Here is a 71508-nt window from a genome sequence, read left to right as displayed (position 1 = left end):
TGTATCGTATTAAGTATCTAAGTATGTATGTAAACGGTGCTTGTTGTTCAAACATTAATGTGTTAATGTGTTCGATTTTTAACAAAATACATTCTAAGTGTAAGGTTGTATCCCAATAAAGTGTTGTTTTTTGATGAATATGTTCTTTAAAATAAAACACTGTTTTAATATCGCTTACACACTACATAATATTTCTAGGCCATTTTTTTACTTACTCACCTACTTTAACTACAAATGGCCATTTAAATGTACTTTCACCGAATATGAGCCTTTATTGAGTGAAACAGAATTGATTTTGTAATTAAGCCCATATCATTATTTCCTCATATATTATGAAGGCGTGTGCACTTGATCATTTTCCATTGATTTCAGATTTGCCCAGTGGGACGTTCCCTTTAATATTCATCAAGGAAGTGGTAAAAAAAAAAGTGTAGAACGAAGCAGTTGGCAAACGGAGTGCGAGCCATTGACCTGGATGTCTCCACGTGTCGGATTCTCGGCCAGCATGTCCCAAGCACTTGGCCGTGCAAACTAATGGTAAAAGGAGACAGCACCTGCCGTCAGCGAGAGGGAGGGGGGGAGACGGCCAGGGGGCCTCCACGTGGAATTTCAGTTATTGTCCGGCAAACTATTTAAATCAAAATAATTTTAAAAGATAATAATTCCAATTTGCTGCTTTTATTACATTCTGGCTATCCCTGAAACGTACCCTTATACAAAAAGCAATAATGTAAAAAACAAATGTAACTCTTTATATATTTTATTGATTCTGTTATCAATTTGTTAATAAAGTATGACTTGTATTAAATGACAGAAGATATAGCATTGTGGCAAATCATGTCAACTTCAGCGAAAAGTTTTTTTTTTTCCAGCGTCCAAAAATATATCCGCATTATTATATTAGCAGCATGTAGAACAACTTAATGAAATGTCTCTAGGGGGAAGGTATAGAAAGGCTGAAGCTTAGTGTACAAGCTATGTGCCATGTGCTCCCCTTCCCCCCATCACATCATTAACTTTGGCACCATGGGAATGTGCAGTATTTTTCCTGTTGAATTCACAACATCATACGTCACATATAACTGTTTGTGTGGCGTGCACCTCACATGCCGACCAGTCTAGCCGGATAAAATAAGATCTTTATCAATCCCAAATTACATTACATTACACTTAACAGACGCTTTAATCCAAAGCGACTTACAATTGTTCAAACACCGACGGACGCAGCCATCAGGAGCAATTAGGGGTTAAGTGTCTTGCTCAAGGACACTACAGCATGCTAGCAGGAGGAGCCTGGGATCGAACCAGCAACCTTTAGATTACTAGACCACCAGCTCTACCGCCTGAAGTCGTTTACTCATTCACTCATTCATTTTTTTATATGCAATGCCCGATTTAGCTTGATCATGATTTCATGCAAATCAAATAATAAACAAACGATATTGTGTTCTTTTTACAAAAGAGGGTAGTTGTGCTTGACCAACAACTGTTTTTTTACAGAATATATTTTCATCCTCTTCGGGTTTTGATCACATAGTTAGCAACATAGCAACGATGTCTTTGAAGCAGTGTCGATCCAGCGATACCTTGAGGCCAGGCAGCCCTGGGGAGTCCTCTGCACACAGAACGCTTTGCTGTTGCCAGCGACTATTGACCAGGCCAAAGTCCTTAAGACATAATCGACGAATGGGGTCGGTTCAGACGTCTGATTGTCAACCGCTTCCTGCATCAACAATGCCATCGCTTTCTTTGGAAATACTTCCCAGTGTTATAGTTCCTCCCGAAAAGTCACGACATTGCCCTCAGAAGTGTTTTACCCCTGTCAGTGCAGTGTATTTCTGTACATCATACTGCATGGTAAGCAAGAACATGGGGGGGTGGGGGGCGAGGGGGTTGTGGTGTAAAAGGGCATCCAAAAAAAGAAATGTAGAGGGTGGCCCGGGGCAATGGGAAACTTGGGTTTGCGTGTGTGTGGGTTTCCTCCAACTCGGGTCAAGCATTTAAATAGTAGGTTTGTAGTTATGTCCAGTTTTAAAAAAGTGCATGGACAGCCACATTAGGAACCCCTGGGGACGTAAAAGAAATCAACAAATTACTACTGTCCGCATTTTTCAAAAATCCTTTATTTGCTGCAGCGTATGTTTGGTATGATGAGACGCAGTTTTACCTGCGACGTGTTCGCAGAAGTGTTTAAATGGTGTCTACCCTCTAGCTGTCGCCCTATGTACAAGATATGAATATATTTCGATAGAATTTTGACACCCGTCTACTTAGACGTAGCCACGTCATTGGTGGCCCAAACCAGTGTAATATACTACGTTATAAATTATTAATTACAACCGACGTACTAACCTATATTTTGTAGTTCTTCGTCTTGCTGCTGCTGGAAATGACTAAAGTTAAATACAACGCTAATGTCAGAGACCCATATGCTTATGATATAACAGGTCAAGACACATCAGTAAATAGTTGCTGAGCAAATGTCTGAATGTCAGGGACATAAGGACACGGAGCGGTCACAGACCCCATTAAAAAAACAGTAACGCCGCCACTACAACGCTGCAACAGTTATTAACTGGAGCATTCTGACTTTTGGGCCTTCCCTCAGGAGGGCCACCACTGTTTTAGACCAAACAGCATTGTTGACGAGTAAGGATTGAACTCACCGGCTTTCCCCCGAAAAGGGGTTGACCCCAGCAGCCGAGCACTAGGGTCCCAGCGGATGAGGATTGGGTTCCGCAGCGAGAGGAGGAGCTGAACAGAGTCTGGAAGTTGGTGACGGCCTCTTCATGAGAAAAGAAAAAACAATCATGCCTCGAGACGAAAAAAAAAGATTAAAAGTCACAGTTCATTGACGGTGCTCTTACTGTTTGGGCTGGGATGTTGGGCTCCGAATTCTCTTTTTGGTCATTTTTAGTCTTTGATTTGAACCAGCCACTGAACCAGCCTGCTTTAGTACTCTGGACAAACCAGAAATAAATTGATGTATTTAAATGGACATGGCAAGGATGCAGTTTGGGATGTGGTGTAAAAGGTGTAGGTGCGACAAAGGCTCCAGTCACCTGTGTTTGTTCAGTGCCGGCAGCTTCTGGGGCCTTCTCTGTTGCTGTCATGCCATGTGGGATGGTTTGGCTCCTTCGGTACACATCAACATTGGCCACAGCATTGACCTGCGCGCCCATCTCAAATGGTACACACACCCATACAGTGGATGGGTATCAGTTCAATTGCACTTAAAAAAACATGTAGCTTTTGTAAAATGGAATAGCAATGCCATCGCCATCATAAAAATGTAATTACAAACATCTCTCACCATGCCTTGTCCGGAGGACGGCGCGGCCCCTGTTGGAACAAGCACAGACACAGTATCATGCCTGACTCATACTAACCACATACTTATAAATAAACAAAACAATTAATAGTTTAACCATTTGTGCTTCGATGTGTCACTTACCGGCTGTTGCCGATGGGAGACCTCTTAATGGAGAATGTTGGGAAGCAGTTTGGATTTCGCCACTATCTGTGTTATGATAACTGGAGTCTTGGTTGCCAGCTACTTGGTGGACTGGAAAAGCATATGCCGCCATCGGTGGTGGGAGAGGATTGGCCTGTTGCCTGGAGGGAGCAGAGAAGCAGAGGGTAGTTCCATGACAGCTTGCCAAGGTGGTGCTCTGAGACGTACCCATCGACTCGGTCACTTTTCAGAGAGAGTCGATGGACGAGGTGCGCTGCTGCACGGGGGTTTCGTACCGCCACTCCTCGGTGGCCCTCAGGTGGTCCTGTGAGTGTACAGACGTTCCTTCCGTTTGTCCTGTGGCTCGCCATGCTGCAATTTCCTCCGCTTCTGTACCTCTGTGATAAGTGAGTTCAGCCTCCGCACACAGGACATCGCTGCTCAAATCCTCCAAGTCTGATTCTACTCAAAAATCAAAGACGAATAGAAACACCTCATTAGTCCAGCACAATAACAAGAGCAAATGTAAGAGGTTCAAGACAGTGCAATAATAACTTAGGACTCTATGTTACCTGAAAAGTCTTGGCTCTGACCGGCCAAAGAACCTCCATCGACGGGTGGCTGGTATATTTCACTATAATCATAATTTCCAGTCTGTGCAAAATCACATGTAAAAAGAATCATAATTAAACACTCCAAGACCTATGGGTTCACTACCTTTGATCTGAGTTTGCTTAAGCTTTTTAATATCAAGTTGCTTTGGCTGACATCGCATCGGAGCCGAACAGAAGCATGGTGGAAAATCAAAAGGCATTGTGACAAGGCCTTGGAGTTGTCACCTGGAAGCTACGGTGCCTGGAGCGCAGCTGCTGCAGCCAGTCCGGGTCCCGCACCGGTGCATGAGATGGTGCGTCACTGAGCGGGTTCTCTGAGAGTTTCAGCCTGTCTGCCAACTGGTGGTGGTGGGGGGGGGGCATAGATACATTCATGCATCTACAACATACGTAATTACACACAAAACAACGCAGGTGGATATTTTCATGTATACAAAGGCTGGATAAAATATGGGAAACAACACATGACTCTGATGGTGAGTTATATTAGGCAGATTGCCAATTAGCAGTATAATATGTCAGCTCTAAAAGAGGTTTGATAATGACCACATTGAGTGTGTGTGAGTGTGTGCGTATTGAAAGCGACACGAGCCTCATTACCCCTTGAGTGAAACCATTGGGCGGTTTCATGAAAACTCAAATGGGTTTCCCCAGCCACCGCATCTGAACACCGTTGAACCTTTATAAGAAGTTTTGGAGCCAATAGTGAAACAATAGATTTCCACCTCCATCACCCCTCAAAGAACTGGAGGATTTTCTTCCTGATGAAACGGTGCAACATCCCACTACCACTACTGAGGGCAAAGGGGTGTCCTTACTAGTTATTAGGTCTGTGATATTAATATATTGCTGGATGTTTCTACTCCCGGTGCACAGTGTGTTGAGTACCTTGATGACCTCTCCTGTTAGCACCAGGAAGGGCTCCTTCAGTCTTAGCAGGGCCTGTCCGACCACCTCACAGTAATGAAACGCCTGAGACGCAAGCCCGCAGTCCAGCAGACGACAGGCATAGAGGAACTTGAACACCTGACCACCACACATACGTTTCCAATGTCATTTGTCCAGTGTCCTCATGCATTGCCTTCACTGAGACAAACAAAGTCTCCACTACATTGATTTCATGAAATCCAACTGAGATGCTTCAGAAAAACACGTGAAGCTTCAATGCACACCATTATAGAGGCTTTAATAGACTTAAAGAGGGATGTAAAGGACAATGGAAGTTCTAACTCAACATAACATGTAAACAACATGTATAAACTACCTGGAAATACGGAAGACAATGATATTTTCCTCCAAGCGTCTGGCAGTACTCAAACAACTCAGTGCCCTGGATGGCGGTATTCCGGGCAAATTCTAAAAAGGGGAGCCTAGACGGGGGGAAAAACATACACGTTTTAGCATTCCTGGTTCCTCTGTGCCGTGGACAGTTTTCAGCATGGATCATTAGAACAAGAACGAGAGAGAAGGAGACAGAGGCTACAAGTTCATGCTCACCTGTGGCTGCTACCAAGAAGCACAAGCCTCTCTGCTTTTTTGGTGAAAACCCCAAAGGTAACGGATGCTGTGAGGTAGCACAGATGGGCCGCGTGGATAAGGCCCCTAGAGGCTGGAACAGAACAACCAATACAATTTAATTCCAGCGGCAGTCCATCGATCAATGTCAGAAGAATATATCTCCGGTGGTGGGCAGTCTGGCCTCACCCAGCGTGTCTCCCATGGTAACAATAGCTTTCTGCCGCATGCTGGGATCCCCCGTCTCGTTGGACAGCATCACGGCCAGATGAGGCTTCCAGTCCCCCCATTTATCACTTCCGCAACCCTGGGGGTACACCGTCACATTTAAAACACTCAGGGGTGAATTCACAAAGAAATGGAATTGAGTTCCACTTACAGCACCATGAATTGCGCATCAATTTGCGTCCGCTATCTGTGCCGTTTTAGCATCTGATTCACAAAAGACACTGCGGTAATATCTATCTATCTATCTATCTATCTATCTATCTATCTATCTATCTATCTATCTATCTATCTATCTATCTATCTATCTATCTATCTATCTATCTATCTATCTATCTATCTATCTATCTATCTATCTATTTATTTCTGAATTATACTTTATTAAACCATCTGGGGAAAATTTGGTGTCCTCTGCATTTGACCCATCCTACACACCCCAGGAGCAGTGGGCAGCCACAGCACAGCGCCTGGGGACCAACTCCTGCTCTTTCTGCTAATGATTTGGTCAGGGGCAACGACAGGAGTATTAACCCCTAACATACATGTCTTTTGTTGGGAAAAGGAGTAAAATAAACGCATCTGAAATTATAAAAAGAGACCCGTTATGCACTGCCCCCCGGGAAGATCCCAACAGGTTCCTTTACGAGCGTAACAGGTGTGTGCCTGTTATGTCTCTGTGTGGGTCTGTGTGTGTGTGTGTGAAATTCCACTCGAACTATATTGGGTCTATTGGTGCCGGTGTTTGTGAATTGGACGTTTTTTGCCATGAGGCTCATTTGCATAGGAAGGGGCCAACTTTGCACTTAATGTATGCATAATACCTCATTTCAGTACCCGCAAATAGGACCGACTCACTGAGATGCAATTTGCGTGGCAGCGCAGTCAGGGGTGCATTTCACTGCTGGCGTGTGCTTTGTGAATCAGACGCTTTCTTTTTCTGTTACTTGCGCCGGTTTAGCGGCCGCAAAAGCCGCGCTATCCTTTTGTGAATTCATGCCTCGGATGTAAAAGCAATCTTCTTTGATGGCTTTTCTCAATAAACTCTTTGAGACAAGCATTGTCGTGAAATGGCATTTTAAGGACTGCCGTTACCGTGGATACAGTGGGCGTCTTTCCAGAAAGCAGCTGAAACAGAGTCTGGAGGGGGTCACTGGCTGTTATCTGACCTGTAAACCTAAGAAACACCTGCATGTCATGGGACCTCTCACAGAACTGAGTGATTAAGGACTTAAAAAATCATACATTTCCAAATCACACATTTCCTTTTTTGCCGGTTAAAATCTGGTCTACCCTCCGATTGATCCGAGCCCGCCCCCGGTTATTCCTGTATCCAGTGCCCCCGCCCTCCCCCCGTCATGTGGGCCTAACATGTGTCGCGGCACATATAGCCGAGGATGCCGAAACGTGCTATGAATGGATGAGGTTACTTGTTTAATAGCTCAGAGAATTTGTGGTTTCTCTGTAGTGACGACAGAGGCTTTTACCCAGCGAAGGTTACCTTTACAAGGTGGACACGTGTCGGCCACTTGACTACACGGGGAAGGATGATTTACACTCTCCAAAGTGTGAATGGTGGATCTCATGTAAGGGCTTTAAATTGTCCACTTAAAATGACTAATCGTCCAGCGTGCAGAAGAAACACTCGTAACATTATGTAAAATGGCAGAGAACACGATCACTACGGCACACGGCTGCAGCGGGCCACTGGATGTTTTACAAGGGGCGGAGGTACTCGTCACATGGGAGACACTCACAGTTGGTAAAAACGACAACAACTGTTCTGTACGTCTCCTCCGTGTTTGACTTTTATTGCAGCGGTTCTAGTATTTCTACTTTGCATCCGTTTTATTTGATCACCTAGAATAAACGATTTGTGTCTAAATTTTCAGCATGCAAATTCAAAAATGTAATGTTAGAAAGGTATGGTTAAGTCCTATTTCAGATTAATTAAAATAATTTGCACTAGTAAGTAAGTTGACTTAGAGGCAGGATTTCTTCACAAAATATCTGTAGGAAGTTATGGAATAACAACGGGTGAACATCTACTTCACTCACCTGTTCAGCACAGTGGTATAGGACCTGTTGTCCATCTTACTGGCCAGAAACAGTGCATGCCCCCAGAGGCCACTGGCCATGGCTGAGTCCAATGCTTCCTTTGACACATTTGGGATGAGAATTGGTGGAGAGAAAACAAAAACACTATCTTAATTGACAGCTGTTTTATAAATTTGAGGGACTTCTAATCACAGGAGATATAAAAAAAACGTTACGTTCTGGTGTTTGAACAAAAAGACTGAATAGTGAGGTGAAAACCTTTTTTCTTCCCGCCAGGAGCAGCTTTGTATATTTGCGCAGATCCTGCACTGAGGTGTCAGCAACGGAGCTGGTCGGATGGCCTGTGAGCAGGTCCTCTCCCGTGCACGGCTCCGCCTCAGGTGCTGGACCCTCACTGAAGTCGATGAGTGTGGGGGCACTGCGCACCCAGCGTCTGTCTGAATGTGAGTCCTGGACCAGCAACTCGGCGATATCAGATCCCACTATTCGCTGTCGCCACAGAAATAAGGTGGTATTACTTGAGAACCATGTGTGGTGAATTCACCGCGAGCCACAAATGTAGGATTTCTGGGTGCTCGTCGTCCCACATAGCCCTGCACATAACTTACCCCGTTCTGTCTGCATAGCAACACCAGCAGCTTCCACAAAAGGGCAGCAGAGCTCCGGTCCTGCAGTGCCTCGTCTCTCAGGCAGGCATCTGCCCTCTGGTGGGCAAACTCGATGGCGTCTACTTTGTGCAGGTCTTCCCTTCAAAAAAAGGAAGTGATCAAAACACGACTAATGCCATTGGACAAGCAAGCAAATCAGGGCCAACGTGATGAAATAAAAGAAAACGGTTATCTTGATTTTCAAGTTTGCAAAGCTCTGCATGTACATCCAAAAGAAAGTAGCAAAGGAAGATCAAGGCATATTATTAAAAATAGAAATACATTAGATGCTCCAAAAATTTTGAAAAAAAGATAAAGGTAAGATGGAATAACATAATTATGAGATAGAATTTAAAAAATCCATAAAATAATCATTAAATATTTCAGGTGTTACCAAAATGCTACATATTAATGCAATGTGATTATTTTTTGTGGTGAATCCTTAACTTTGAATTGCCATTGATATTGCCGATTACAAAATCCAAATGAATCAACACAACATGAACACTTCTGTGTCGGTTGAGTGGATCATACGCTGGTGGAAAATAATGCTAATGCACAGGAAGTGATGCAGTTTACGTACTAATGTCAGAAAGAGCAGACGCGGTCTACAGACTACAGACGCGGTCATTGTGAGTTTGGCTGCTGGAGCTACTTCATAAAACAATCCAAGACCTGGCAGCCAGAAGGGAACATAAGAACCTTTCAAAAATAGTTATTGGCACTTTGACCAATGGAATGAGTTGGAAGACTATTTAAGACTCGAACATGTGCTGATGTCTTCTAACCAACTCGTCTAGGAACTGTAGTTCATCAGAAAAGAAAGCGGTTGCGTCTTTCAACTTGGGGGAATGTGAACAGAATAACGTTGAGTGTTTAAAGATGGTGGTGTTCACGGCCATTAATAGTAATATAGCACTTATCAGTGAAAGCATAAGAAAAATAATAATATTAATACAAGAGCTGTGGGGTCTAACAAAAAGAGAAAATGACAAAGCAGTACTTAGTTAAAGGCCCTGGGAACTTTCTCATCTCCAGTTGTTCTGGTGTCTCACCCAGAATCACCTGCAAAGAATGAAGTCATGACATCATCAGTTTGCTTTCCCAAGAAAACAGGAAAGTAATGGTCTCAACACCACAACGACACCTCCTCATGAAACGTACCTCCAGACTGTGGATCTCCAGCCGGGCGGGGTTCTCCTGCGCAGAAAGGCCCGGACTGACCCGGATCAGCCGGCCTGCCGGCCCAAAACTGACGACGGCATGAGGGATGGTGTATTTCAGAGGAGCTGTCGCCTGAGGCCTAGGTACGGGCTCTAAAAGGAATAACAAACCGACTCTGTCCGGCGGTGAACACGCGAGCAATGGAGTGCGGCTTTTAAGACGCTCTGCTGCGCACTCACCTGCATCGAATGAAGGAAGAGCAGATTGTGACACAAGGTCACCGGTCTCGGCTCCGTTGATGTACTGGCTCAGCTCACAGCTGCTGGAGGACAACCCTGAGTTTTTGGAACTGGCCAAGTTCCCGGGGAAATAGGAGGAATCCTCCCCGTTCTCCCCGGTGGGGGGGACATAGGCGCAGGCGTTCTGGGAGCCGTCTGATGGCCGGCGGTCGTACCTGACGATTACAACTGGAACGTGAGAGACGCGCAGACTAGAGTCATAACCTCAGGTGGCGCGTCGGGGTCGGCTTCCTGTGCACTTCTAACAACTGACCTCACGTATTCCACGTAGGAATTCCCAGAATGCTCCTGCTCGTACGTTCGCTCGCGGTGTGGCCTCCGCGGGTCTTCGTGAAGCCATTGGTCAGCGCCTTTGTTGTCGATAAAAAACAGTGCAAGTGAAATGAAATCGATATAATGATGTATACTTATATGGTGAGAATGAAACTTTTTTGGGGCCGTCCCAGTACCCAAGTGTGTACGCTGTCCTCTGTAGAAGTCATGGTCGTAGTAGTTGAAGTTATCACTGTATTCCCACGATCTGTTGGGCGGATAGCCCCAAGTGTGCCTGCAAACAACAGCTTATACAGGTAAACAATTTACACCTACAATTCTGTTAAGTTTTTTCTTTGTTATAACACGATTTTCATGTGCGGTGTTATTTACCAAAAACAATGTATCATGTTTGTTTGTATAGTATGAAGGCAGGTACACTCACTAATGACAGGTTAGGGAACTTACAGGTTGACTTTTAGATATCAAATTAATCATTAACATTGACACAACTTTTTTTGCCCCTTTTTTTTTGGAGAGGGCACAACACTGTACACACCTTGACTGCTCCGGTAGATCGTAACCATAATACCCATACTGGGAGATGTCGTAAGGACTGGGAATGTACTCTGGTCTGGGGGGAGGAGGACTGGTGAAATAGTCTCCGTGGTATGGGTCTGGATGAGCCCAGCGCCGGTCCCTCTCTCTAGGGTCAGGTGGTGGCGGTGGGTACTTTGGGTCCCTCTCCCTGGGGTCAGGTGGTGGCAGTGGGTACTTTGGGTCCCGTCCTTGGTGGGTGGGTTTGGGGAAGTTGTGTCTGTCCTGCCGGCCATGGGACTGCTGGCCAGTCTCTGACCAGTATTGACCTCTGGGATCCATGATGGTTAAACTATCTCCATCTGCCTCAAGCCTGTGACGAAGATACAGAAATGTATTTTGCTGTTGTATTTTTTCTTAGAACATGATCCTAATGGTTGTTAAGCTCAAGCAGCTCACCATCAATGTCACTCTTCTTTGCAGAAATAGCTTATTATATGGTTGAGTGGCCAAATATTGGAAAATGTTAGATGTTTAACATTTAGAACAGTCCATGCATTACTGTCTTGGTACTATACAGTACCAAGACATTACGGTTATAATCCCAGACGATATCTAGTGTCTCACATCACGATATCGATATCATGACGATATATCGCCCGGCCAATTTTCACATTATAATGACAGAAAATTAATACAAGTATTAGTATTTCGTCACGGAATCATACTCACAGCTTGGCCTTCAGTATATACGGTTCCAAAAGTAGTCAAAGTACAACCGCGACTGCCACATCATTCCCAACGCAAAGGCAACGTGAGGCAAGCGGCGCTGAGCGATAAGAAGGGGGTGAAGTTCAGGGAGGAGCGCGCGCGCTGCAGATTGGAGGATTCATTACGAAAACATACATTCAAATGTGACTTGTCAATGGAAACACGATTCGACGACACGGTGTTGCCTATTTATATAACTTCCGACTGATTTGCGTGTATCAAGTTTGCATTTCAGAACTTTTCCACAACTTCGTCCGCCCGGCAGAACAGAGGAACACGCCCTGGGAGGTTGGACAGCTGCACGATCCAAACAAATGAAATACTTTAATACACTTTCCAAAGTGTGGCGATTTTCCGCCCGAGCCGTCTCGACCTGACTCGTCTTTTTAAATGAAAACAAACAGGGCAGCGGAAAACAAAACCTTGCTCGAGCTGTGCCACGTTGTCTGGAGGGATGCAGGCGCCAAGGAGGAGAGTGACGTCACTGTCTTAGAGTTCAGCTTCTGGTTCGTAAAACCGATCCGGGTTCAGTTTGAAAAGCCTGCCGGCGACTTTCGTTTTCAGGCACTGTACTTTTTTTTATGCAATTCTCTATATTATTTTTATTTATTGATTGTCTATTATTTATATATTCGATTTTATTATTTTCGCGAAAAAATCCAAGGTGTGCAGCCCAGCGAGAATCATAACCTGACAGATATTTAACGTTTTATATACGTTTTATACATTTACACAACACAGCATCATTTATTATAGTGATTTATTGGCACTAATATAAGAGAATTGAATAATATAAAATATTAACAATATAAATTATATACAAATAAAAAAGAATATAGAGTACATGTATAAAATATAATAAAACATAGATATATAACATGAATATTATATATGATATTATAATATATTATATTGTATATCAAACAAATAAATAAGATAAATAACAAGTAAATAACAAATAATTATAAAATAAATAAAACAAATATAATCATCGTCATCATAATATAATATAATATAATATAATATAATATAATATAATATACTTGTCGATTACGCACATTTTTGTGTTTTTAGACCTTATAGAACTTATTGTGCGGAATCACCGGCTGTCATGACATTTCACTGCATATAATGTATGACCGTATGTGTGTATGTATGTGACAAATAATCTCTTGAACTTGAATAATATAATATAATATAATATAATATAATATAATATAATATAATATAATATACTTGTCGATTACGCACATTTTAGTATTTGTAGACCTTATAGAACTTATTGTGCGGAATCACCGGCTGTCATGACATTTCACTGCATATACTGTATGTATGACCGTATGTGTGTATGTATGTGACAAATAATCTCTTGAACTTGAATAATATAATATAATATAATATAATATAACTGATGCAACTTCCACACAACATACACCTTATTCACCACAGTCAAGTGAAACTTCACTTTTCCTCTGGGGAAAGCTGCGGACGTAAACAAGAGAAGAACCCAGTTGCACTACTGGCCCCACGCCTCAAAACGGTGTGTGTGCAACCCCGACACAGAACACGCAGCTGCATTTTCTCGCCACGTGGCGGCGGAATTGACCCGAGACGTCTTCGGGAACCGAAACTCAACCTCCGACCAATGACGCGAGTGTACGCAAATAGAGGTGTTTTCCAAAGAAACACCCGGTGCGGGCTCTGCAGACGCCAGTGAGAAGCAGAGGCTGAGAGGGAGCGCCCAACGCACGCTGCGCACACGCCGTTCTGGTTATTCTGGGACTGGAGGAACCGATCTGATGTGCAATATGACTTTTGAAGAAACCGGTGGAGACAACTCTACAGAAAGGTAAATATCACATTATTAATATGAATATGTCTGAGGGGGCTTAACAGTGAAAACAATTTTACTTAATATTTCTTCGCTATATTTTTTTTATCGCAAGGGATACATTTGTTCCAACTTCCAACGTGCTTTCATAAAACCACATTATTTTCTCCCCATTTTTGATCTTCCCATTTCCATTTTTTTTTAAATCTTTGTTTTGTCAGACGTGTAACCGACTTTTAACCGTTATTTCCCAAGGATGGAGTCCGTGTCCAGAGCCATAGAAGAGATCCTCAGATCTGCGTTACCTCAGGGTTGTATCACTGCTGGAGTCTATGAAGCGGCCAAGTCTCTCAATGCGTGAGTTTTTAAACAAATCTTTTATATCACAAATGCCAACTGGTGAACATTTTCTGCATGCCCTTAAAAAGTGTTCAAGTGTCTTAAATTCAATTGCTTACAAATATTAGGCCCTACAAGTCCTTAAAGTAGTCTTGTAACTTCCGCATAAGCAGTTTATCTGATTTTATATCTCTTACCTTCTACATTTACGTGTGGGGAAGATGCCTGTTTTAGATGAACCCAACTCACTTTATACTTACCTGCAGAGAGAATCACCAAAAATCCCTGTACTTACCTGTCTGAAGTTCTATGGGGAAAGGGGATCATTACATACCACATGTTATAATAACAGTTCATAGATGCTCATATATGAGACAAGTTCATAACCTACTCTGTTCCCACCTAATATATAGTACTTACTTTAATAGTTACCTGCAATACTTGAATAATTTAATAAACGAGAGACGATCTGTCCAAAACAGATTGGTCTATAAAGAGTATCAGATGTAGCTGTGGTGACACCTGCAGACACCCTGCTGGTGTGGTGCACGACCGACGAGGAAAAAGGAGAGAGACTTAATTCCAATGTCCCCCTTGTCGCCACCAGGGACCCGGACAACGTGGTCCTGTGTCTCCTGGCCACGGACGAGGAGCACAAGGAGGACGTGGCCCTGCAGATCCACTTCACGCTCATCCAGGCCTTCTGCTGCGAAAACGACATCAACATCGTGCGCGTGTGCAACATGGGCCGACTGGCGGAGATCCTGAGCGAGCTGAAGCCTGGCACCGAGCCCACAGACCTGCACTGTGTCCTGGTTACTGTAAGTCTTATTCATGCGCTCGGTTCGTGGCCTACGTGCGCGCTGCACATGCACGTAGGCCAGCTCAGCTGAGTACCTCATAAGGGCGGGGGGGCTGGGGACCTTTTACAAAGGTCTAACTGTGTAGGCATCGTTGAGTCACTATCATTTTTTTGTTTTTTGTTTTTTTTCCCCACTTTGGGCTGAGCTGAGTTCAGGTGAAGAACATCAGAACTATTGTGACGTGTTGCCCGGTGGTCGTTTAAAAACGTACATATTCACCCTCTGAATTTGCAGCTTTTTTTGTTATGTCTAGTGTTTTAAAGTCTCAAGGTTTTAAAAAGTGCACCATCAGACCAATGCCTACCCCCCCCCCCCCCCCCCCCCCTTTCTAAATAAGGGATTTTACATGTGTTCCTTTGTGTCAGCACTTCCTTCATAGCTCCACACCCTGTGGCAGAGCCTTGCAGAACACATAATCACAGCTTTGCATGCGACTTCTGTTATGTGATGTGAAATATTTACCGTCTGTGCGTTCTCACGCGTGCTTCACACACACACCGACTCATGCTTAATTGTCCCGCCCCCCCCCCCTTTCTCAGAACCCGCTGGCGTCTTCGTGGAAGGACCCGGCGCTGAGCAAAGTCAACAGATTCTGCAGGGACTGCCGCTGTCTGGACCAGTGGGTGCCGGTCATTCATTTACCAGACCGATGACACGACAATCGTGCTTGTTGACGTCCGCGTGCACGTACGGATGCATTGGAAACCAACCCCCCCCCTCCAAAAAAACCCGCCTCAACGAAAAAAAAACTGCACTAGACCCGTGAAACATTGCAGTTGGGACTTGTTGCGATGGGTCCCGGAGAAAGAAAGATTGCCGGAAAAACAAAGGACGGGGGGGGGGGAAGAGAGGTTCCAGCGGCCCTCGCCAGGTCACAGAGAGAGAGAGAGAGAGAGAGACAGAGAGAGAGAGAGGATTCTGCGCCAAGGAAGAGTGAGTCAGCATTCCAGACTTACTGGATTTACAAAGTGTGACTGAGCGCTTACAGAGAAGAAACAAGGCTTTTACAGGAAATGGAATCATGTGAGCTGGACGACGCACGTGTCTGGGAGCACAAGGAGTGGAGCGCGAGAGGGGGAGAGAGAGCGAGAGAGAAAGAGAGAGAGAGAGAGAGAGAGAGAGAGAGAGAGAGAGAGCTGACAGACCTGGTGAACTGGGCTTTGGGGGACTGGGATACTTTGACCTTTCATCTTGGAACAACTTTAACGTTTGAATTTCAAGGACCAACATCTTTAACAAATACCCGAACCGGACCAAATCTCAACAAATGCCTCTCCTGAGGTTGTGTTTATATTATGATGTGATTTGACGCGTGAAAGAGCTGTCATTGTCATTGTGCAAATGAGAACGTCTAAACATGCTGTGATAAGGGCGGGGCATTTTACCTTCTTGTATTGACTTTTTCCACCTCGTGTTGTTCTTAAGTTACTCTAATTTATTTGCTCAACTATTTATACAGCACAGTAATTAATGACGATCCTGTTCTTCTGTTCGACATGTCACTAATAAATGTTTTTAAAAAGTGTAATGACATGATGTCCTGTTTTATCGGGTTGGTGTGAACAGTAAACTGCCACTTGTCCAATCTAATCCTAAATGATGCTTGATGTATCAACACCTTCAATATATTGAAACGTGTTCTCTCCATATGGCTACTACTCCACTACTCAACCCTGGTGCAGCATACAGCGCCAGTTGATAAAAGGATGGGATGCTTTAACTTTACCAGAAATGTGGGTGATCTCGAAGCTAAGCAGATCCCAAAAAGTCCATTCTGAAGTGCATGAATTTCCAATAATGATGCCAATTATTAATGGATTAACCTCACAAAACCATGAGAGTTTGACAGTCAGCCAGACCTCTTCAACCGATCCATAGAGTTGTACAAATAGCATGATGGGCCGTGATGGTCAACCAGAGTGCTATAAACAATGACACATTCCCATGCCCGCTGATGGTCCAACAATGGGGTTTTTAACGTCCCAACGTAAGCCGCTGCGATGTCAGCCTGAGGTTACTCGCGGTGCAAGCCGTGAGTAAACAAGAATAGTCTTTTGTGTTCATATCAGGTGGAATGCAGGCGCCGGAAGTACAAGCTGTTTATCATCTGAGGTGGAAAGCTCAGGGCGTGCCGGAGGACTGCGTCTGTGGAGGTGAGGACCTGGTGAAGGTGGTGAACTTTACCCCACTCAGGTAATCCCTTCAAATGAGATCAGCCGCTGGAATTGCGACGCGAATGTAAATATTGCCGTCTCTTCACCGGACCCCGTGAAGGGGGGGGGGACTTTTGATGAAGTTAGTTTCCCGAGCTCTAGCGAGCACAATAGGTTGTAGCTTTGGTTGTAGGTCATTTCTATCCGAGGCGGAACAAAGAGAAATCCAGCAAAACTCTGATTTCCGAGAAAGTCCTGAGACGAAAGCGTCCGCGCCAAAGCCAACAGGGAGGCTATTGAGGAGGCTCTGAGCTGTTTCGGTAAAACAATCATCACCGCTGATGCTGCGGCTGGGCCGGGTCCATCTGTTTCACCGGAGTGACGATCACATTGATGTGGGCCAACAAATAAGGCCTGACCTGATTTCGGGGTGTAACATCACACCTCTTTGACTGAGAAAATAGGAAAAAAGAAAAACGATTATTGCATAATGGCCCTGCCTTGGCCCCAGGGCACCAAAAAAGTCACAAAAATATATATAATTAATCGTGATTAAAATGCCCCTGACCTGAAACGAGTGAGATAAAGCTTGATGGTTTGATGTGGACACTTGAGGGTTTGGCATTTTCTAATTATAGGTTTGTATCAAGTTCAAGTTCAAGAAATTATTTGTCCATCACATCAGCATAGAAATGACGTGAAATCGTTTGAATTGTCAAGTTAGATTAAAAAGGGACATGTTCTTACTTTAAGAGCATATGATCTGCCCTCCAGGGAAATGAAAGGACACATAGAGCAGTTTCTATTATTTGTGTTTTTTTTACAGTGCAAATGGAATTAATTTCAATCTCATTCTGCTGAGAACGACTTTAGCGCATAATGGTTTCAAATGTCATAGTTCCAAACAGCTATTTATAAAATGACATGAAATCTGCATTATGCCACAAATGAAGTGATGCCACATTTTTCCCAATGTAAAATAAAAACCATACACACAGGAAAGTGCTTGCATCCTCGGTTCAATAAACGATGGGAACGTTATCCCTGGGAGCTCATTCGTTCCGGTGGTGGGAAAATCTGGGTGAACTGGAAATGATGGAACAAGTGCATCAGGAAGTCAAACTCCATCCATGCATAAGATATATATTAAAAAAAAAAAAAAAAACTCAAATCTGGCTCTAATTCTAAGAATAGTGATGTTTCATCAATAAAACATATCTCATTATTAAGACATATTTCCTGTATGATTGTCTTCACCTCACTTTGTATTTGTTTCCTTCCGGTTTGATTGCACCAGCAGTACAACGTAGTGAGAGAAATCACTGGAATTATGACTCCTAATCACAGGCATAAAGTTGTTGGTGGTGGTTTAAGTGTATTTATCGAAATAATTACCCTCTTAAATCAAAGGCTGGTAGGCATAAAAAAAAAAATGTTTTTTCTTATTGAATTATTAACTAATGAGCTATTGTTCTATTATCATATATTAGAGGCTATAACAGAGATAAGACACATGGGAGGGAGTGTTCCATCTTCCACTTTGATTTATTCAACCACAAAATGTCTGAAATCAATAGAAGTGCAATACTCAACAGTTTTCACATAAACAAAAAATGTCTTCATCAACTTGATAAAGATGTGATAAAATACCTTCCCAAAAAGCTGTCTCTTAACTGAAAGAGTAAAATTAAAAGGGTTAATAAAGACGTGTGAATGAATGAGCTCAAACCAGGAGACTAATACTTATGTATTTCTGAATTGGCGTTACTTCTCCTGACTTTAACTAACATGACATATTTTTACATGGAAAATAAGTTCAAACCAGCCATTTTCAGACATAGTGACATCAATTTGATCTGTAATGACATCTATGGACCTGGGGCATCTGCGGTATAATATGATGTTAAGAAATACAAATAAAAATGGGGAAGAGTCACAGGGAAGAGTCCATAGCTCCAGAAAGAAACATTCAAATTAAAATAACCTTTTGATGAATATATTCTTTAAAAATGCGTCTTTATGGTCGTCCATTTGTCTAACCTATAAGACATCTGCACTTGAGGTTGACAAAAACTACTTACTGTGAGAGGGTGAAGCAATATTTTATTTATCCCCCTGACCAGTGAAGCTACCTGATTAAGTTTCCCACAGTAACGTTAGACACTGGCACCCACGCTGAGATCTTACTAGCTCTAAATACAAAGGCTCTATTACATTATCAAAAGAACGGACAAAAATGTAATTGCTAGAAATTACAGGAGAAAAAAGCGTTTCTGCTGTAAACACAGAATGATTAAAAGTGAAGATCTCAGAACAGCCTGTGGTGTGGGGATGGTGTGGTTTGAGCAGCCACACCTGACATGGATCTGGGTAATAGGTGGATCCAGGATCAGGGTGGCTGCATACCTGTTGCTCGTTGGTTGGTCTTACCGGCAACAGGTAAAACCGCCATCCCCACACACACTCAGGAGAGGAGCCCGTGCCATGACACATGTCTATCTGCTCCTGGGCTTATTCCAACTGGCCCCCTCTCTACAATAAACTGGTGTCTACAACCCCGACTCTGTGTCTCTCTGCCAGAGGTCTCTGAAAACGCCACTTGGGTGGTGGTTGGTAAGCCAAATTGCCACAGTCATCACTTGTTGACAGATTTCAAAGTGCCTGTGAGACCGATTGCATTGCTTCATAGTGAAGATACAATTTGTGAAAATGAAGTAATTTTGCAACAGATAAGGATGGTTTTATGATTAATCAATGTATTACGTCATTACGCCAATTCAAAGATAACCTTATGAAAGGGTCTTGTGATATTTAAAGGTAAAGGTAGAGCTGGTCGTCTGGTAATCTAAAGGTTGCTGGTTCAATCCCAGGCTCCTCCTGCTAGCATGCTGCAGTGTCCTTGAGCAAGACACTTAACCCCTAATTGCTCCTGATGGCTGCGTCCGTCGGTGTTTGAATAATTGTAAGTCGCATTGGATAAAAGCGGCTGCTAAATGTAATGTAATTTGTTAAGGCAAATGAAGAAATAATGGAATAAAATAGATTTTATTGTCTGAGCCAAACTTTCAGGTCTGGGAATCACCACACTTTACAGAGGATTCAGGTTGATTCCTATACTTCATCTGACAGCTTTATACACGTTTGTACGTCATGAATTAAGATAGCTACAGCCATGACAATTTCAGACAAACATTTCAGCGTTGACCTATCACAAAACCCCAGATTCCTAGACTTCCCAACCTTTTCTCAAAATATCAAATATATCCTGCGCTTCAAATAACAATGTCACTTCAAATACAGTGAAATATAGGGAATTGTTAAATACAAATAGCACATTAAAAATAAAAAAATGCAGAAATCTCTCAATAGATTTGGCAATTTTGGATTTGGGGACTAAATATGAAAAACTATGAGTAAGGACAGCGTAACTATGCTGCTTGCAAAACCAAGTGAGGGGAGAACTGAGTGAACTGTCTGTGCAGTGCAGGGGTTCCTAAATCTCTTCCCTTGGAGGGCCAAATGTGAATCTTAACGGTGTACTGATGTAATTAATTGCATTGTAAGCAATATACAGTATAAAATGGCGCAGGGATCCAGGTTCTGGAGGGCCACATTTGACACCACTATATCTAATGGTGCAGTGGGCTTGTTTAAGCGCACCGTGATAAGTAGAGCATCAAAACATCCACATCGGAACCCAGTTCAACGCTTTCACACACAGTACCAAAAACCTGGGGAAACACCTGACAAACACCTGACAAACAAACCCATTTTTTTACATTTCTGACATAAAGCTGTCTTTGTCTGCTACAAATATGGATCGATGCCTCCTGTCTCGCTGTGTTCTTTGTGTTTAAAATTGAGGAGTGGTAGAAAAAGGTTGAGGGGTGTTGGCCATAAGGCAAAGTGTGTACAGTTTAGCTGATTGTGTTTTTTCCAGTAAGAGAACGAAAACCAAAAAAGAGCAAGAACTCGGACGTATGTTCCAAATGGTGTTACAGGATGGTGCAAGGCTTCTTCTCCTTGAAAGGGTTTTCGGAGGCAGGGATTCCCATCAGGAGCGGGTCATACTTGGCGTGTTCTCCACAGTAATGCATCAAGTCGGACGAAGCCGTAGACACCTGGAGCACATGTAGTCACCGTGTTTATTCATATCAATGCACATGTGGATTACAGACTGGTTCCTATTATGGCGATACAGTATATAGATAAAGACTTTTTTTAAGGACTGTACTTTTATCCTCTCGATGGAGGCCTCGATCCTCAGCTGCTGGGCGGTCCGTCTGGCCTGCGTGAGGCTGCTGGAACTTTGCACTTTGGACGACATTTCTGTCTTCAAACAGCAGCGCTCAGACCTGCTGTGGAAAAAGAAGACCTGTCTGAGACCTGTATGGTTATTTTAGCATATTTGCATAACAAGCATTTTGCCTCATGACCTTTGAGAAATTTGAAAATTGATTTCACTTTCATCAAAGATAACTATGGTGGGGAGTGGCTTGGGCACCATATGCAAGTGGGGAGAGCCAGTACTGGCAACCAGCAGGGGATACAGTTGCAGGAGACTTGGTAAGTCTTGGGAGGCAGTCTTGAAAAGCTGCAGTGGTTTTACCTCTCTCTCTCTCTCTCTCTCTCTCTCTCTCTCTCTTTCTCTCTCTCTCTCTCTCTCTCTCTCTCTGTCTCTCTGTCTCTCTGTCTCACCCCCCCTCTCTCCTGACAGTGAGGCTGGGATTAATTCCTGAGTAAAGTTTTTTTGGTCTGAAAAGACTAGTCACCCTTCTGTGTTGCAATGAACACTTGGCAAAGTTAGTTTTGTATGTGCCTCCTGGTCCACTTCTATACTCTGCAACAAGAGACTTATAACAAATCAAGGTTCAAGTGATCCTGGGCCAAAAATGCCAGGGCCAATCTTTTGTCCCAGTCCAGCCCTGCTGATCTCTGACTGGACGTAGAAGAGTGAATAACCGATCCAGAGCTAAGCTACACCATCAAAACAAATAACAAGTAGACACGCAAACATTCATTTATAGTCAGAACATGTTATTTTCATTCCAAATCTCTAAAGAGATGATGGAAATGAAGCAAAAAAAAAAAAAGAATATGTACATATATATATATATATATATATATTAACCTTTATATATATATATAAATCTGGGTCAATATTTGCCAGATTCTGGTGATGGTGTTTTAGTGATCGTCTTGCAGTCCTGTTTTATCTTGTTGCAGCGTTTTGACTTTAATTTGATTTGATTTTTCAGAGCTGATCGCAATGATTGAAAAGGCAGTCCAACTAAAACAAATTGCCAGAACTACCCTTTCATGCTGTATGGCACTGTGAACGAAAATTCTAGAAATATGTCGAAGGTCAATGCTACAACCCTCTGCATTTGCAAAGTATTTGAACATTTTCAAATTCAACTGTAGGAGGAGGTCTTGCTTGGACCGAAATGAGATGAAGCAGTGACAGCGAAGCAGCTGAGAGGAAGAAGAAAGCGTGCATCTCTGTAATCCTCAGCCCACTCCTTTCCGCTTCCTCCACAGGAAGCCCAGTCCCCAGTTCCCCTCTGAAGTATAAATGATTAAATATGGTGCGGCTGCTTTAAAAATAGAGGCAAAAAAGAGAGAAAAAAAAAGAAAAAGCTGCAGAGGCATCTGTAAATAACCAAAGAAACACCAATGTAACTGCTGCAACGCTGGGGACTCGCACACTTAGTATTTATTCATTAAGTTATATGAAGTTCATTTATATTATACGCTTTTTGGTTGAACAATAAGGAGTCGCCACAATAACATTAACACCCAAAATCAGTATTGCATAATTTCACTTTCGAGTTACTGTTAACGTATTAACGTAACATATTGTAAAACTTTATCGTCAGATCTGCTAAGGCTTTTATTTGTTCAAATTGCCTCTGCACTTATCTCTCCCTCAGATTTGCGCGCCACAGTTGTAAATGGCTGCTTTTGTTCTCAAAAAGTAGGTTCTCTAAAAGTCCTCTGATCGGACAAGAGGGGAGGAAGAACCAAACAATACAGTGGCTGCGTCAGAGAAACGCCCGCTCCCCTCCCACCAGCGTCTGCGGGGACCCCGCCTGACGGCAGCGGCTCCAGCTCATGGGTTTGTGAGGGCCCACTTTACAGGGTGCGATGATCTGGAATAGATTGTCTTTACTCCTGGTTTACGTTTTGCTTGCCAACCTGCAAGTCTAAGATCAGGAAAAAGGGCCTTGGGTTAAAGAGCGACAGCCCTTGGTGTAATTTTTTCTAATTTGTATGTATGTTTTGACTCCAAAAAGTTGGGTTGGGTTTTCTTTAGCTGATATTTGTCTCTTTGGCTTCCTTCTACTCTCCATCTCAATCGACTGCTTGAATGCCTATTGTAGCTGGATCGCATTGAAACACTGTACAATTCAATGCACAATGGGAGTCTAAACACTTGCACATCTGGCTTAAAATATTCAAAGCTTGCAAGTGAGCATTGTGTGTCCAGCAGTGAATGAGAAGAATAGAGGCCTTTCTAAACACACGGTCCACTTCATCACCACTTTTACAAGGAAACTTGAACTAGTCTAATGCCGGTCAGGAAATTAAATCATCCTGTAAATTGTGTTTGATACATTGTTGAACAGTGAAACCTGAATTGGTGGCATAGTCCATCATCTACACCTTACAGCGATCATGGAGGTGAAGCTCCTTGCCACCATCTCACCAAGTGGCAAACCTGGCAGAGGTCAAGGAGGGCAGAGCACAAACCTAAGATGCTAAATAAGTCTTTCTGCTTTGGGCACATACAGGCCTTTCTGTGTGGTTTGCCTCTTTGAACCCGTGAGGTCCTTAGATGTGCCTCAGATGTGCTGCCTCTTTAAATAACCTCCTCTCCCTGGTTCGGTGAGGTCCAGGAAGGGCCGCCCTTAGTGTATCACTGCCAGTTCTGAGGGATGCTTCTTAAAATCCTCACTTGGTAAATAAACACAAGTGGTTATTTCAGCTTTTAATGCCCCGGTGCACCAATGGGTGTATGGGCATATAACAGGAATTTCTTATGCAGAATATGATCAAACTCAAAGGTCCAGAAGGTTTATAGCTCAGTTCATTCAAGGTTTATTGCTTAAAAATGCTCCAATTTCTTATAAATGTATACTATCTTTGAGGTTTGAAAATTAAGGTATCAAGCTGATGTCTAAACATACTATCTTGGAACATAATCATATTTAATGTCTCATTAAATATGTTTTTTCTCTAACTTTGGTTAGCTATTAAGAATATATTTACTAAATGCATTTTAGCATTTGTGCAAATGTAACATAACTTTAATGGCTAAAACTAAGTATGGTAGTGCCCGTTTACCGCTTAAGCGTCATTGTTAAGAGAGACAGCAGTGTAGCCTAGATTATTAGTTAAGAGCTACCCAGTCGCTTAACTGCGATGGCGGCAGAGTAATACTGTTCCTTTGTCTGCTTGATAACAATGCCGCCAGATTCCATAGTTTGCTCCTTGGTCTACAATTAGCTCCCTGGCTTGGGGTCAGCAGAGAGGCATGAGGACAATGCAGACGTACTATCAGCGTTGCACCACGCTGCAGACTGCTATTTGGGTGTTGCACAGAGCACAGGCACCAGAGCAGGAGCCGTGAGTCTTTACAAGTTTAACTGCACCCTCATGACCTCTAATCTCAGAGTGCTTGATGATATCTCGGAGCTAGATTGTGCAGAAGCCCGAGCCAGTCAGACGTGCAGAAAAAAAGAGACAAGATTCTGCTGGAAGCCTCCCACGGAGAAAAAAACAAAAACACAGCCCACCTCCCTATGTGTGTGAAGACAAACTGCATGACTAATGCTGAACGGCCGCATCTGCTGATGAGGAGCTACGATGGCGACAGATTTTTCAGACATGTGTTCAGACTGCGAGCCAAATGGAACTAAATTTAATGAACACTGTCAACTAACGCGGGGCAGAGGGATTTCAATCTATTGAGTCAGAGGACAGAAGGCTCAGAGAGAGAGAGAGAGAGAGAGACATTTCTCTCACTGTACTTTGCCCCGAAGCGACGTGAGGACATGTAACACCCCTCCCGAGAGGAAGGTCAGACACGGGACTGATAATTCACACTCCAGTTCTCTCCTTAATGCTGTCTCACTTCCCACCTGGGTGCACACAAACAGGTTATGTTGTTGTTTTTGTGTTCGTGTGTGTGTGTGCATGCGTGCGTGCGTGTGTGTGTGTGTGCGCGCGTCCACTCTGCAGCCACATTCTGCAGACAGTGGCAGTCGCTTACAAAGTTCAAAGCCCTGACTAACATGCCTTTGATACTCTTGAGAATTCAGCTCAACTCCGACATCCCATGCACGCCCTGCACAGAGGTACAGTGAGTAACTTCCAGTCGATGGAGCCTCTCTTTGAAGTGCGGGTTCCTCTCTTTCATGTGCTGTTAAGTCAACGGAAGACAAACAGCTAAAAAGCCCCAAAACCAGGTGCTGCTTTCACGTGCTGCACATCATCATGCGAGTGCGTTTGCATTTTTCTTCCATGCTGTTTTTCCTTTTATTGTATTCCAGGAGGACTGGCTTTTTGCCCTTTGTAGATTTGGCAGGTTGTGGAGATCTCACTGTGATCTGACACAGAGAGTGGTAAAATAACAAGAGAAGGCAGGACAGATATAGAATGCAATATGTCTCAAGTCTCACGTCTGGATATCCGGATGACCCCCCCCCCCAAGACAAAGCTCACACATGCACGAAAGAGGTGTGAATATTCATTTTTAAAACAGGCGACACAAAGAGCTTTGCATGTTTTTCAACTCTTGCCAGGGATTTTACGCGTTTGTCTCCCAATAAGTGTGAAAAACAATCGCTTTGAAAGTAAAAAAGCAAACACTGCAGATCCACACCATAGGCGGTGACAGACGTCTCTTCCCGTCTCCCTCCGCAGTGAATCACATCCAGCTAGACATAATAAAACAGGCCATAACTTTGCTGTCATCGGGATGTATTCTCTGAAAACATGGGGATGTCTCGGCTCAGAAGCGGCGTGCGAAACGGCCCCCAGGACACGCTCCGGCGCGGCGGTTAATGAACCCTTAGTCAACCCTGTCTGCTAGCATCTGATCCACCCGTGTGAGCCCCCTGTGCCGCTGGCCCGTGCGCCTTATCTGTGGCGTGCAGTCCAGCGAGAGACAATAGAGCAACGGTGAGCGGCTCCAATCTCTTGAAGGCTGACTGTGTCATCATTTCGTTGACCATAACTGTTTACGTGCCCTGGTGCTGTGAGGTAAAAAAAAAAAAAAAGAGGCTTGACATTTCAAAAGAGGGCAGCTCACCAACAGGAGAGAGGGAGGGTGAGAGAGAGTGAGAGAGAGAGAGAGAGAGTGAATGAGAGCAGCGTGACTGTTTTCATGTCTTTCTTTTTGCAACTAAATGGTCTCAAGATTGCCAACGGACGATCTGGTGAAAAAAGGCAATCTATGCAGGCTGCCATTTCCTGCTGGGTGGGGGACTTGGGTGGGAAGAAAAGTGAGATCTTCACTCTGTTCCGAACATATGCTGCAAAATAAACCAAGCTGTCTCCACCCTATCATGGGAGAAAAACTCCCTCAGCAGGAGAGAAAAAAAAATGCTTGCAGCAGTAAACTTCATTTGTTAAAATCCCCCAAGGAGGGCAATGTTAGCAGAATGGGGAAGAAAAAAAAAAAAAGAAATGGTCCCCTCTCCCACCGAAACTTCCTGGTGCCTGGGGCAGTCCTGAATCTGCCTGGGTCTCCCCGACAACTGATCTTTGTCTAGACAGAGGCCGTGGCTCAGCTCACCGGATAGGAATTCAGTGAAACCCACAGGCTTTCCTTCCCACACTACCTTTAGCCTGCCTGTCTCACATGGCACCAAACGCGCAGCTCGGCTCTCCCGACACACCGTCATTCCCAACAACACACACCAGCGCTTCTGTGTCATTACGAATACGGGTCCAACTCGCCCAGCAGTAAATTCTCCGTGCATCAAAACCAAGTCAATGAATAACACGTATGTGTCTACAGGAAGTCTGAGAGGCACCGAGCTGCATGGGAATTAATTGACTCGGCGGTGATAAATGATCATGCATGGGGCCGGTCAGCTTCATGGATCGAGACAATATAGTCCCCCCAGCACCATCTAGAAATCTCTTTCAGCAGTTTGTCGTTGAAAACGTGACCTAAATGTAATTTAAACACGCGACACGTGTTCATGCAAGACTTGGCTTGAAGGTAAAAACCCCAAACGTTCTACTTTCTCACCGCAAATGACCGCATTCAAATTTCAAATTCCAATGAAATTTCTTTCGCGTTGAGCGCACCTGCCTCCATCCTCGGAGCTGTGCATTTCTACCAGGGCTGATAATCCTACGTGCTCTGCTATTGCAACACATTTTAACAAAATCGTTTCAAGGTTGTGTAAATCGCATGCAGTTGGGCAATACATTGTTGGGATGCATAATGAATTACAATTACAGATAACGTTGTGAGCTGATGAGAAACATGACCCACCCACCATGTACCAAAAAAATTCAAAGTAGTGAGAAGATACATTTCTGTTTTGTTGTCACAATAGCGCTCAAAAATGCTTGTTAGATAATACAAACAGCGACTTAATGAATAAATACAAGGAGGAGTCGTAACACAACCAAAGCTCCCTCTTGTCAAGTCAAGAGGAGCCTGTAAAGTCGAATGATCTAATCATGGCTGGCAGGTCGGTGTGGCTCTGGACGACACAGACGAGGGGGTCCTGCTTATCAATACTTAAAAAAAAGGCAGAAGAGGAAACGAGAGCGAGAGAAGAAAGGGAGGGCTGGGAAAGAAATGCAGCCTTCTGACCTCACTGGCAGGAATGACAACCCCCACCCCCAATCCTTCCTGTGAACTTTGGAACGCCCCCCCCAGAGCTGAGTGAGCACTGGGAGTGCACCGTGGACCATCCCACAGGAATCGGGGTGTCAGACTGTGGACTATAGAAGCTGCAGAGGGCAGATTACGTGTCTCCAGTGTCCTTTTAGGGACGCAGTGTCCTTTTTGGGATAGTGGGATAGAGAGTTGACTGCCTGGAAGCAAGCTGCGGATTGCAGGCCTGCAGTCCTGAGGCATTAGTAATCTGCACTTTGGCCGCAGGCAATTCTTCTCCTCCCACCTTACCACCAATCATCAACACCAACATTAAAATTCACATTTCATAGAAAGACGCAAAGCAATGGAACAGTCGTCAACCAATGATTAAGTGTCACAAAGTGCAAAGGTGGGAATTTCCAACATACAGGGAAGTATTGATACGTAGTCAATTGATGCAATAATTAATTTCACACTTTTTAGGGAGTTGTAAGTGCCTTGCATGTGCAAACAGAAACATTTTCTACAAACAACAACATCAATAGAAATCTTTCTATGGCCAACATTTCAATGGCCTAAGCTAACGTTTTCCAATAATCCTATTCAAACTTAACCAAACATAATAACAACAAACAACAAACATAATTGTGTTTGCTGTAAGCATTGTCCTTTCCCTGCAGGGAAAGTACAGTATGTGTGAGCTATTTGGAGTGGTTTGTTTGGAGAACAGTGCAACTCCAATGGAAGGATTTTGCAGCTGGGAACAGAACACCACCCTGTTTCACCCCCTAATGAACATCAATCAAAGGCTCAGACACCCCGCCCCCAACTAGACAACCCAATTAAAACGTATTTCTGGACTGGCAAATATTTGCTTTATTCCACTTTGGTGGAGAAAACTCCAGTCAAGTCAGATGGCAACAGCAAAAGGAGCAAGAATTCCAAGCATGCGAGCGGCGGTAGGGGGATTTTCCGGGTAGAGATGCTTCTTGCTCTTTCCTCTTAACGGCCAGATATTTGTGTCTGTTCATGTGAAACAACTTGCATGGATGTCTGCTCTGCCAAAATAACTCCAACCAGTGTAGTCACTATCATCTCCCCATAGACAACAAGCACAGGAAATGTTCTAAACCTTTTTAGAAATTACAAAATATTTTTAGCATATTCCAAAAAAAAAAAATCCTATTTCCAAAATTTCCAACAGTTACATTCCAATTCAAACAAACTAAATCCCCTAAAAGAAAGGGTATGCAGTTGGCCACTTGCTTCCCTGGTTATTGTGAGAAAACTCACGGAAACAGGATCTGCCATGACCTAGTTGTGAAGTGGGATGATGATATGGGGGCAAAGAGATGCTTTTCACGGCTCTTTACCGACTTCCTGCCGCCCAGTTTATTCGCACCTTTGCTGGTGCAACAGGGACCATTTTAGCGAGGTCACACACTCTGGAAATCGACACCAGAGGGCATTGGATGGAGACAATGTTATTGTCACGGCTGCATTTCCATGCACGGTGAATGTATTGAAATAAACTTATGACAAAGCGTGACTGGTTCAAAACGCCCAATTAAATAAATCCCCTGTTCCTCTGTTCTAAATGGTTTCCGCCTCGGATACAGAGCGGTGGCGCTTTCTGTGGTGTGGAACTGATGAAGCTGAAGCTTGGTCCTACTTTGCAGCTTACACGAGTCAACCTTACACCTGTTGATGAGCGAAAGCCAGCTCAGACCAGATCAATGCATCGTGAAAGTGTTATCTGGGGCATCAAAAGTAATTCATCAAAATAATGTTCTTCTTTCAAACTCAATAGTGAGAGGCTAAGGTGAAAACCATGAAACCACCATTGAATCACTGACGCTTGATGTTTTTTAACAAGCCACATGCTGCAGATTATGCAAGGGCGGTCTTAGTGATCCAGAGGCCCCAGGCAGGACCCATTTGAGGCCCTTCCCCTCACTTCATGCAAGCATGGCTAGTAAACAAAAAGTATTTAAAGGGAGCTTTTCAGTGAGCAAAGCAAAATGAAAATTATAACTGAGCCATTCAAACGCTCTTCACTCAGTCAGAAGTAGACAATGGGAAAGATTCTGATTATTATTATTATTATAGAAAGATTATGAATATTTGAAATGCTATTTAAAATACTACATTAAATGAATCAGGAGTCGGGAGTTAAATTCATCATCTCAGAGTAGCTGGAAGTCAGCAAGGCTCATTGTTCCCTAAATCAGATGACTAGAGGAAACAGCATCACTCACAAAGACTCCATGGCTCGAAAGAGATAAGTCACTGTAAGAGGACTGGAGAGTTCAAAGTCGCAAGAGCTTTTGAAAGGCAGAACCCCAAAGGTGTGATTGGAGGAGACCTAGCAAGCACAAAGAGATGAGTCATTGGATGAAAACCTCTTTTTTTGGAGGACGAGAGGGTTAGAAGCCAGGTGACTTTCTGAAAGCGGGCAACACAGGTGTGCTAAAAGCACCCAGAGACCAGTGCTAAACATGAAGGCCACCCAGTGGTGTGATGGTGTTGTAACACAAGCACCCAGAACATATCCATATGCGTTGCTGGCATTCGAAAGCACACATGGCATTGAATGATCAAGTCTTCCAACACTTAACTTCACATCCAACGACTTATCCCATGAGCCACTGAGTCTAACAGAGCTTCCTAATCATTTGATTCAGGGAACAGGACTTGGATGGAAAACTCAGGACTTGAACCTGTGAGGGCAGCGCTAGACGGTATGTGTCTGAACCGTCACGCCACCAGGTCAACTTCTCGCTCTGCCCGTGTGAGTGAGTGATGCACTGTGCTGATCACTGGAGTGACAAAGGAAAACAGTTTTTATGAAAGTTTTTTTTTTTTATAAATCAACACTAATTCACGAGGCCCACGAGGGAACGAGGCTCGAGGCAATTGCCTAACTTTGCCATGTGGAAAGATTGCCTGTGACATTATGTTCTCTGACGCATATACAGTACATACAGAAGTGGGAAACACTGGTGAGACTGGTTGGGGAAGATCAATCCTACCTACGCTACCTCTCACAGATCACAACAGGTCCCCCCCATTTGCCAAAAAAAAGGGGAAGATTGGTATTGTGTTTCTGGCTGCTGGGAAGCACCCAGCTGCACCTTCAGAAACTTCATCTTCAGAAGCACCAGCGTGTTCAACATATGGTTGGATGAAACAATCCTCTACCACACAGTGAGACAAAAGAAAAAAAAAAACTGGCTCATAGAACTGATAGCAGGAATCAGATGAGTATTAACCACATGACTTCCTGCTCCAGGGAGAGCCCCTCCTGCCTGCGCCTCTGGTTAACCAACATGAGTGGGTGGGTGTGTGTGTGTGTGTGAGTGGGCTTTTCAGGAAGCGGATGTTGTAGAAACGGATGTTGTAGAAACTCGCCAAAGGAACAGAAGAAGTAAGATGCCCATATATGAGCGAATGCCTGGGAGAGAGAGAGAGAGAGAGAGAGAGCGAGAGAGAGAGAGGAAGCCATAACCGTGGAAGCCTGTGTTTTGCCTTTGCATGGGCTCACAATGCAAGAAATATATACACATCTTATTCCACACACACACACACACACACACACACACACACACACACACACACACACACACACACACACACACACACACACACACACACACACACAGAGTCAGAATGCATCCCCAAAAAAAAGAAAACCCTCCCAGGCAATTAAATAGCTCACGTTGCTTTAGCAAAATGAAAATGTACATTCAATCCCTCACTGAAAACTCTGAAAAAGATCATGTTTAGCAAGGGATCTTGTGCAGAAACCACGCTGTCATATAATATCCCTGAAATAAGCATGTTATCTCCGTAGTGGATCCTTGTGACAGAGAAGCATGGTGAAATAGGACAATAGAACACAACATTTTTGAAGTAATGGCCCTTTTTTTTAAATTGAACAGATTATTATAGGTTGCTAATGTTTTAGTCATGGTTGGTTGAATGAACACAGTCAGAGCCTATTTGTGCAGATGATGCAGAAGAGCTGCACAGCGGGTAAAAAGAGCCTTTGTTAAACACCTGCCATACATCAGCATGATCTCACTGTGTTTTATTTTCTGAATTTTCTTCTGGGATTATAATTAATCTATGTATTAATTATTAATAATAATAATTATTATTTTTCAAATAATCATAATAATAATTTATAATAATAATCATCATCATCATAACAATCATAATAATATCAATATTATAGAGAATAGAGGTGTATAGAGAAACCACTGTCAACACTGTCACTGAACAACCTTTGATTCTTTTTGGTTTCAGAATATTTTTAGTTTAATATGACTGTATTTATCTTTTTAACGCTGTCCAATGCTGCCATCATGTGGCAAGAAATGAACCACAGGATTTTAAGTTATTTCATTCCGCATCAAATCCTTACAAATTATGCTTTCACAATAGTTAACATCATATATTTTGATTGTAAAATGAATGTGGATTCCACAACAAAGAATGTTACATTTGATTAAATGTGTAACAAGAATGTGGCACATCTTGTCTCCGGTTAATATCCCTATAGAAAAAGCCCATGTATCCCCAAATCGATGTAAAAGACAACGTTGATACAAGCTCTTCTCTTATTCTAGATTATATAATTACAGATCACAACCTGGTCACTATTTTTCATACATTGTAAAGATCATTTGTATTTCCATAAAAGTAGGTACGACCAGGTGATTGATTAGCCTGTCAATCATTGCTTTCATTATAATATATTTGAAGAGGAAAGCAATTGTTTTCCACACAGACATATCATATTTGTATTATTATTCTTTTTACCACTTGACGTTCAGTTTGAGTATCTACCACTAGATGGCTGTGTTTGACAGGCAGTGATGTTTATTGCGACTAAGGCTTGAAAGGAGCCCTCATGAATAATGGCAGTCATTAATAAAGGACAAACTAGGACATGATGGCACCTTGATAACCTCTTAGTTATATCGTGTACCTTGCTTCTAGATGGATGAGTGAAAAGGGTTTGCAGGACCTACCTAACTTTGTGAGGAGTGACAACAAGCATGTATCACAAGTCCCAATTTGTGGACAGCATAAACTTGCTGAGAGAAGAAAAGGAAATGAATACTTGTAGACACCCACTGCAGCTTATACAATTCTGCAATCTTAAATATAAAGTCAAATAATCTACGGGAAACAACATGGGTTAACAGAGTCAGCTAACAGGAAACCCATTTCCTTGTTAATTAATGCTGTCTGGAAACTTGGTATGATTGACTGGTGTGACTGGAAAGCCCAGAAATGATTGGACCTTATGTGGACCAGGGCTTTAAAGGGGAGCTGCTATGTTCCATTGAACAAAGTTAATATAGGTCTCTGTGGTCCCCAAAACATGTTTTTTAAAGGTGTTTGCTGAAAATACCACTCAGATTATGCATTCGAGCCATTCTAACATGCCTCAAAATCCATCCTGTTCCTGACACTCTACTTCAGTGGGAGGAGCCACCCTCCTGAAGCCCCTTGCTCTGTGAGCCAATGGGGGTTTGAGCATGGCTTCCGGGTTTTGTTCTATTCACTCCTTAACTTTCACTTATTTCACCTTAGCAGTCCATCAAAATCTGTTTCTGAACAACTTTGGGTTGGGAAACTCTTCACTCATATAAGATCTCCAAGGCCTAATTTAAAAGTTAGTTCTGACCTTCACCGCAGGGTCCGGAGCCGCGTGGAACGTGGAGCACCGCGGGATATGGCAAGGGTTAGGGCTTCTTTTGTTTCATTCAATTACAGAAACGTCGGAAAATGAAACAAAATAAATAAAGCAAATATATCTACAGTTTTGTTTGGAGAAACAAGGAGCACATTGTGTGCCGCAGCCCACAGTACAGTCAACCTACCATGGAGACACACACACACACACACACACACACACATACAAAAAGAAACACACAGTTGAATTAGTTTTTAAATACTTACATTTTCATAACCTGCAGTTTTGTCACAGACAGTTGGTATTAATTCCTCTTTATTTTAAAAGATTTGTGCTGGTTTCTGCAGCCAAAAACAAAGCAGTTCCCAGGTTTTCCAGTTCTTAGGCTGTGGGTGGAGTTACTCAGGGTGGAGGGCGGTTCTAATTCTACTGATGTTGTATTTATTTCTACTGAAGTAGAATTAGAACTGATGAATGTGATCATCAGCCACAAAATTAAAAGCCCTGACAGGTGAAGTGAATAACATTGATCATCTTGTTCCAATGGCACCTGTCAAGGGGTGGGATGTATTAGGCAGCAAGTGAACAGTCAGCGTTGGAAGCAGGAAACATGGGCAAGCGTGAGGATCTGAGCAACTTTGACAAGGGCCAAATTGTGATGACTAGACGACTTGGTCAGAGCATTTCCAAAACAGTAGGTCTTGCGGGGTGTTCTCCGGTATGCAGTGTTAGTACCTACCAATAGTGGTCCAAGGAAGGACAACCGGTGACCCGGTGACAGGGTCATTGGTGCCCATGGGCTGATTGATGCACTCTTGTGATGATGAGCTCTTGTGTACTCCATGCCTCAGAGCTGTTTTGGCAGCACGAGGCGGCCCTACACAATTAGGCAGGTGGTTTTAATATTATGGCTGAGCGGTGGATATCAGGGTAGCAAAGCTGAACGGCTCGTTTTAGGACATGCTCTCTGGAATTGATAGCTCACAAAAAACTGACTGAGATTGTCTGATTTCGGTTTGTGTGTTCAGAGACCCAAATATATGTGCACAAGCACTGAAAAAGTGAGTTTTTCATAATACGTCCCCTTAAAGCCTGCTTTTTTTCCACTGTTTAACCGTCCCGGTAGAAGGCGAATAACACCGCGTAAAAACAAACCGTTTCACCAAACCTAATTTGTGTGATGAATTGCAGAAAGTCTTGCAAATTAACAAGGGTGGAACATGAAGTTGTAACATTTTTTCTGCCTCCTTCTGAAAGGGCATTGATCGCTGGCGGGCAGGATCTTCAGTGGGAGGAGATGGTGTGGCCTCCCTCCACCCGCTGTCACTGCCAGTCAGCTGCTTAGTCAGACGACAAACATTCTTCCCCACATTCCTGCAAAACGAGTTTAACGTCTACTTCTTAGATGTGAGAGTGTCTGTGTCTGTGGGCTTTCACTTCCTACACTGATTCAAAGTAATTAAGTGTTCTGTCCCAGAGGAGTAAGACATCCGCAGGCCTTGTTCATTAATGTGCCGGACTAAATGAAGAGGTCACGAGGCAGAATCAGCACACGGCGCTTTCTGCATCGATGTTTAAAATAGGGTTCGAATCAGGACAGTGGAGGATTGATCATCTTCCAGCATTCAGCATTCTCAGTTCACCAATTGAAAAGATTCGCTGGATTATCTCAAATGAAATCCAATGTGACTTTGTTAATTTGGCAACAATTCCAAAAGGTAAACATTAAAAATTCAACATGTATACGGTGGGGCCAGGCTGGTGCTAATGCACATAACAAGATAACAAGGCATGAGACAACAGGGCTTCATTCTTGAACAGAACTTCATGAATAGAAGAGACTGATTCATAACCTGCATGGTACTGCACGGTATGAGTGTTATCTACAGTAGCAAAGGATGAGTTTTAAAGTCACTGTCAGCTGAGACTCTCTTGCTGTAATCTAATAAAGTGGACCAACAGGAAAAGGAAATGGAACGAGAGGTGCCACGTAACCTTGTCACCAAGACCTTTTAAATATGCAACAGACACTTGAGCCAATTATAAGAAATGTACAACTATTCAGGGTAGTTATAACAAGGATATTTACTATTCCCAAGAAAAATGATAATCAGTTTTTTTTTTACTTGCACCATTCTGTCAACTCCGGTGACGTAAAACCTGCATTTCTCCCCAGGGATTAATAAAGTCGTGTTATCTTATTTGATCTTATCTCATGGACAGTTATGGCTACATAACTGAAAGTAGTGTCATTCAAAATGCATTATTGATTGAATTGTGGTTTCAATTTTCTGGATGGAAATAGAGGATCGAAATGGTTCAAAAATTCATCAACAGTCTAGGAAATATAGTAATGAATAACCTGTGCAAATAAGTCAGGATGAAGTCAAAAATGCAGTGGCCACGTGTGAAAGATCCAGTCATGATGAAACCCGGAACATAACTCTTTAGTTACATTTTTAACATAATACAACGTCAAGCAATAAGAATTCTGCATTTTTTTTGTCACATTGCATCCACAAACTGGGTCTGTTTCTCTGCTTCCACGGCCCAGTGCACATCAGCGCAATATAAACAGGAAACAGAATATCAAACAATGATGCAATGAAACATTTGCTCATTTGATTTGCTTAATTTGCCAAAAGCTCAGCCTACAGTATTATTCAACTCTATTTCAAAATCCAAAAGTGATGGATTCTGATCACAATGTACATCTGATATGTCGACACCTATATTGTAGGTCTGATAGGAAGATAAAGCAGCGTGTGAAGTACAGGGACAGAAAGACGGTGTTGGGTCATGTTTGCAGTAAATAAAAGTTAACATTGTGTCTAGGAAGGAGACAATGTTATGTCTGCAGTCGGCACTGTCACATAGTGTAGCGCAGACCTGCGTTTGCTTAGATATAGGACTAAAAGAAGACAAATATAAAACTGTTTCAAATGACATTTTTTTGATTTATTAAAACTTGTGTTTATAAGACGACACAAATCTAACAACATGACACTGTAAAAATATAGTTAAATAGGTCAGAAATAATATTAAACTGACAAATCAATAGTGAGGGAGTTATTATTGTAGAACACTGAAACCAACAACACTGTATTGGCCGCTGTGGGTTCAGTTGCTAGGCAACCTCTTAGTACAGCTCATAATTTGCCACAGGTCCTGTCCGGTCTATGTTGGAACGACAAAATCCTGTGTCTCCCCACTTCTGTTGTCACATGACAACAGAATTCTATACAATTAAAGACTCTGGAATGAATATGCAGGTCTATAGAATGAGAGTTTACATGGTAAAAATTCCGCCTGAGCCCAATGTCATCAAGGCCAAAATCATCTTAGCTAACAGACAGATGATGTGGGTGTGGAAGTGGTCCCAGCAAGCTAAATACAATTAAAAAAAAACAAAAAAACAAGGGAAAAGGGTAAGTGGATTGAGTGATTGCATATTTCAAGGACATGAACTCCCAGAAACCCAGAGTGACAATGCTGAAGGTATTGGTCGAGCAGAGGTCTGGAGCAGAGGTCTGGAGCCCCGGGAGCAAACAGACAGAGGGTACTGTAGGTGAGCAGCGCATGGGTCTATAAATATCCCATCTCAGCAATGTCAAAGGCTCCACATTTTCATTTTCATTGACTCGGAGACGTCATGCATGGAGTGACCGAGCCCATGTTTGGTTTGGGCCTTTATGCACTTGAGCTCTAACCAGCTGAGGGTGACATTCAGCAGCAAAGGACAGAGGAGGAACGCTGAGGCTGCATAGAAGCACTTCTCCTTACCGACAAAGTAGAATGAAAAGATGGATGACAGATAACATCCTGTCAAAGCCACATAATTCAAGAGCACAGGGATACAGACACAAACCCAGAGGAGTGCTGTGTTTTATTATATGTACATAGAGTATATGCAGGGAGTGGAGGAGAACAACGGAACACCACGTGAAAAAGGAGTTGAACATTGAAGTGCATCAGCAGAGAGGCTCAGCGGTTGCTTCTATAGCGGAAAATCACAGACGGGGGCATAGATGGATACTACAGGATAGTGGATAAGTGATACAAAAGTAAACCCTGAAAATTGAGCGGGGGGAATTGAACCAGCATCTCTGTAACACAGAGTCAAGAAAAACTACACCTTGTGAGTTTTACAAAGCTGGAATTTATGGCAGGGTTGCCATACGGAAACCATTGTGTTGGCCCTGACAGGCGCTTAACCCGGTGTATTTAGGACAAAACTTGGACCCTCAATTATGAAAAGAAAATGTTTATGGTCTAATAAGACACTTTTACCCTTCATATTATACTAGAACCTCAGGGAAAAGCCTATAGGCCAGTTATAGGCCTGTCCATACCAACGTTTTCCTCATATGGAGATGCAACGGTTTGAGTTGCAAATGAGGAGCTTTATGCCCTTGGTAGTGATGCAAAAACAATGTCTCTAGAGTCCTGGGGCCTGGCTTGCAATTTAAGTAGAGCACTAAGTGGAGGAGAGCAAGTGTCCTCTCAGGAAAGTAAACCACACTAGGTACCGCAAAGTGGTCAAGACCAAATCCCTGTTATCATCAAACGACCCACTCAGGTTGTGAGATAATGTGAAGTGAGAAGAGACAGAAGCATAATATAGAATACAACAGAATAGAATCAAATACAATAACTACTTTTCAAAACAGGGACTTCAGGTGTCCGTGCTCCCAGATTTTTTGTTCAGCAACCTGACACAAATTGGGGCACAGATGTTGTGGTGGGGGGTGGTATGGTTTGATAGGCCACATCTGACTTGAGTCTAGGTAATTTGGCCCCAGGACCAGGATGGCTGTATACATGTTGCTTGTTAGACCAATCAACGAGCAACAGGTAAAACCCCCATCCCCACACACACAGGATAGGAGCCTTTTTCACGTCATGTTGTCCATCTGCTCTGGGCTTGTTCCACCTTGCCCACTGTAACACTATCACTCCACAATAAATTGCTTTCAAAAAACAGTTTTTTAACTCTTTTCAACCCCACCGTCTGTGTCTCTGTGTCGGAGGGGCCTGAAAACGCCACTTGGATGGCGTGTGGCAGGCGGATCTGCCACAGATGTTTAAGGGACTTTTACTTTGAATGGTTGGATCTGATGATTTCAAGGATAGATGAATTACTGGTGATTGATAAATGTAACCCTTGCAAAATTGCAAAATTGCAACCCTGTTCCATCAGTGTGGATCCATTGATGGTTGGCTAGAAAAAAAAGGGAACTGGCTTGGTGATTTATTGGTTAACGGTCAGTGATCTCATTGTTTCAATGGTCAAAGGAACTGGTTTCTATGAAGCCCATTCTCAGTCAGCAAGACACGATCAATGACCATTAAAATTCCCTTAAATTCAAAATGATTCCCTCTTATTGCTGATCAGCTCCCCCAAGTTACTGATTAGATCCCTCAAATATGTTCTTCTATTACAAGTCACCTTAAAACAGGATGGTGAGCCTTGAACACCATCACCTCCTTAGCTTTAAAGGTTTTCAACACTGAGCAAGCAAGGATTAATCCTTTGCTCGGATCTGCATAACACCGAATATGGGTTGGAACTGTAACCAGAGAGAGGGCATTCTATTAGGACAACAAGGGACGAAATTATTAAAAGCCACCTCCAGCATTTTTTGAATTTTTGAAATTTCTAATGCTTTCAATGGCACACCCTGACGCAAAACATTCATTCCACAGTCACCACATTTAGACAAACAGATACATTTATACAAATACCAGATTTTATCACCAAAAGTGACATATGTGTGCACACCCATTCACAAACCCTTCTTGCACACTCATTCTGCCTCTTTGCAACCGGGTGACTACAGCCTGTTGATAATAACATCTATTCAACCAGTCAGGAACCCGTCCAACTCAAAGATATCATCGGAGTGGTCACTCTGCTCACTTTAAAATAATTATAAAATCCATAAGTGCAAACAAAAGTTAACTTTGCTGTCATATAGAGTAACTGGTTCTGTAAGTGAATGATTGGAAGCTCCTTGATTGTTCACCGGACCACAGCGGACGGACTATAATACAGTGACTGCAACATGATTCAGTAGTAAATGGAAGTTCCAACAAGTTGAGAGCCGATCATGGAACAAGGCGACTAGTGTTTCCATTTATTAAATACCATGTGTAACTCATAAAGAACAAACCACAGCAAAACTGACTACTTGCAAGCATTGGAAAGTCTAATTACGCATAGTCTAATTATACTCGCCATGGAGCCATCCAAGCAAAAGCTTTTATATTTTACAACACACATACCCCCTCTCAGCCTATTGACATCATTCCTACATCACCTCTGTGCATGGACAGAAGATTTCCAACAGCGCCAGGACCTTTTTGAGCAGGCCAGATGATCGCAACAGGTTTGTATAAGTGTCAGAGAGCTGCTGGATCAAGGTGTTGCTGGAATGATCCGCCGTAGTGACAGTGGATATGTAATTGTTCTGTGAGGTTTGACAGAATAGCAGAATGATATGGATCTGCCATATTGCAGCCTCACCTTAAACTTACTCTAAAAGGGCCAAAAATGTACATAGTCCATCAGCATCACCGGTCATCTACAAACACAAGCATTACAGGCAAAGTGGCCTGAGTGATATATTATTAAGCTTTATTATTATTAAATTTACAATTTTAGTTTTAGGGCTACTGCAATCCTTAAACCTAGGGATGGGGATAAACACAGTTCATCATCACCCAGCTTTCCAGACACATGGCCAAGAAAAATAATAGTTTCTGTGGGTTTTACAGAACCTATGAGCCTTTCCTTTGGCTTTTTCTGTTGTTGAAGAATCAGACAACTGTACTCACTTCTTCTGAAATATTGAATATTTCAGAATAATTTCCCACCAGACACACACAATTTAAGGAGGGGGTCAATGAACCTAGCTTCATTACTTCCTCGACAACTTCCTCAATAACTAACTTTACCACAGAGAACACTAATTATATAAACATTTTTATTCATTTTTCACAAACAGTATGTTGTACACTCACAGTAGTACTCAATTCTCCAAAATAAGACAAACATGGAAACACACAAACAAATTACTGCTCGTCATTATGAACCGTCAGTGAGATACCACTTTGGTACAAAAAATTGGCACTTAATGAATAAATTAGTTTGAAACAAAACGAAAATACAAATGGCAAATCAAAATTAAGAAAAATAAAAAAATCAAATAAAATCTAATAAAATACAAAGGGGGTTGGCTACCTTGTATTAATGAAGTGGAACTCAATCAAAGAATAGGTCAGAAATGGTTGCCGGACCTCATAATACTTCTCGGTGGAGGCTCAGGCAGTGTATTTAAGCTGTTCCAGCTTAAGATAGGACATTACTTCCTTCAGGTGGCATAACTTTCTTCCAATCAGGAGAATCAGACGTAGAAGTAAGGTGAAGAATGCTATTGCCTCAGCCTGATCGGTTGTGATCGGTGTTCCCTGCGGGACTACACCAAGCAATGCAGTCAATGGATCAGGATCAATAACCATATTACACATAAATGAAATTGGGACATAACCAAAACATGTGACTGAGGAGCTAGGTCTCGACTGCACTTGATGCAGGTTGTGTCTTAACCAAGGTAGAGTTTGGCCAGCTTACTCGCAGATAAATGTGGCCTATGCAGAAACCTTAAACTGCAACAAGCCATGTCTGATGAGTATTGATGATGAGTGTACCGAGGTGATTGCAGCCCGCCAATTTATATCTGATATGGTAATTCCCAACTCTTCCTACCACTGCCTTGTTAAGCGGGTAAGTGATGTGGGAGACATCTATCCAGGTCACTCTGTGGAGTTGTGAGACAGAAGTGCGCTTTCACATAACTGCGTACCTGTAGGTATCTAAAGAAATCTGACTGGGGAATATTAAAATCCTTCTCTAACTGTTCAAAAGAAATAAAACGGTCCTTCACACACTTGATCCCTCTCCTGTGCCATAATTGAAAAGATGAGTCTGTGAGCGAGGGGGCAAAATTGACATCTGCCAAAATAGGGGAAGTAATAAGAGCTTGTTTAAGTTTAAAGAGGGTTCTAAACTGAGACCATATCTTTAGAGAGCCATGAATAAGAGACCAAAATGGAGACTCATCCTCCGATAAATCAGGGACCCAAAACAACAACTTGTGAATGTTGGCCACCCAATAGTAATACAAATAATTGGGTAAAGACAGAGCACCATCTCCTTTTTGTCTTTCCAAATATTCTTTCCTTATTCAAGGTATATTTTTAGTCCAAATAAAAGCAGATGTGCAATAATTTCATTCCTTAACAAAATGATTTGGGGATAAAGATTGGGAGTGCTTGAAAGAGGAATAAAAATCTGGACATGACGGTCATTTTTACAGAATTGATCCCCCCCAGGGAGGGACAGGGGGAGGGCCGACCATCTCTCCATGTGCTGTTTGGCCTCACTAAACACTATTTTAAAGTTAATGTCAAACACACCCCTGTACTTGCAAGGGACACAAGCACCCAAGCAAGTAAAGCTATCCTTACAAACGGAAAAAGAGAAAGATCTGAAGTGACATCTGATGTGTTTTATCATTTATGCTGAATATAATACTTTTGGTTTAATTTAACTTCTATCCTGACACCCGCCCCGAAATGGTGACAAGGTGTAGAGCAATCAGTGTAGTAGTATATGGATCGAAAAGGAGGAGATCCAGAACACTTAATGTCTTACTAAAACAAATAATAAGACCTTCAATGGAAAGACGTCCTGAAACCAAAGACGGATTTTAAGGGAGGCTCTTAGCAATGTATTTGGACACTTAAGTGGATACTTTCTTTTTGGTGGACGCACAGCACCAGTTGATTCAAGAGCACGGATTATAAACTCTGTTGATGGAGCACCATCTCATTAGAATACTGTCTTCCTTGTGACATTCAACGCACGTTCACAACAACCGATAAGAGTCCAATCACCCTTTGATCTATTTGATTCACTGATGGACAAAGCACCCGAGAAAAAAAAATACTAAATTGCAATTATGTTTTATTGTTACTTATGTAAATCCACTTACATCGATGGATGGATGGATGGATGGATGGATGGATGGATAGATAGATAGATAGATAGATAGATAGATAGATAGATAGATAGATAGATGGATGGATGGATGGATGGATGGATGGATGGATGGATGGATGGATGGATGGATGGATGGATGGATGGATGGATGGATGGATGGATGGATGGATGGATGGATGGATGGATGGATGGATGGATAGATGGATGGATGGATGGATGGATGGATGGATGGATGGATGGATGGATGGATGGATGGATGGATGGATGGATGGATGGATGGATGGATGGATGGATGGATGGATAGATAGATAGACAGACAGACAGACAGACAGACAGACAGACAGACAGACAGACAGACAGACAGACAGACAGACAGACAGACAGACAGATAGATAGATAGATAGATAGATAGATGGATAGAAGTTCAAGTTCAATCAATCAAGAAAAAGAGACTTTGATAATGAATAAATAGCTGAAACAAGAATATATTACATATATATTTTTTATTATTATTTATTATTATGATTATTATTATATTGTTGTTATTATTATTATTATTATTATTATTATTATTAGTAGTAGTAGTAGTAGTAGTAGTAGTAGTAGTAGTAGTAGTATTGTTATTACTATTATGTGATTATTATTACTATTATTATGGTTATTATTATTATTATTATTATTATGATTATTATTATTATTATCATCATCAATCTTTATATCAAATTCTCAAAGCAAAAAGCCAACCGGACCCTTTGGTGTCCACTGTTAGAAAAAGCGAAACAGAAACCCTCTCCTAGGTGGATATTGTGTGTTAGTATTCACGGTTTTACGAAAGATTGCACAACTATTTGGAGGTGGTTAAAACAACCCGCCGTCCACTCACCAGATCTCCACTCCCGGCGAAACGTCGGCGCGTCGAAGTTATATCGCTGAAGTCGGGGACGTCTGTCCGGCATTAAAACGTCTCCGTCGGATTGGAGCGAACGAAATGAAACGTGGCCGCGTTCTGTCCCCGGCGTAACGGTGTCAGCTGCACCACAAAACAACCTTTCATTTCACACACGCACGGACTGCGGCGAGCGGGCCATGTCACTTTGCTCGGACTGTTTGCTTGCAAAATGGCGCCCCCTGTTTGTACAAACGGAAAATGCGCGTTCAAGTTCAGTTAAAGAGAAGAGGAGAAAGTTATTGTCATTATTATTATTGTTGTTGTTTTGTTTTCACGTAGACCGATTTATTAGATCGGCCAAATATGTTTTAACCAGCACCTAAAAAGATACACTTACATTTTTTATGTCGATTTGATAAAGTTTCATAAAGTTGTATCTTTCTTTTTATGTCAACTCTATGTTTACATGTATATTCCTACACATTACTATGTATATTTCTTAACAAATAAAGCTTAATTTACTTAATTTACTTACTTACTTACTTACTTACTTAAGTACTATAAGTCAGCACACACTGAATTAATAAAGGCATTGCGTACAGTTTAATCAATTGTCCCTACATTATAACGAGATGAAATGAATACATCACATGCAAATGAAACAAACTGATCATAACATACGTCCATACGACCCCATCATGTGAGAACTGAAATGAAAAATGCGTATTTTACATAATAGCCATTAAGTCCATGCTAAGCATTTCCATAAATGTCTACACGGTGAGGTTTATGTGACAAGAATGCAGTCGGAATTGTTTTATTTTTTAGTGGTTTCAAACATTTAGAAGTTGAGGAACGTTTTGTGAAGATGGGTAAAAATATTATTCTATTGTATATATATGAAATCACCATCAAGCTCTGGATTGTTGCAAAAAATAAAAATAAAAAAGGGGTTTCTATAATACCAACACTCACTACATTTGCTTACCTCATATTTTTCTGGTCACAATTTCACGCGACTTCATATTTGAATGTGCATGCAGTCCACGGTGAGTTCCCGTTAAATCTCTTACTGTCGCGTAAATTCAGGTGGACTATTCCTGCGCCACTTTTCCACTCATCCTGTAGGCCTCTGTCGGCGCCCGCTCGGACTGGGAACAGACGGTGAGCTGGGTCTCCTGGCTTGCCACCGCTCCCCGCGCGTCTACCAGTGGCGAGGGACATTTGGTGAAGGATCTATCAGCGGACGACACCGCAAACAATCTCGTTCAATTTAACGCCGGCGGCGGGTTGTTGTTTTTTTTTTCACCTTTTCCCCCTCCGTACCCCGCCCTCCTCCTCCCGTGCTGGTGTGACGGGGCGTAGAGGAAGAGGATGGAGGAGACGTACAGGTTCCACATCCCGTAGATCCCGGTCAGAAAGGCGCTGTGCAGCTGGAGGGTGTGACGGCCCCAGCGCCAGTGTCCCTCAACCACCTGGGGGGAACATTTAGGACACTGGGCTGGGTTGTGTGTGTGGATATCGGTGTAGTGTTTCACGACAAAACAGAACACGATAGACCTTGGAGGGGGTTTTTTTGGGGGGTTTTTTTTGTTTTTTTTTTTCTCCTCACCTGAGTTATGATGAAGAACATGACGGTCATCACTGCACAAGCCAGAGTTACCAACATCAGAAACCTGAAGCGAAAGATGACACCCTGCAAAGAGCGGATTTTATAACACAACTGAACATTTCGTACGGTGTTTGTTTCTTCGGCGTATATGTTATATATAAATACTTTTTTTTTGTTTGTTTTTTATTTTTTTTTTACTTTTACTTTTCACTCAATTAACAAAACAAAAAAAAACAAATAAAACAAACCTTATAGTGTTGTTTCCTTGCTTCTGGCATTGCGGGGAGTTGCTGCATTTTCCCACCGATGTTTCTCAATACATGATAGACCATGAGACACAGGGAGAGCAGGTAGAGGAACACCGAAATCCCAGCCATGATGATGCAGGTTATCTGTAGGATTGTTAAGGAGGATGGCGGAGTGACAGCGGCACACGGCACCGGGGTGGAAAAAGAAGAGAAGGGAAATAATGAGGAATACATTGAACCAATATTTAATTCAAAGCGCTGCTAATTGATTGCTAGGATCCGCATTTTCAGTTGCTGGTCAACATGTAACAAAAATAAATAAATAATAATAATAATATATTTCAAACGTCCATAGGTGTCAGGATACTGCGACCTTTGTTCCAAAAGCCGATGCCCAGATGCTATAGAAAGGATTGCTCAGCTGGCGGCCCCTAAATGAAATAAGATGCAATAAGCATGAAATACAATCATCAATACGAATGCCTTATTTACGCACACATATACTGTATACAGCATATAGTAAAAGGGGAAAGATACCTCTCAATCAGGTCAAAGATGAGGAGAATGGATGAGCCAAAGGCCACCAGTCCAACCTGCCACCAATAAGCTGAGAGTCGATTCCTTTGACTCTGGTCCTGGATCGTCGTACCGCCGCGGGAAGAGAAGACGTCACCGTGTGTGTGTGTGTGTGTGTGTAAATATCGATTTGGGAGGAGGCGGGCGAAAGCGCGTGCGCGGTACTGACCATGAGGTGTTCTCCACAGAAGATGACCCAGAAACAAAAGAGCGCGGAGTAGAAAAATCCCTGCTGGACGTCCTCAAGCAGGAGCGTCCAGGTCCACTCCGCCCCCAGGGAGAAGCACTCCGTGGGCAGGTTGAGGATCGTCGTGGAGACGCCCAGGGCCAGCGCCAGCCTACACGGGTAAAAGTCCATATCGCAGACAGTGGAACCGGCACTTTTGAAAAGAGAAACGACTTTGTGCCACAAGCGGATTGTTAACCCGCATCTGCGAGACCTGTGCACCACTTAGGATCACACAATTTTCCCGTCCTCTTTCGTTCCATATCTGTGTCACACCTCGGGGCATTGTATGTCCCTTGAAGTAAGACTAAGATGCCACATTAAACCACTTATACTATCGAAAGAGCACCGGGGCCTGAGAGGGTGCACTCGCTAGATCGGCTTAAGGGCAAAGAACTGGCGCTGCATTACACCACATACCTTTAAAAAAAAAAAAAAAAATCAAATCAAATCAGAGCATTTCTAAGTCAGGGCATAAGACGACAGTGAGCAGGCCTGGTAATTATTTAGAAGTAGGCAATATTCCCCCCGAACTACGATTCATACTTTTCCAAAAGAACCGGTCGTCTCATCATGAGGCTGATTCTCCTCCAGTACCAAACGGTGGCTGTGAGGACCCAGGGACCGCAGACGCCCTTCAGGCTGATCCACACTTTAGTGAAACCTCCGTTCTGATGGATTCCCTTCAAGGAAGAAACCAACAATGCGAGAGACAAGGTGTCAGGAAAAAAACACTCCTACTACAGTATAACCACAGCCACAGTGAAACGGTGGCGGACTCACCACTACGTGGACGTCCTTTATCTCTCCGATGCCGACGTTCACGGTGTCGTTCACGGGCAGCCGTACGTTGAGCAGGTAGTACTTGTGGACCGTGCTCCCAAGCTCCATTAACGGTACGGGGTCGCAGTCATAGAAGCGGCCTTCGTTTTCAAACGTCTACGACAATTATGAAACAGCCACACGGTCTCTCTGAGATAAACATGTTCCGTTGGAACTCCGTTCGATTATTATTTATTGCTTCATTCACCTTGGGGATGGAAAACAGGCACCTGAGCGGGCGTTGCTCCAATGAGTGATGCATCTTTGTCCACTCAGACACGGAATCGTCCCTGTACGCTAAACCGGCATCAATAGTGACGAGGACATCATCCTCTAGACCAAAATCAGTCATATTCATTCCAACTCATTTAATCCGCATCCACATAGAATTAGAAAGACAAGAGAAATCAATGCCTCAAAGGGTGGTGTACAAATAATAGCTATAATAATAATAATAATAATAATAAAGAAATATGAGTAGAAATAGAAGAAAAAATGGTAACTTTTTGGAAAATTCGGCAATACCAAATACAGCAAAAAAATGAACAAAAACATAGAATAATTGGCTATATATACAATACACATTAAACCTTGCAATAAACGTCTGTATCAACACTTGGGAATTTTCTTTGGGACCTTTACCGATCTGATTGACAAATTTGAAGGCGATGTCCAGTTGCAGGATGACCAACAGGAATAAAAACCAGGGACTCATCTCCAGGCCGGGCACGGGCACATGCACGGCAAAAACTATGTCGTTGGCGTCCAGTGATTTTGCGAGAGCGTCGTCGAAGTTTGGGATCTTCTGGCACTGGCTGCCACCCCAGGGCTCCTGCCACGCCCTGGCTCTCTGCTGGTCCACACATTTGGTGGCCAGGTAGCGGATGGTGTTAGTGGGACTGGGCGCTGGGAGGGAGGAACGTTACTGTCAGTTTGTTGTTATTAATTTGAGAAAATGATTTTTAGAATGACTTGAGGATTAAGTGCATTCAAGAGCAGTGATCACGGGTTTGATCCATTTAAAAAGGACCCAAAACTGCCAGTAGGAATATTTTCGGAATTATTTGAGAATCTCTCGGAGTAGTTCAAGACCAGACCAACGCAGGCTAATAGTTGAACATAAATAAGGCCCAAAAATGGAATGGATTACAATATTTATTTTTATTAAATTCATCTTCCTTTTTTCTTTATTATTTCTGTTGATTGCCTTCTATTAATGTAAAGCACTTTGAGTTACATGTGTATGAAAGGCGCTGTACAAATAATAATTATTTGGATATGTTAAGAGAATGTGCAAAACAAACTGTAAACTGTCAGAACAATTGAAGCAGTAAAAAAGTTACTGATTTTGTCAGAGCTTAATCTGCAGTAGGCTATTTAAAACAGTGCAAAAATGTACTTGAGTACTATAGTTCTAAAAACATTAAATTTTTTAAACAGTGCAGTGATGGTCAGCTAAATATGAGCTAATGCAGTTACATATTACACAGACACTCTGGTGAGAAAGGCGAGGCAGCGTCTCTACCACCTCAGGCAGCTGAGGAAATTCGGGGTCTCGGTGAGGATCCTCAAGTCCTTCTACTCTGGAGCAGTGGAGAGCATCCTGACAGGCAACATCACTGCCTGGTTTGGGAACTGTACTGCCCAGGACAGGCGGGCCCTGCAGAGGGTGGTGCGTTCAGCTGAACGTACCACTGGAACTACCCTCCCCCCCTTGCAGGAGTTATACACCAGGAGGTGTAGTAGCAGAGCCCGTAGGATCATGAAGGATCCTCATCACCCCAACAACGGACTGTTTCAGCTGCTGCGGTCAGGCAAGCGCCTCCGCAGTCACGCAGCGAGAACAGAGAGACTGAGACGGAGTTTCTTCCCTCAAGCCATCAGAACTGTCAACGCTGACCTCACCAGGGGTCCTCACTGAGCCATGCACTAGGCTCCACTACCTACTGTACTGTATGTAGCATACTGTACCGCATACTGTATCACTGTTCAGGGTTGTTCGTGATGCCGTATTGCTGCGCCGTACTGTTGTATACTGTGCTGTATTATCCCAAACACTACCTCACACTATTCACATTCACATGCCACTTTAATTCACATGCCACTTTAAATGCACATATCTGTATATACATAGCCATATTCCTTCAACCTATTCCATTTTATTTCAATTTATTTTTTATTGTATTTTATTCTATATATTTTTTATCTTATTCTATAAGTATTCCACTTACTGTATTACGTTTTAGGAGTCAGTTAGTCGGTCTATTAGAAAGGAATTTTCTACTTTTTATTTTATTTTAGTACTTTTTCCTAGGACTTCTTGTGTGCTATCACCGGGTGCGTTGCATTACATTTCACTGCATATATGTATGGAAGTATGTATATGTATGTGACAAATAAAAAAATCTTGAATCTTGAAAAAAGTTACTGATTTTGTCAGAGCTTAATCTGCAGTAGGCTATTTAAAACAGTGCAAAAATGTACTTGAGTACTATAGTTCTAAAAACATTAAATTTTTTAAACAGTGCAGTGATGGTCAGCTAAATATGAGCTAATGCAGTTACATATTAAAAAAAAAAAAAAAAAAAAATCAGTGGAATTAAATTGGGAGAGTTACTTACCGATTAATGCCCCGGTTAAAACAGTCAGCACTTCAAAAAGCAGCCCGAGAAAACCTAATGCGAACAACTTCTTCGTGCTCATGTTCTCAATTATTGCTCCGGTCATTTCCAAAACAGTGAAGGAACCAAATTAAAAGTTTTTTTTGCGACTGTCCACAGCAGGCACAGCATGCAGACTGCAAGACCACGTTCTACGCAGGGGCTCAAATGCGTCAAGGTTTCCAATCGACCTGCTCCACGTCTCATAGCGTCGAATGTCTAAAAATAGCAGGCTACCAACACACGCAATCATATGGTCTCGAGCGGTGATATTTGCACGTTTTGGGACAAAACAGTAATCAAAGCAAACCAAACAGATTTGTCTATAAAACATGTTTTCTTTATTGCTTACAGAATACAACATTGTAGTAGGCAAGTGAATGTGCATCACAACTAGGTAACTCAACTTTACAAAGGATTCACCAGTCATTTCAAGTGTTTGATACCGCCCAGAGAAAAAGTAACACATTTGGCCAGGATATCTAAGCGTCTGACAAAAGTAAAGGTTAACCACTGTCACTGTGTACGTTAGATTTGGTTGCAATCGGCAACTGAACGTCACAACACAGAACCTCAGAAACATGGGGGCAGCCCTCCATCTTTGGTTCTACAAGTCAATTTGGAAAGGTGGGACGAAATAGCAACAGAGGTTGAAAGTATGAAAAGTAAGAAACAGAAACAGTTCAACTGAGCTTAGATAAAACAAAGTCATTTGTATTTTTTCTATTCAACAAAAATCCAAATACATTTACCCTCCCATATAATATCCTTTTGAGCAAATAAATTGGGGTTGGGGACCATGAGTTAAAAAAAAAAAAAAAAAAAAAAAAAATGTTAAAAAACAAACAAAAAAATGAAGCCAAAAACAACAAGGCAGAATCGGTTGCTCTAAAATTATTTATGAGCAGTTTTCATAAGTGTCAAAATGTATCAATTACAACAGATGACAGAGTTAAGATAAAGGAGCAGTACTCAGCAAAGTGACCACTTGTCATGTTCGAGCCCAAATCAGTGACCAGTCCATTCCTACGCCATCTTTATAGCAACAAATTACTCACATAACTTCAACACAAAACAAAACATAAGCAACTTGGAAAAAAAAAAAAAAGGAAAAGAGGAGATGAATTGAAAAAATTGTATAACACCATCTTAATCCAAAAAATGTGGTGGTTTCTGGTACTGCTTCAAAAAAAACAAAAAAAACAAAACATGTGGTCGCCTAGAAATCCCATTCCTCGAGGAAACTGTCCACGCCGGCGCGCTCTCTACGACGCTACGCCGGCAAATATCCCAAACCTCCGCTCTCCACCGACAGCATAGCTGGGGAGGTGAACGCCGACGCCGTCCAAGGGGAAGGGATCCAGCCGAGGTCCACGGCTGGATCCACCGGGGATCAAATGTCGTCCTCCTCGTCCTCGTCCTGGGAGGACCCGGCCTGCTGGGCGGCGCTGGCGGACGCCGCCGCCATCTGCGCCTGCTGCGCGGCTTGCTGCATCTGCAGCCACTCCTGCTGCGCCAGCTCCGCCTGCTGCTGCCGCGCCTGCAACGCAAACGCAGTCAACACGGCGATCCTTGCTTTTCTACTGCGTGATAACAATGGGATGTTATAAACCGCTTTTCTGAATCCGGCCCCCCGCCAGTGATTGACAAAGACCTTGCATTGGCCAATAGCATCAATCAGCGGTCAGTTATTTCTGAATAATGATGCTGTGGGTTAATAATGATTATTGCCGTGGGCAAACCCTTCTGCACCTGGATTCCCTCATTTTAGGCAGCATCGGTGTGGACTCTCTTGAACTAGGCACAGTTGTAATAAAATCATTTCAAATCAATATTTAATCTCAATGTACTCTCTTTTTACTTGGTAGCCACGTAACTGGATAGTGTGCAGACAGACCACCACGACAGAAGAAAAACAACCCCTTTCAGAGCGATTACAAGACCCCTCCGTCTTATGTCACACCCCCAATCAACCCGCAGGGGTTGGAGGGTGAAACGGAACTCGGACGGATCTCACCTTGGCAAACAGCTCCTGTTGTTGCCTGAGGAGCTCTTCCTCCGGAATGCCCAAATTCTCCAGCCGGGAGCTCGCCTTCCTTCTCTTCAGCGCCACTGTTTTGCACTCCTGCAGGACGTCCTTCACCTCGGTGATGTACGATGCAAAGCCCAGACTCTCCAGCGCTGCGCGGGCCCGGAAAAAACGGTCAACATGCATAATGTGACACGTCACTCAAGAAAGGACAGAGCTGTCATGATCATAAGATTTTAATGATTAATTACCGTACAGATGACTGTGATTGATTAGATTATTAACAAAAATAATAATAACAACAAGTATTAGTAAGTCCAATACACTACAATGTCTATAATAGTGCACATCAGTTAATTCTCCTCAACTAACTCACATTGGTTATCACTTTTAACATTGGTTATGCCTTACTGTACTGTATGTAGCATACTATACTGCATACAGTATCACTGTTCTTGGTTACTGCATACTGCGCTGTATTGCTGTTCTAGTCGGTCGTACTGTATTGCTGAGTCGTACTGTTGTATACTGTACTGTATATCTGCATACTCACTTTATTCACATGCACTTTACTGCACATATCTGTAAATACAAATAGCCTATACTACATACATAACTCTATACCCTTCTATTTTGTACCACCACTTTGTATGATCTTTTTGAGTCTTATTTGAATTATATTATTTCATTCAATGACTGCATTGCGTTTTGGGAATCAGTGAGTTAGCTAGGCAGTAATTCGTTTAGCTATTATGTTCGGTTTAGTAAACTATTGTGCATAATCTCCGGGTGCGTTGCAAAGACATCTCACGGCATACATGTATTGATCGTGACAAATAAACGTATTGAATCTCGAAATTGGGAGAGAGACGTGGGCGGCGCTGAAATCACCACGATTCCCCAGAGAGATCGTGATCTGCGCGGATAATCGCGATCGGGCGATGACAATAGTGGCGACAGCTGTAAATGCACGTGTTAGCGGCGGGGTGTGTGTGTGTGTGTGTGTGTGTGTGTGTGTGAGCACTGGGGGGGGGCTGTGTGGGGGGCTGACCGTTGATCACATGCTCGGGGGAGATGGTCTTCTTCTCGGACTTGTTGCAGATCTCGTTGGCCTCGGAGGAGACGAGGTGGATGAACTCCGTGCAGCAGTTCACCACCAGCTCCCGCGCGTCGTTGGCCACGCGCACGTTGGGCAGAGTCTCTTTGATCATCTTGTTGATGGCCGCCCGCGGGATGGTCAGGTCGTCGTCGGTGCCGGAGGAGGAAGCCATGGCGGCGGCGGCGGGAAGCGACACGTCTCCGATCTCACCCTCGCCCACGGCCGAACACGCCTTTCACCGGCAGCGGAGTGAAGCGACGGGCTAGCTCTTTGGCTAGCGGGCTAGCTCTTCGGCTAGCGCTCGCGGTGGCCGTCGAGCGGAACCGGCGTCTCTACTGAAACTGCGACCGCCGCGCGGAATGCCACCAAAGGGGTCCATGTAACATTGGAGCCGACTACGTGGTGGCTAACAAGCGAGCTGGTAGCGGCGGTCCCTGAGAGAGCCGGCCACAACACCGAACATAGCTAATCCGCTAACAATGAACGCTCCCCGGCATCTGGTTTTCTTTTTTTTTTTGGGGGGGGGGGGGGGGGGGGGGCACGGGGCGCTAATCAGCGTAAAGTCTCCACGGCGATTCAATCGAACACAAACAAAAAAAAAACCAGTGCGCGAAAATGCAGCGACACGTCAGGCGGCGTTACGGTAATTCATTTCAAATATCATCCCACTCTGGACAACATTTGCAAAGCCATCCGGATGTTACGTCAGACGCGCACAAAAAAAAAAAAAAAGGCCGGAAGTCATTCGTTCGTCGCCTTGAATCGCGAGGTTTGCCCAGCGCCGCCTGCTGGCGCCTTAGTGCAGCTGACGTTGTGTTCCCTCTGATCACGGTCCATGGCGTTTCGGGGCCACTTTGTCGTCAGGGCGAAGTCGGGAACGCGGCACCTCTAGTGGTACTGCGAAAACGCGAACCCCCCCCAGTCGGCCGAGGCAGACAACGTTGCCAACATTCAACAATCGTCCCAGATCAGACGGATAAATAATCCAGACACACGCGACAAATATTCCAGTGCTTTAAACAAGATGAGGCAGGGGTCTCAAACTCAAATCACCCGAATTACCAAATACGTTACAACTTTTTTAAAACCGCCTATTAGCCCAATAATAATAATAGTAGTAATAATAATAATAATAACAGTCTGTTGAAATACACACAATCTAAAAAAAAAAAGTTGCATTCTATTCTGTTTTATATTGTGACGATGAATGTGCATGATAAAAAGTGCAATAATGTAAAACAATGGAGTACACAAAGAAAACTATCACACAGCTATAACAATAACAAAAAAATAAAGCGTAAACTACTAAACAAAACACGTTTGTGACGTGAAATCGAAATCGATATCAAGACTTCAATTCAGATCCTTGTCCTGGTCCTTGTCCAGGGCGAAGCTCTTGCGGCTTCTCCAGCGCAGCAGCTTGAGGAAGTTGAGACTGGCGTTGAACACCTTGTCATGTTCAAACACCATGGTGTAAAAGGTTTCGATGGCTAGGTCCCCCTCGGGGTCTGCATATTTCAGGGTGGTCATGGGCGTGTAAAGCCTATTGGTCTGGTGACGGAAGGGAGGGTTTTCCATGGTGATGATTTTGTGCGTGTGCTAGGGAAAGATAAAAGAAAACGCACACGACCCATCCGTTAAACACTCGGCAAACAAAATCCAGAATCAGGGAAAGGGAACGCAGGGGACCGTGGTAGAGCCACGCCGTACCTCTGCCACATCTTCAGCCGTCTGTCCGAATGTTTCAAAGATCTGTTTGTAGTTTTTGAGGTAGATGTCGGTGAACATGTCGGCGGTCACTTTGTCGGCTTTGCTGAGGTCAGTCTTCAGCCCCCCTTCGTAGACCTTGTGCTCAAACTCTGTTATCACGGGACCGGGCTCTATCAGACTGATCCTAATGCAGAAAGGAAGGGAAACAGAGTACGGTCATATCTATTTTCTCTCTAAGTAGCTCCAAAAGAAATATACTTTTGTGACTGGAAAGGTAAGCCAGTGTGGCTTTGGAGTATTTATACACGGTGAATTTAAAACTCAGAAGGGCCTTCCAAAAGTGTAATTCTATGTTATTCAAGCATTTTTTATGACGTTGTAAACAATGCCTGGAGAGTTCAATCTTACACTTATGTTGGTGGTCAGGACGAGCAGGCCACAGGTGCTGGTTTAAAGGTATGATTGGAGCCCTGGAGAGGAACCCGGCCTCAAGATATATGATGCATATATTTTCTAAACTAATCCTCTTGTCTCCTGGGTCCAATTATATCGCAGTGCGACACTGTGCAAAATAAACAAGGTACATATTCTCTGCGTTTACTTCAGTAGCCGCGTAAACGCACAAGACATGCCGGTCTTACTTTAGATCAAACCTCAGGGCTTGCACCGCCATGCTTTCACAGAAACCCTCCACAGCGAACTTGGATGCGGCGTAGACGTCGTTGAATAGGATTCCTGCCGCACCCAAAAAAAACACGCTATTGTCAGGGTGTGTTTTGTCCCAACAATTATTTGGTTGTTGTTTTCTCACGTGAGAGGCATCCTTCCTCACCCTGGATACCCATGACGCTGCTGATGATGACAATGTGGCCACGCCTCCTGCTCTTCATGTCGGGCAGAATTTCCTTCAGCAACCGGACGAGTCCAAAGAAGTTGGTATCCATGACGGCCTTCATCTCCTTCATAGACTGACACTCAATGGGTCCAATCAGACCCATTCCAGCATTACTTACTGTTGAAGCAGGATAAAGGATGGCAAGGATGGTGAGATGAGAGAGTTACATGACATTCATTTCTTTCTTTTTTACTGACTGTACTGAACCAAGTGGCCCTTACTGAGGATGTCCACTCTGCGCTCAGGCAGACTGTCCACACAGGCTTTGATGGAGGCTTCGTCGCATACGTCCAGCTGTTTTATTTCCAGGGTCCTCCCTAGCGCTCGCCCTGCCGCCTCCACGAGGCTCTTCCCCTTACTGAGGTCCCTCATGGTCGCATACACTGACGTGCATAACAGATGGAAGATACTTTTGCCAGTGTAAGTGGCATAGACAAATAAACCATTAACATTCGATAAATAATCTGAATTGTCAAACCCGTCTGATGCGTTGACCACAAAAAACTACAATCGCAAGTATGTGTTATACCTGTGATATAAGCTACCTTAATCAATTAACCTTGTTTTTTTAATTACTTAAAAAACAACTGTCATTTGCCTCTCCACACCTGAGGCCAATTTCTGAAGTATATATAAAAAAATAAATAAACTACTTATCATAAAGTACTTATTTACCCATGAATCTCTTCTTCTTGTCATTGGCGATGCGGACGGCCAATGCCAGGCCGATGCCAGAGGAGCAGCCTGTGATGAGCACTACCTTCTGGTTCATTGTGTGTAAGTGATAGTGTTTCTTCTCAGTTCCGGAGAAGGGGAATGAGACACAACATGAGGAGAAGGTCGTAGATGACGTGGAGGCGCCTTTAAAACCCTACTCCTTAATCCTCTCCTCTGCAAACTCAGCAGAACAGCCTGGAGCACATGAGCTCGAGGCGTCCCTCACGGCCGGCACGTGGTGCTGACACCGACTGAGAGGTAATGGTGTGAGACGAATCCTTGTTACAGTATGGTGATAGTTCATTTAAGTAAATTTGCATATACATATGGAAAGAAACTTTCAATAACAAGTCCAGTGTATGCATAAAAGTGATTTATTATGGAGGCAAATCAGTATTGGTGGGTTATTACACTTAAAACAACATTTTTTTATTATTCAATTGTGTCCTTATGGTTTAAATCAGATATATGTGTTCATATATGTGGCTATGTACATACACATACAATATGTGTATATACATATGTGACCACCATATAATGTACCCCCCCCCCCCCTCATTGGTATATTTTATTGCATAACAAAACAAGGTAAGTAAGACTATTCAGGCGTCATGCACTTGCACTTGTCTTGTAGATGATCTTGCATGGTTTATTTCCCCTTTAAGGATTATACTGTAAACTGAAGCTTAGGAAGAGCAGGCTGCAAGGGGTTTGCTTTGCTAGCGACAGCGATTAGAACCTGGTCTAAATGCGACTCAGAATATCTTAGTCCCACATCTTCGGGTCCCAGGCTGGAAACCAGCCTGTGAAGGTGGGCGGCTCTGCGCCCTGATTGATGGTTGTAATGGCAATGCCACTACGACCAGAGGGGTCAGATTCCAAGTAGCCTTTGGCTGTGAGGGGAAAGAAGCAGCGCATGAATACACACTCTTTACGTTATGAATATTTAGGATTATCTATACACCTTTCTTTTCTTACCAATATCAGGCGATCCTTTTTTCTCCGTCTCATTGGCCTCGTTGCCAATCCAGAGGAAGATCTGGCGAACGGGAGAGAGGTAAAAACAGTAAATGCGTGGTTTATGGACACTATGGTCAACTCAAAATGGGGACAGAATGAACTGACACCTACTACCGGTCGATATTTACATGCATGTACTGGTCAGAGCCACCGGTCATTTTGGTTGCCTGAGCTTTCGCAACCCACCACCTCCCCAGTCTCTGCCTCTCTCGCTCTCTCTTTCACTTTCTCCATCCCTTAGGAGCCACAAGGGGCATCCAAAGGCACGGCTGAGGCCTGACGCCCTTAAGACTCTTTCCCCCACCCTGAGTTAAAGCTCCTGGTGCTCCACCCTCCATCTGCACGCCGAAGCCACCAATTCAACATCATACCGTTACCATCTCTTCTCTCATCCACCATCACCATCATCTTGTACTGTATCTTGTATTACTTCGTATTAAGCCTCATGTCCTCAGTAAAACTACAGCTCAACCTATCTGTTGTGATATGTTCTCTAACTCGTGAAAGCAAAAACAGGCCAAAAAAGTTTACCTGATCCCAGGTGTCCAGGAGCATGATATCATCAGTTGCCAAATCCAACTGTGTTAATTCCGGAGGCACTTCTTCTGCCTAAACATAAATACAGTTAACACACTTCTCCATGTGGCATTCAGAAGAAAAGATTCAATGGAGCATTCATCTTAAATACTCACTATGAGGTTGCCAGTCTTGTTTGAACAGGCAAACAGCCGAGGAGATCTGACTTTGTCCCGAAGGCTCTTGGAGGTCTGGTAATCTTTCTCCCCACCCAGGGCTGACCAGAAAGCAGCTGTAGTTTTAGAGAAAAGTGGAATGAAACATTTATTTACGCAGTGTGGGAGAAAATACATACATAGACATACCAGGGTTATGCCACCGTGTGTCTATCTCAAATAAATTGCACTTGTGTCTATATGGTTACTTTTCAGAGAAACAGAAGATGTGAATAAAGCTTCTACTGATGGCAAAGACCTGAAGTTCTTTGATTATTGAAGAATTGACCATTAGTAGCAGACATCATGAGCAAAAATGTTATTTATGCCACTCACGTGTCTCCTCCTTCTCAGCCAGTTTAATGGGAGTTCCACCAAGCAAACCGGTCACATAGTAGGCCGCAGCAATTTCCCCCTCATTGGCTCCCAGTCCCTTCCACACCCACAAAGAATCAGGGGACTTCAGCACAAACACATCATTACTGTTCAAAGAGGTAGCAGTTGGCTCCACCTGGATCAGGGAAAGGAAAAGAGAGAGGGAGGGAGAGAGACATTGTTTAATTGGCCGGTCATGTCAAGGAATTCCTCATTTATTGTGTCAAAAGTAAACAAGTGGAAATTAACCTCAACTGCCCGTGTGGATTTGGTGGAGCTCTGACGGATTTGAAAGAGTCGTGTGCTACCTGGCGGAGTCTGATCGCCGTCACGTGATTTCCCACCCAAGAAGATAGTCATGGGCTTACGCTTAAACAGGCTCACGAGATGAGGAGGCTCTTCACCCTGAGTGACACGGACCTGCCAGCACACCACAGTGGAAATCGCAATTCAACCATTTCCGTTAACTGTGTAATGACATATGACTGAAGTAATAGGAGAAGCCCTACTACTGTTGATGCTAGTGAGAACTCCACACATACAGTAGACACACTTTTATAATATATATTACCTGAACAGGTTTGTTGTCCATGGCCTTATCAAGGGAGACCGTAAGAAAGGCTGAGGCAACCAGCTCATCCTTAGTGCACTTCAGCCCCTGCCTGAGTACAGTAAAGCCCACCACATGGTTAAATGAACCTATACTTTGGAAATAAATACAATGGAATAATGGCTGTCTCCCTATTTGGCACTATTCTACAGTGAACCGTTGATGTACTTGCCAGGTGTAGATGATATATTGCTCCCTTCCCCCAGTGTTGTAGGTGTACAATACCAGGTAACAGTCCCCTCCAAAGAACTGCCCAAAGCTGTACTTCTCCAAAGGGACTTTATCGCCATCTTCCACACGCCAAATCTGGAGACAATACCACGCAAGACATATTTTACTGCATGCAATGCTTTAAAATATGCTGTTTATGAGTAGAAAGATAACAGCGTCATCGTGTGTAAATATTCTAGTAGTCACACCTCCACTTTTCCAGAGCCATCGTCCACCATGCCATGCTGGGCAGCCATGGTGCTGCTGCTGTGAAGGACGGTGGGATCGAAGGGGATCTGCTCCACCTGGGCAATTTTGCAGGTGGTGTAGGCCTCAGTTGGGCCGGTGGTCTCTTCCTTGTCCAACCAGTTCCAGAAAAACAGCTTGAACTGGGAGGTTTCAGCCCCTGCAGGCAGAATTTGGATCTGCGCAAGTAAACATCAGACGATGGAGTTGCAGTAAAATGTTTGTTTATTAAAATTGATTTTCAGATGGTAAAAATCTTGGAGAAACTAAGTATTGTCAGCAGAGGCCTTTGATCGATTGAAAAACAATCACTCCAGTACCTGAGTGTGCTCTGGGTAATTATTTTCTGTGATGAAGTGATCTGCAGCTTTAAGAGCAGCCTTGCGCTCTTCTGTGTTGGCATCTTTTCCTGCAGCGAGGGGTGTGTTAGAGTGGTCAGAGGCATCTTTGCTTAACATGAACAAGATCCGGTGTTTGTGCAATCTGCTTGGGTTAAGAAAGTTTAGGGAGGGGTGTAACCATTTCAGAGATCAAGGGGAAAATATTTTAAAATTGATATTGCGGTACCTTTCCAGACAAAGATTATATTGTCCACTCCATTGTCGATGAGATAGCATTCACTGAGCGAGAGCTCTGCTTGTTTGAAGGGACTGTGGTCGGACACCAAAGTTGTCCTCATGTCACCAGCCAAGTCAGACACCTTGAAAACGTAGAAGAAGGCACAAGTCTCAGCTTTTTGTATCCCTTAAATACTACTCCTCACATATCTAAAGGAATTTTGTGATACACGTGTACATTGTAAGTGCTGTGATGCTGTGAAAGCATATTCACCTTGTAGAGAGAGGCCCTGGTCCTATTGGACGTATCTTTGGCGTTATCCAGTTTGGTTGCTGGAGGGAGGTCAGTCTTGGTTCCGAGAACCTGAATAAATCGACACGCGAACATTAATGGCCACTCCTATAACATCCCTGACATTTCTCTCTGTCCCAGAAAGGAATGGGACGAACATGTTGTTTTTTGTTCCACAACACCAGCTGGGAACAAACACTCCGTCCTCAAGAAGTCGACTCACCTTAGTGACGGCCTCCGGTTCGGAACCCTCCGTAATGATTTCGATCTCGGCGCGGCCGCTCCTCTCATTGTCACGGATGTCGTTGCACATCTCAGTGGCTTTCAGATGCTCGTACAGGTTGGACTCACTCCCGCGCCATTGGTAGATTTTCTTTCGTGTCGAAGCGGAGAACAAGGGAAGTGGTTACTTGATCGGTAGCGACGTGAGGTGGCGGCACTCCAGTATTTTTTTTTGTTGTTAGTTCCCAAGCGCCGGTCGCATTCACCTCTCCCAAATCGATGATGAAAACATCGTCCGTGTTGAAGCTGTCCCAGCTCATCTCGACCTCGTTGGCCCTGATGAAGTGCCGACCCTTAAGATGGAGCAGGCGCTTCACATCAGCGCCTTTGGTCGAGACGTGCTTTAAGCCCGAGGCCACGCCACCTTTCTGTCACCAGGTAAGAAGGACAATAACATTGAATTATAAGAGATTTATACCAAATGCAGATGTATACCTTCTAGCAATTGTAGGTCCAAGATTGGAAACATATAGCACCCTGCCAAACACACCGCACACAAACAGAAAAGATGACATAACTTCCCAGCTTCAAATATGGCGAAAGCCCAACATTTTCAAACTGGTAGTTCCTGTGGTCCCGTTGGATTGCAACCTTGTCATTGTTGGAAGGCTTGTGTGTCTCAATGACCCCTAAAGCTATGCCATCGGGAGATTTATCTCCTGGTAGGGCCTCCAATGCTGGGCAGGTCGAAGGGTAGAGGCGAGACAAAAAGCAATCCACTGGTCCTCCAGGTTGGGGATTGAGCACAGGGCTAACAACCCTGTCCCATAAAACAAACTTGGTTATGGAAACAGCACCGCTGCCCTACATGTCAGAAGGTTTAATGGGCAGTAAATAAGTTCCTGTGGTTACTGCTGAACCGGCTTTCCGTAAATCCGGTTGAACCAGCCCGATTTGCAACTATTTGGTGTTTTAGCATGTTGTCGCTCAACATATTTGCTATTTACTGTCACAAAATCTCCATTCCCCCCTGGTTTAAAAACTAGGTTAATTAGGTTGCCACTTGAAAAGTGAAATCAATTCATAAAAGGGACACACACAAAACACAGAAACCAAAAGAAACCTCACCTTATACTTGATGCCGGACTTGAAGAGTTTCTTGAATTCGATTGATTCGTGGTCTTGCACCTCACGGAATTGCTGCGGGCTTTTTCCCAGGTAATCATCCAGCTGCAGAGCGAAGATGGAAACTCCGCCCTTCTCAAGCGCAGAACTGCCATTTCCTATACGAGCAAAATGTAGCTTTAAAATCCACAAGTTGAACAGTCATAGGACATAACAAATATAAAAGATACCTAACTGTATTACATATTTATATTGGGGAACATGATTTACATTATGACCACAACATGATGTCTTATCTCGTTATTTTACCCAGCCACATGTAAATCTTGTGAGAAAGGCTAGCGGTGGTATAGAGCAGCAGATAGCTGTCCCCGGTGAAGAAATCTCCATAATTTTCCTTGGGCACGGGCACCAAATCCGATTTCTCCACACGCCACACCTGCAGGCCCGGCACCTTGCCTGCAGTCTCAAACTCCTTGTGTTGCACCATGGCTCTGCAGCGTGACAAAGAATGGGATCATGAGACTCACACACAACTATGCATTTACAACCGTACTGTAATAACACACAGATATTTATTAAATGCTTAAAAACTCTGCCTGTATTTTTATTTTTTACTTCTGGGTCAGGTAAACCCTTCATTAAGCCAATAGGAAAATATTCTCTTTTGAAAAGAAGAAAATTAACCACTAGTTGACCAAGTGTCTGCAACGTCCTTTAAGCAACGTGTCTAAAACAATCCCTTTTTAGGATCACGAGGCATCCGGACACGAGAAAAGGATAAGATTTGACTTTTCCATCAGTCAATTACAAAGGGATTTGTTTTAAGCGGTGGAAAATAAGATGTTACGGGGAAGGTTGAAAATGAAATGAATCACAAGTCCAGACGTCCTCAAGTAGGCTTGAAAATTTAAAAATTCTCCCATACAAGACCAAGTAGGTCATCTTGGGTGTGTCCTGTAGATGTCTCCCGCTTGTTTACCTCTTCTCGTTTATCCTGTGTCAATTAGTTCATGGTGTTGGCCTGTGTCGTTGGGTATTTAAGTCAGCAGTTGGGTTTCCGCCCTGTCAGTCAGTTCGTTGCCATGCCAGTGTGAATGCGTTTGCAAGGTTAGGGTTTTTTTTTTGTTTTTTTTTCCATTGTAAATCCTGCACCTCAATCTCTGCATTTGGGTCCTAGTTCCCTTACATTTTGCATAGTACTGTAGCAACTTAAATTTTTGTTTTTTTCTACCTCCCCAATGAATAAAGGTAAATACACATGTTCAACTTTCGGTAAATATTTTCACTTACCTGACAAATAGGTAGACACGGTAGAGAGGCGACGCCGAAGAAGGTGCTGCTGCGCTGCTGGATTGCCAGATTCCTGGGACCGTCTGCAGGTGAGGCAGCTACACCGCCTGTAAAAAGATCTGCTGAAAAAAAAGGTGTGTTGGCTCCACCCTGCCTGCCTTGAACAGGAAGTCCACTCGCCCGTCCCCCCTTTTTTTTTTTTTTTTTTTTATAATTGCATCACTGTCAACAAATGTCTCATACGAATCCCCTTTCATATCCTATTTTGTTCCTGCAAAACAAATGCCAGCCGACTAAAAAAAGTCAGAAATGTTCATTTGAATGTTCCCAACAGATATCGTATCATTTACATAAGCCCACTTTGTAGGTGTTGAAATTCTAGAATTAGCTTTTTGTGTGTAAATAGTTTGTCTGTATCTACGGGTGTAATGGGAATCTCAAGGTGTGTGCATTTGTGGTAGAGTTGTTGTTGTGTCAAGACGAGTTTTAACACGACAGTTTTGAGCCAAGTGTATTGGCTCTATGGTTCAGCCAAACTTTTGGCCCTGCAAGGAATAGCACCCTGCCACTGCAAGACAAAACGGGCCCACTCATAAGCATGTGCATGCTTGCATGAACCACCACACACAAACAGAATAGATTACATAACTTCCTAGCTTCATATATGGCAAAAGCCCTCCATGCCCTCCACTCAAATGTGCCCACAACTTTGTTTAACTTGAATTGCAGGTTCTTTAGCCGTAATAATGTCTTGATTACAGTATAACTTCACCACTGTTGATACACACAAGACGGAGGGGACCCGCCTCCTGCTGCTCTTGTTCCTATGTAGCGAGCCAAGTCCTCTACTTGGCGTGAGAGTCGTGAGATTCTTTCTGGCCGTGGTGCGCCGACATGGCGAGAGTTTTATTGTTCATTTCAATATGCGGCATGCAGGCCACAATAATATATATCACTGAGGATTATTATAATAATTGTTGATAATAATGATCCTCTCGGATCTTGGCACAGTTGGGCTGCTTATGAGCCCGTGCGCCGATCCCCTCTGTAAGACAGACAAACATTAAGAAAACTCCCTGCCTCGAGTCGGACCAATCAGCTGAACACAAGTGGACAGAAATGGAAAAAACTTCAATATGTATGTGACAAATAATCTCTTGAACTTGAACTTGAAGCTGAAGACCTGCTGATTCTTAAAACTTGGAACGAGCTTCCCGTCACATACCACACAATGCAGCGTGTGAGTATTGCCGTATTGACCATGTTTGGCTCTACATACGCATGTGAGCAGTCTTTCTGGCATCTGAGAAACATTAAGAGCAACCTACGCTCACGTTTAACTGATGGAAGCCTCAATGCCTGCATGAAGCTTAACCTCACTACGTATGAACCAGACTACAAGGCCATCAGCAAAACCATGCAGCACCAGAAGTCGCATTAATGGTTAAAAGTATTTCAATTATTATTGGTTAGCTACAGTATAACAACAATATTATAAAGAAGAATAAGGAGACATTTATTATACATATAACGCTTTTTTTAGTACTCAGAGATGTGTTATACGCTTAAAATGTATGCCTTACTTAAAAAATGCACGCATTTAGTTGCATTAAATGTTATTAAATATTATATGGCTCACAAGGAAATACATTTAGAAATATTGGCTTTTATGGCTCTCCCAGCCAACCCTGTGCTAGAGTTTTGGGAGTGTTTAAAAAAATAAAGGGTGTGATGGCTTTATGTTTCACTCTAACTTTGGCTATCGAACATGAGCGTGATGATGTGCTGCAAAGAACACGCTTCACATGTGCAGCTATCATTCTTCTCACTCATGGTACAAGCCATAGCAGCTCAAAGTGTCACTGTACAGTGAGTGTACATATTATTATTTGAGATGTAAATTAAAGCTGATTTTCTGCAAGTGTCAGAAAATCTTAGAACTTTTAAAAACATTTTACTGATAGTTTTAGCTACATTTCTATTATGAAAATAAGAATCCTCTATCCACTAAATATGCACCGTGTTAAGCAGGATCAAGTCCACATCATATGTTTTGTTTTGTTTTGATTGGGGGTGAAAATAAAGTTATGTGCATCCTCATTGTATGCAAATTATATTAAAAGCAAATCATTTCACATTTCGGACTATTTCATACAATTTATAACCTTGATTATTGCCCCAGATCCCCAGGACTGTCTGCAGGTGAGGCAACTACACCGAAGGTAAAAAGATCTGCTGAAAAAGGGGTGTGTTCAGCTCCCCCATGCCTGGCTTGAACAAGAAGACCATTTGCCTATCCTTTTTTTTTTTTTCTTTTTTTTTTTAACATATAACTGCGTCACTGTCAACCAATACCTTTATGGTTCAGCCCAACTATTGAATGTCAAGCATGAGAGTGATGATGGCTGTAAATGTGTGGGGTTGGCATGTCAAAAGCAGGGCATTTTATTGTGGTCATCTAGTTAGACTGAAAGTAAATGCAGAGTTCCGAATTCCGCTCTTGGACGCCTGAGCAGACATTTCAGGCCCAGCGCTCCATACATCTAACACAGCTGCATCAGCACGTCCCCCCCCCCCATTGTGTGCAAGGAATAGCACCCTGCCACTGCAAGACCCCCCCCCCCCCCCCCCCCCGTTCTGCTCTTATTCTCTTATGCTCTCTTTCTCGCTCTCTCTCTCATATCTCAGGTTTCCATAACTAGGGGCTAATTGCAGCTCCCTTCAAGGATTCAGTAGCGAGTCAGATTCCTGACTGGCTGCATTAACTTTTGTTTGGTCCCTCTTCCCCTTTTGCGTTTTTGTCGAGGTTCCCTTTTTCTTTGCGGGTCTGGTAGTCTAGTTCAGACCCTGGCTTTATTACTGTAGTTTCGTTGTTCCTCTGTTTTGTTAATTATGGGAAAAGTCCTGGGTCTGACAGCCACTGCGTGGTTGGCCCAGGCTTTTCCGTCCTTTTGTTATTTTATCCAGACCTCCCTGGTCTAACTGTTTCCTCATTTGTGAGTATTTTTCTTGTTTTGTTAAATAAATTCATTATTTTGTTTATCCTTTGTTTATATTCTGGAGACTGTAACACTTGCAGAAAACGCGCGCGCGCACACACACACACACACACACACACACACACACACACACACACACACACACACACACACACACGCACGCGCGTGTGCAAACAGAATAGATTAGGTCATTTCCCAGCTTCAGATCTGGCAAATGCCCGACCTGTCGTAACTTGAATGTGCCCACACCTTTGCTCAACTTCAGTTGCAGGTTTTTACCCATGACCATAATAAGTGATTATAACTTCACCACCAGTGATACACACAAGATTGAGTGGACCGGCCTGCTCCCTCTTTGGGAGAGGGAGGTCTGGTAGTGTTTTTCTTCTGGCTTTATTTCTGTAGTTTATTTTTCCTCTGTTTTGCCCGTTTAGGGAAAAGTCCCGGGTCCGACGGGCACCACGTGGTTGGCCCGGGCTTCTCCATCCTTTTTGGTTCTTTTTGTCCGCTGACAGCTTTTTGAGATCACCGAGCAAAGTCCCAGATCGGAGGAGATTCATAGCGCGTCCGTGAGTGACGAGCATGTGGTGTGAACTGCTCACAATGGAGTCGGCATGGCATGGCACAGCGTTGCTCTGTTAGATGTGTGCGCGCCTTTTTTGGTGATTGTAGCATGTGTGTGCTGCTTTTGTCGCTCCTCTGTGGGTTAAATGGAGGTTAGGCTTGAGGATTCTGTTAGTGAACACTTGACAGGGTACAATGTTGCACTAAAGACAAGCTAGTGCTTATAGCAGAACATAATGAAATCTCTATTTCCAAGCACAAGAGGTTAGAAATGAGTTGCTGTCTGCCTCAGGTGACCAGAAAGTCTTGCTATAGCGCACCTGGAAAAAAACCAACTCTCTTTGCTGATGTGTAAGAACATACTCATCAGCAAGGCTAGCAGCTTCATTTAAGTAAGTTGTTGTTAAAAAGACAGTTTTTAACTTCCTTCTTGAGCACCAAATCTTTGAGTGGCTCCAAACTTTCCACTCCCTGACCAAGCACCGCTTACTCACGAGCAAAGTCAACATACCTCTGGTTTTCTTGCTTTATTGAAACGCCGAAATTGTTGACAATAAGCCTCAGGGATGAGCTCATAGGGTTGTTGAATAGCAGCCAAGTTTTTAACAATAACTTACTAAAATGAAGCTGCTAGCCTTGCTGATGAGTATGTTCTTACTCATCAACTAGTATATGTTGAGAAACCCTCTCACTCTATTGACAGGTATTCAGTTCACCCTATCCCTAGGGAGTGTTCTCGTGCCCCAGCAGTGCTGTCGAGAGCCGCAGTACAATTAATGCTGCAGAGAGTAGTCCTAGGAAGGAGTCAGGAACTGAGGAAGGCCCAATATGTTTCCACTGTAAGAAACGTGGGCAAATTGTGGCCAACTGTTTTACCCTTGAGATGTGGTCTATGCCCCACCATGACGCTGTCAAGCATTTCCTCTTCTTAGCTCCAGGTGGGAATTGCACGGTTTTCTGGGGATGGTTCGCTATTAAGTGAATATAATGTGAAGTGAATAACATTGCTCATCTCAATTCAATGGCACTTGTCAAGGGGTGGAATATATTAGGCAGCAAGTGAACAGTTCTTGAAGTCGATGTGTTGGAAGTAGGAAAAATGGGCAAGCGTAAAGATCTGAATGACTTTGAAAAGGGCCAAATTATGATGACTAGATAACTGGGTCAGAGCATCTCCAAAACAACAGGTCCTGTCAGGGGTTCCCGGTGTGCAGGGGTTAGTACCTACCAATGTGCTCCAAGGAAGGACAATCGTTGAACCAGGTCATGGGCGCCCATGGGCTCATTGATGCACTTGGGGAGCAATGTCTAGCCCGCCTGGTCTGATCCCACAGAAGAGCTACTGTCGCAAAAATTACTGAAAAGTTAATGCTGGCAATGATGTCAAAGGTGTCAGAACACACAGTGCATCGTAGCTTGTAACATATGTCGCTGCATAGCCGCAGACCTGTCATGAGGCCTATGCTGACCCCTGTCCACCACCAAAAGTGCCTACAATGAGCATCAGTACTGGACCATGGAGCAATGGAAGAAGGTAGCCTGGTCTGATGAATGTATTCTTTTACATCATGTGAATGGCCGCGGTTATGATCCAAACCAATCGAGTATCTGTGGGATGTACTGGAACAACAAGCCTGATCCATGGGTGCCCCACCTCGCAACTTACAGGACTTAAAGGATCTGCTGCTAAAGTCTTGGTGCCAGATACCACAGGACACCTTCAGAGCTCTTGTGGAGTCCATGCCTCCACGGATCAGAGCTGTTTTGGCGGCACAAGGGGAAGCTACAAAATATTAATGGTTATAAGTGGTGGTTTTAATGTTGTGGCTTATCGGGGTAGATGCTAGTGACATTGGGGCAGGAGCTGTTCTTCTTCAGGATGGTCCTTATGTAGTGCAACATCCTGTGTCCTACTTTGTAAAGAAGTTTTACCTTCACCAGCGGGTGTATTCTGCAATTGAGAAGGAAGCCCTTGCCTTAATCCTGACCTTAAACCATTTGGAAGTGTATGTTGGTTCCTCCAGTGCACCCTCTATTCCTCTACACTGATCACAACCCTCTTGTGCTCTTGCAAAAAATGTGAAACATAAACCAGAGTGTGGTGTAGGGATGGTGTGGTTTGAGCAGCCACACCTGTCCTGGGTCTAGGTACCGTATTTTCCGGACTATAAGCCGCTACTTTTTTCCTAGGTTTTGAACCATGCGGCTTATACAAAGGTGCGGCTATTCTGTGGATTTTTCTTCCAACGCTAGGTGCGCTCTAACCGGAATTAGAATCAAAAATAAGATAGACGAAAAATCAATGCAAAGAAGAATACGCTACTTTTTCTTTAGCAGATAGAACGCGGACGATAAATGACCAACTGGTAATTATTTTCAAATCCTCGCCCCTTCATCATGGAACCCACACGAAGAAGTTCGTATGATGCAAGTTTTGATGCATCTTTTTCTGATGTCTGTCAGTGGACCCTAACAGCGTGGAGCGCTGTGAAAAAAATTCACCATCACCAACGGGTTCCGAAAGGCTGGACTGCTACGCGAAGAGAGCGGCGCACCTTCAGAGTCACCTTCACCGGAGGATGACAGTGACACGGAGAGCGAGACTGATGGAGACAGATGTGACGAAGCGCTTCTGAGGCTGTTCAACTCCGACACTGAAGAAGACGACTTCATGGGTTTCAGCGAAGATGATTAAAGTGACTTGTGGTTTCAAACACAGGAGAAATGAAGGTAAATAAATGCCGTTTTTTTTCTCTTGGTTCTGTTCCGTTTTAATCAGCAAAGTTGCTGCCGTGTTAAAAGGCACTGTTCGGAAAGAATCTGTTCAGGTACATACATGTACATTTACAGTTCAAAATCGTTCTGTACATGCAGTAAATATCTAATTTTTCAACATAGATATCTGCGGCTTATAGCCCGGTGCGGCTTGTATATCTCTTTTTTTTTAAATAGAGCGGATGCGGCTTATATACAGGTGCGCTCTATAGTCCGGAAAGTACGGTAATTGTGGTCCAGGATCAGGGTGGCTGTACACCTGTTGCTCTCGGTTGGTCTAACGAGCAACAAGTAAAACCTCCATCCTCACACTCACTCAGGAGAGGAGCCCTTGTTATGACACGTGTCCAACTGCTCCTGGGCTTATTCCACCTAGTCCACTCTCTAATAAACTGTCTATCTGAAACCCTGTCGTCTGCAGGATGTCCCTGAAAACACCACTTGGGTGGCGCGTGGTAGGGGAAACTGCCACAGAGATTTATGCGCTGGTGTTTATTTTAACAAACCTTCAAAGTGGATGTCAGGCATATCCGTGGCACGGATCATGTCCTGGCAGACTCATTGTCACCCTTGTAGCACTGTAGAAATTGCTTGTGAATAATCTCGTTGGATAATTCAGTAACTTAGGGTGGGGATGTTACAGGCTCCACCCTGTTCTGCTCTTATTTCCTTTTGTCTGTCTCCCTCTCTCACATCTCAGGTGCCCATAACTAGGGGCTAATTGCGCCGCTAGTGCCGCTCCCTTCCTAAGGGCTCAGTGGAGAGTCAGATTCCTGACTGGCCGCATTCCCTTTTGTTTGGTCCCTCTTCCCCTTCAGTGTTTTTGTCCAGGTTCCCTTTTTTCCTTTTACTTTGGGGAAGGGAGGTTTGGTAGTCTCGTTCTGACCCTGGCTTTATTACTGTAGTTTTGTTTTTCCTCTGTTTTGTTAATTGAGGGAAAAGTCCTGGGTCCGACAGCCACTGTGTGGGTGGCACACGCTTTTCCGTCCTTTTGTTCTTTTTGGAGCATTTTCTCTTGTTTTGTGAAATCAATTATTATTTTTGTCAGTGTGGAGGCCATAACACTTTTACAAAACACAAACACACACACACAAACACACACACAGATGCGTTCATGCAAACAGAATAGATTACATAACTTCCCATCTTCAGATCTGGCGAATGCCTGACATGTAGTATGGGAGTAAGTCGTGTTGTAACTTGAATGTGCCCACACCTTTGCTCGACTTGAATTGCAGGTTTTTACCTGTGAGAATAATGTCTTGATTATAACTTCACCACTAATGATACACATAAGATTGAGTGGACCGGCCTGCAGTGCACTCCTGTTCCTCTTATGTGTAGCAAGTTATCCTCCTGTGGAGCAAGCAACATCCTCTGGTGCCCGTAAGGGGGACATATCAGGACCTCTTCGCAGCCTAACAGTAACACATTGACATGAGGTGACATCACTGTTGTGCTGTCACTCACTGTTCCCTGAGTTTTGGGGGTGTTAAAAAAAAAGGGTTTTTCCGCGTGTGATAGCTGTATGTTTCAACCCAACCTTGGCTATCGAACATGAGCGTGAAGATGTGCTGCAAAAAACACATTTCACGTGTCAAATTCATTCACATCAAATATATATGTGCTGTTTTGTGTTGAATGGGAGTGAAAATAAAGTTATGTACATCCTCATTGTATGCAAATTATATTAAAAGCAAATCATTTCACATTTCTGTCTATTTTATTCAATTTATGACCTTAATTATTGCTGAACTTTTCAAACTACTTACAGATAACCCGCCTAATAAGTTCTAAGAAAACGACTGATTACTGGAAAGAGTTGGCTTAGAAATATTTGGAACAAAATCAAGGACAACAACATTTGCAGGTACATTTTAATGTATATATTCAAATTCATATTGCTCATCTGTATTTCCCCAAAGGTAGACAGGCTGATATGCTCTTCTTTAGATTCACATACAACACATCTTGGACAACATACTGTTTAACACTTAATGGGCAAAGGGTTTCATTCTTTCCTGTGCCGTGTGGTTTGCCAACAATGCTCAGATCAGCTCAGTGGCCCTCAGCCCCCGAGGTGAGTCATGTGGGTAATGGACTGTCTGTTGCTCTGATCCAGAACGAGTCTGTTGCTCTGATCCAGGATCCTGTATGTTGCTGTCTGTGCTCTTCTCACCCTAAACCTAACTCTAATCCTTTCTCTACATGGTTTTTTATGAGAAGCCGCTCTTCCTGACCTCTGCAGATCTTTCTCAGGACTGAAGTAAATTGGGCAGTGGCCATGTATTTTGCTGGGCTTCATCTTACCAGGTTCTGGTTTCGGAAATTCTCCTCTACTTCAAGGAGAAGCAACTAAACAGTCAGAGGCTGACCATTTCATCCTGAGAGGCAACATGAACATGTCTTGTGTCCCATTTACTAACTGAGCTTTCTCATCAAGTACATGGAGGCGGTTCTGAATGTTTTTTAACTAAATAAATACACCTAATGTATTAAGGTGTTGGCTACTACACTGTTTACAATATAGATTTCGGCATAACCCGTTCTGTTCACCACAAAGACAACTCCTCCTCAGAGTAATCACACTTGGCAGGCATGTGACAGACATTAAAATTACCTTGACATGCTCTCTCATAACATTGTGTCCTCCATAATAATCCTCCATCT

The 71508-nt window shown here is 43.3% G+C and overlaps 6 protein-coding genes across 6 annotated transcripts; 1 reads left to right on the top strand and 5 right to left on the bottom strand.

Moving 5' to 3' along the window:
- Window positions 1–835: 835 nt before the first annotated feature.
- On the bottom strand, window positions 836–11104 carry sec16b (SEC16 homolog B, endoplasmic reticulum export factor; the record flags this gene model as incomplete). Its single annotated transcript, XM_079997754.1, has 23 exons — window positions 836–2066; window positions 2667–2785; window positions 2868–2960; window positions 3063–3182; window positions 3314–3342; window positions 3455–3615; window positions 3751–3916; window positions 4027–4108; window positions 4294–4407; window positions 4957–5094; window positions 5333–5438; window positions 5566–5677; window positions 5773–5890; window positions 6901–6982; window positions 7864–7961; window positions 8122–8352; window positions 8472–8610; window positions 9514–9575; window positions 9675–9826; window positions 9914–10128; window positions 10227–10323; window positions 10423–10520; window positions 10785–11104. 22 exons carry the CDS (start codon window positions 11102–11104, stop codon window positions 2708–2710), a joined length of 2811 nt encoding a protein of 936 aa, XP_079853880.1. The 3' UTR covers window positions 836–2066; window positions 2667–2707.
- Window positions 11105–13272: 2168 nt separating this feature from the next.
- gadd45ab (growth arrest and DNA-damage-inducible, alpha, b) lies at window positions 13273–16083 on the top strand. The gene is made up of 4 exons (XM_080008680.1): window positions 13273–13382; window positions 13620–13721; window positions 14311–14524; window positions 15106–16083. Exons 1-4 carry the CDS (start codon window positions 13333–13335, stop codon window positions 15217–15219), a joined length of 480 nt encoding a protein of 159 aa, XP_079864806.1. The 5' UTR covers window positions 13273–13332; the 3' UTR covers window positions 15220–16083.
- A 28236-nt stretch (window positions 16084–44319) lies between these two features.
- LOC307228178 (protein wntless homolog) lies at window positions 44320–50687 on the bottom strand (the record flags this gene model as incomplete). Its single annotated transcript, XM_079997743.1, has 12 exons — window positions 44320–44461; window positions 44552–44700; window positions 44838–44921; window positions 45086–45229; window positions 45453–45516; window positions 45623–45720; window positions 45831–45999; window positions 46434–46570; window positions 46671–46826; window positions 46918–47042; window positions 47352–47615; window positions 50666–50687. The coding sequence occupies 12 exons, from the start codon at window positions 50685–50687 to the stop codon at window positions 44320–44322; spliced, it is 1554 nt and encodes a 517-aa protein (XP_079853869.1).
- On the bottom strand, window positions 49730–52800 carry dr1 (down-regulator of transcription 1). The gene is made up of 3 exons (XM_080016183.1): window positions 52450–52800; window positions 51387–51550; window positions 49730–50909 (listed from the first exon to the last, which is right to left on the bottom strand). The coding sequence occupies exons 1-3, from the start codon at window positions 52667–52669 to the stop codon at window positions 50763–50765; spliced, it is 531 nt and encodes a 176-aa protein (XP_079872309.1). The 5' UTR covers window positions 52670–52800; the 3' UTR covers window positions 49730–50762.
- Window positions 52801–53850: 1050 nt separating this feature from the next.
- LOC307228171 (retinol dehydrogenase 8) lies at window positions 53851–55874 on the bottom strand (the record flags this gene model as incomplete). Its single annotated transcript, XM_079997731.1, has 6 exons — window positions 53851–54096; window positions 54208–54391; window positions 54849–54942; window positions 55040–55219; window positions 55324–55485; window positions 55778–55874. 6 exons carry the CDS (start codon window positions 55872–55874, stop codon window positions 53851–53853), a joined length of 963 nt encoding a protein of 320 aa, XP_079853857.1.
- A 303-nt stretch (window positions 55875–56177) lies between these two features.
- On the bottom strand, window positions 56178–62607 carry scinla (scinderin like a). Its single transcript, XM_080000571.1, has 17 exons — window positions 62501–62607; window positions 61517–61701; window positions 61211–61365; window positions 60349–60510; window positions 60084–60233; window positions 59843–59932; window positions 59579–59711; window positions 59332–59420; window positions 58975–59190; window positions 58724–58861; window positions 58517–58603; window positions 58195–58365; window positions 57907–58081; window positions 57532–57647; window positions 57371–57448; window positions 56798–56858; window positions 56178–56712 (listed from the first exon to the last, which is right to left on the bottom strand). Exons 2-17 carry the CDS (start codon window positions 61695–61697, stop codon window positions 56585–56587), a joined length of 2130 nt encoding a protein of 709 aa, XP_079856697.1. The 5' UTR covers window positions 61698–61701; window positions 62501–62607; the 3' UTR covers window positions 56178–56584.
- Between the last annotated feature and the right edge of the window lie 8901 nt (window positions 62608–71508).

Source organism: Zeus faber (genome assembly GCF_960531495.2).
Source record: "Zeus faber genome assembly, chromosome: 1".
Lineage (NCBI taxonomy): Eukaryota > Metazoa > Chordata > Actinopteri > Zeiformes > Zeidae > Zeus > Zeus faber.
This window is presented reverse-complemented; position numbering and strand designations above follow the sequence as displayed.

Coding starts and splice junctions, on each gene's coding strand:
- gadd45ab (XM_080008680.1), top strand. CDS start 13,333: ATGTGCAATATGACTTTTGAAGAAACCGGTGGAGACAACTCTACAGAA. Junction 13,383..13,619: donor GGAGACAACTCTACAGAAAG/GTAAATATCACA, acceptor TTATTTCCCAAG/GATGGAGTCCGTGTCCAGAG. Junction 13,722..14,310: donor GCGGCCAAGTCTCTCAATGC/GTGAGTTTTTAA, acceptor TGTCGCCACCAG/GGACCCGGACAACGTGGTCC.
- dr1 (XM_080016183.1), bottom strand. CDS start 52,669: ATGGCTTCCTCCTCCGGCACCGACGACGACCTGACCATCCCGCGGGCG. Junction 51,551..52,449: donor CCCCGAGCATGTGATCAACG/GTCAGCCCCCCA, acceptor GGGCCCGCGCAG/CGCTGGAGAGTCTGGGCTTT. Junction 50,910..51,386: donor AACAGGAGCTGTTTGCCAAG/GTGAGATCCGTC, acceptor TTTGCGTTGCAG/GCGCGGCAGCAGCAGGCGGA.
- scinla (XM_080000571.1), bottom strand. CDS start 61,697: ATGGTGCAACACAAGGAGTTTGAGACTGCAGGCAAGGTGCCGGGCCTG. Junction 57,648..57,906: donor GGCTGAGAAGGAGGAGACAC/GTGAGTGGCATA, acceptor CTAAAACTACAG/CTGCTTTCTGGTCAGCCCTG. Junction 57,449..57,531: donor ACAAGACTGGCAACCTCATA/GTGAGTATTTAA, acceptor ATTTATGTTTAG/GCAGAAGAAGTGCCTCCGGA.